The 72,089-nt window shown below is 41.4% G+C and overlaps 1 protein-coding gene across 2 annotated transcripts; it reads right to left on the reverse strand.

Moving 5' to 3' along the window:
* Positions 1-17,479: 17,479 nt before the first annotated feature.
* LOC147892877 (uncharacterized) lies at positions 17,480-33,953 on the reverse strand. Of its 2 annotated transcripts, none has more exons than XM_087387450.1 (3): positions 33,285-33,953; positions 27,925-28,035; positions 17,480-17,857 (listed from the first exon to the last, which is right to left on the reverse strand). In XM_087387450.1, the coding sequence occupies exons 1-3, from the start codon at positions 33,748-33,750 to the stop codon at positions 17,850-17,852; spliced, it is 585 nt and encodes a 194-aa protein (XP_087243576.1). In that variant the 5' UTR covers positions 33,751-33,953; the 3' UTR covers positions 17,480-17,849. The 2 variants fall into 2 exon arrangements, with proteins under 2 accessions (XP_087243576.1, XP_087243575.1); XM_087387449.1 differs by having other exon boundaries at positions 27,874-28,035.
* Between the last annotated feature and the right edge of the window lie 38,136 nt (positions 33,954-72,089).

Genomic DNA, 72,089 nt, shown 5'->3' on the forward strand with positions numbered 1-72,089 from the left:
AATGTTTTTGCTTTTATCAATGTTTTTGCTTTAAAACACATTCACACACCTTATACTCATCAAGAGGTGAATTTTTCCAATAGTTTATAAAAAAGCTAAGATAAAATAAAGAGAAAATGGTATGTAACTTACTTCTACTTTCTTAACATCTTTTGATATTTTTGGGTTTCTTCCAAAGTTCTTTTTAGAAACCCATTCACACACCTCCTACTCTTGAAAATATGAATATTTTCAATATTTATGGCAAAACTAAGGCTCTTATGTTAAGGTTTTTTTTGCTGTATCTAAGCTTGGGGATGCTTGCATATATATTTCTTTTAAGTTTGGGGTTGCTTATATGTGTATTTTTCTCCACTAGAATGGCATCTACTAGTTTGGGTGGTGGAAAAAGGGATTCTAGTACCTTGGGTAGTAGTATAGAGAAGGTTAGGACACTTGTTCAAGAGCTATATCTCAAGGAAAGGGAGATGCTTATGCAAGAGTTTCAAGTGGAGCACCAAACTATGAACTAAGAGGTCTCATCTCTGTCTGCCAGCAATATAGTGGGTCTCTAGGACACTAGAGTGAGATACTCATCGTCAAGATCCTTTCTAGTGGTGGGAGTGGCATACAAAATGTGGATTCAAAAGCATTCACAAAGTATCCATACATAATAGATAATAAAAGAGAATGGGTAATGCATAATAATGGGAAAACCTGTAATAAACCATATGCATCAACAATGACCTAAAAAATTTAAACAATTAATGATGGATTGGCAATACTAACTGACCTCTAGAAAACATTATGTGCTTGATTAATTGCATGAAGAATGTTTAGTGGGTTACAAAGAGTACAAATTCGATACTTCATGAATGTTAAGGAAGATGTGTGTGGTTGTGAAAACTAAAAAAGACTTGATTTGGAGGGCTCTTAAAGATAAACACCCATGGCCACCATGGGCTCACAAGGAGGATTGGAAGGAAGCCAAGTCTGAGCTCAAGAAGACACCAAATTTGCACAAGTAAAAGCATGAGGCTATAGTGTTAGTGCCAAAAGTGGGACAATCCCACTTGGGATCAGGTGGTAAGGCTTGATTCACGATATATCTAAACTTTATTCTTATACAAAACATTAAAATGCTTTAGATTTAACTTACATTGTGTGTTGTACTTTCAACGGCTAGTTAATGAATAGGGATTTCTTTGAGGAGGAGTAGAGATATGCATGCAACAATGGGACAAGCTCACTATTCTAGAGAATATAGAATTTTGGAGAACAAGTTATTCCCTTCAATGAGTAATTGAAACTTCACATCTATGCAATGATTCTAATTATAAAGATTTCAAGAAATTTCTTTTACACTAGCTTGAGATATTCATCATTTATAAGATGGAGCACTTACCATGGATTTCTATGTTGGGAAAGAATGAGAATGTGATACAATGTTGAGGGATGCTCAAAATGATATGGGAGCAACCAATCGTGGGGATAATGAAAGCAACGAGCCACAAATTGAAGGAGAGGATAAGGGTTTGCAAGAGACATCTCCTCCTCATGTGGGAGCAACTTTTTGGGTATAAGTATTGTGTAGCTACGATGGTAGATTCCTCTCAAGTCTCTCGCTCTTTGCTCTCATACATACACTTTTTGTTGAAATGGCTTTGGCATGCCCTTTTAGGCCCTTTATACACATATATATACAAACAAACAAAAGGTTAGGATAGTGCTAGCCCTCACCCAACCTAAAAAATGTTTCCACTAAACTAGAGCATCGATATAAGTGCCAAAATTGAGTCTGATAGCATCCATAAAGGTGTCCATAAAGGTGCCAAAGTTATAGGCATATCCACAAATAGAAACATTAACTTCCATGCCTATTCTAACATTAATTCCAATTGTTCTATATCAACAATTTTCTCAACATTTATTTCAATGCTCATCCAAAGTGCAAAAAAAATTTATGTCATTTAACATCAAAAGAAGGTGAATTGTAGTAGTTGAATCATGAAATCACATGTAGATAAATAAGTCCTGTTAACCAGAATTTGAAATTAATAAACCTCATGTGAGCCCACCTTGTCACCTTTGTTCTTGGTTATATTGATGTCAAACAAGAACAAGGTAAGTAAATCTAGGCCCTCCGCATTATTATAGAGGATCCTAGACTTCCATTGGTATTTGTATGATTGAACCCATGTCTACAAATTATGCTCCATTGGTATTTGGTCCTGAATGCTCTCTATATCCTCCACCCCTCTAGGGTATCTCTTGGGTCTTCAGTGTTGTCATTACTTGAATCTATCCCTCCATCCTCAATATAGTTTTGCAACCCTTTATATGACTCTTTAATGATGTCTTCCATGGTGTGTGAAAAAAACTCCCCTTGGTATATGAAAAAAAAACCAAGGTCATCATGCCATACCATGCATTAGTACCAAAAAGATTCAGCGGACCATCTCGCTAAGGTGAGATGACCTCTTGGTGAGGTGAGGTGAGGTGAGATGACCTCTTGGTGAGCCATATTTTAGTATCATCACAAAACTCTCACTCATGTCATCATACTTTTCAAGAGAACACAATTCCCTATGTTGGATATAAAGAGCCTACAGACCCCATCCAATCAAAGATGATGGCTTCTTTATCCTCTGAGCTATCATGATAAAAAAAGGTAAGTTATCTTTCATCCCCCCCTTTGGAGCTTCTCCATTGTAAGTTTCATCCTAGAAAGGTGAATACTTGATGTAGGCCAATTGTCTCCATGCATAGGCAAATCCTTAAGAGCCCACTATTCTTGCTTCATTCAAAATCTTCTTCAAAATCCCCTTCCCTCATTTCTATCTGGCTATTGCAAAACTTCCTTGGTAATCATGTCTACTACTAGAGATGTTGACACCAAGAACAATTCAACTTCATCAATAGAGTTGTGAATCTCAACCATGGTCTTCCAAGAAAGAGAGGATAGGTCATCCTTTGTCATGTCCAAGACAACAAAGCTAGATAGTGAAATGACCCTACAATTTTGCACTAGAACCCTTTTGACTGCTCTTAGGGTTATCAACTTGTGCCATCCTTACTTGGAAATGCATTTCACTTGTCAAGTTCACCCCAAGACGTTGCATCATAATTTATGGCATAATGTTAATGATTGCAGATATCCTTCAACTGAACCCCATTTTTTCCATGATCACCTTAGGATTTTTTCTCATGTGTGGGTAGCATATGTTGAGCATTGGTCGTTCACCATGTGCTCATCATTAGACTTATACTTTGGAGCATGTACCTTTTCTTAGAAAATTGGCATCCTTTTCAAGAGTGTGATTGTTTAGTCCTTGATTTGTGGAGCTAGCTAGATCTTAGCTAGTGTACGTGCCTCAAGATCATATTGCGTTAAAACTCCACCAAGTCCTCCATCAAGGAATAAGATTCAACGATGGTTTTTTGTGACATGATCATGCTAGGTTGCACTTGTAAAATCTCAAACCTTACCCAAGGATTATACTTGATTCATCTACTCGTCATCTTGTAAGATCACGGTCTCTTTCCCTTGGCCTCCCTTCTAAAATAGTTTATAACCCCTTCTCCTCCTCCTAGTTATTGACTTCTTAATATGTGTCCTTGCTACATCCAACATTCTGACACTCATCCGCTTGTCCATTCTTGTTCCATATTCCCCAACAATCATAGGTCTCATTCTAAGTATGGGAGGACATTTGTGGTTTGCTACCTTCTTCCTCTAAGCTGGGGACTGGATGTCTCGAGTGACGCTTTTGATGATGGATTGAAACCATGAAGGCATATTATGAAATTATTGTATAAAGGTGAAAGCATTCCACAAGGATAAGACCCATACATGTTTAGTTTATTCAGCCATGAGGCACGCCCCGATGATTTAGTAAGAATGTATGCAGTATTGAATGGAAAAGAATCAAGGTTACGGCAGATGATAGTACCATTCATAACTTCTTCAAGTATTCTCTCATGAAGAAATATAGCTAACCAAAGTCCCAATGTGCATAAGTATGTAGTGTCTTTGAAAACAAAAAGCATGGAATACTATGGTAAATGATGTAGATTTAAAAATCCAAAGATATGAGGACACTCTTTATTTCCAAACCATGTACTTAAACTAGTAGACTCATATATTGTTGAGTAGGAAATGGCTCTATGGGTTGGATCATACCACCATAGAAAGGATTTGTTTGAATAACTTATTACTATTCATAAGGATTAAGATTCTCTGTCAAAATTCAATGTGAAGCATGACATACCTGAAAGGGTAAGCCATTTATTCAACTTCAATGTGAGAATCACATACCTTATGTATATCGAGTTGCAATACTTGACTTAATAGAGCACAATAGTGTACAAGTATTGGTTTGTGATTTTCTTTATGTTGATGCGTGTTTATTATATCAAGTTCAATTACAGTATGAAAGGGTTTAATTCACGTTGCATGAGTTTGCTTAAGGTATTCTTGAGAATCTTCATGATCATTTAATATAGTGCCTAATACCACACATTGATAATCCCTTCGAGTACCTAGGTCCAAGAAAGTGATACGTATGGATTCAAAGAAATTACTATTATTGTACAATGCCAAGTCCAACCACCCTAGAAGGGTTCCATTTTCATTAGTATTTTGAGATTTGTTAGAGATTTGTAAACGATTATGCAAAGATTGTAGTTCGCCTGACAAGTCAACATAAGGAAAAGGGAAATACCTTTAAAGAAGGTTGAAAGAAGTATTAATGTTACCAAATAGTTGATAGCTACAACCTTAGTCTTGAAAGTAGTTAATCCATTTGAATCTTTGCAAGTAATAGAGTTATAGGAGCAATGGTGATATAAGGTGGACAACTAATATGTTTTAAACTAGAAGGGTAGATCCCATGCAATAAAACTATTCCGTATATGAGAATTCTATGCCACTATCCATGGATGAAAGTACCAGTTGTATAGCACTAAGATTGAAATCATCTTTACCCGAGATGACATTAAACGGTTATGCAATTAGCATGAGTTAAAAGACCGAAAGTCAATGTGGACTAATTGATGCAAGAGTTTGATATGCAATTGTGATATTGTTAATGAAAGTATAATGTGGTAGCCAATCCTTTGATTCTATTGTTGGTATGAATGTAAAACCACCAAAATTTGATTAACGTAGTAACACTTTCCAAAGAGCACATATGGTTGAAGCACTTGTAACAAGGGCTAAAGTGGGAAAATATCATAGCGGATGGTTATTTGAATCTATAAAGGTATCGTATGTGCATTAGATAATAAAGACACTAGGCACCAACTGTAAAAATTTGTTCTGAAAGACAACTCCTACAACTTGGTATGAGTAAGGACATCCAAGATTATGTTAAATGCCAAAATCTCCAAGTAAAATAAAGCAAAGCCTCTTAAGTTAGATAGCTTGATTCATCCACCAGACATCGCATTCGGCACATGGGATTTATCAATTTCATTGTCAATTGACATAGAACTTAATCCTTGAGTTAGCAAGATTCTTTGTAGAATGTGTTTTGGTGTTATACAAGTTACCAACAAGTATTATTATTGATTAGGATAGGAAATTTGATAGTCACATTTGGAAGTCTAATTTTGATATGTTGGAAACAAAGTTGAGTATGAAGATGCCTAATTACCGATAGTCACATGGCCAAACAAAAAGAGTCAATCAAACTAGTATGAAAAAAGCTCAAGGTAGAGCTTAAATTTATGTGAATCTACAAGAAGGAAGTCGAGTTCAATTAAGAAAGTCTACTTGAGAGAACCAATATCTACTAAAATCCTAAAGATTAGTGAGTGTCCAACGTTGTCCCCAAGATAATGCAAACCATTTAAATACCTAAGAGAATCAATGAGCTTGCTAAGCCCCACCAAAAGTAGAAAAAAAATTCATGTAGTTGATTAAGAGAAAGACTTTAAAGTGAGTTTCATGGGAAACACATTCTCATTAAATGACCAATACTTCCAAGTGCACCAAAAAGAATTCTTGATGTGAACACACACACCATGATTATTGAAGAATGTTTGGTTGAGTGGAAGGAAGGCTCAAAAGAGAATGGCACATGGGAAAGTGCATGCAACTTCAGGGCATCGTCTCTTCTTTAGGGGAGGAAATGCCACGATGCTTGTAATATGGAATAGATATCCCTAAGTCGATCGTCTAAACTACGTAAATGATTGGCAGTAGGCTTACGTGGATATAAAAGCTACTTATGTCTAGCTATGACAATTTAGGAGCTAAAAATCTCACGTGGAATATTTCTAATGTTAGCAAGAGATGATTAGGCTTAGGGTGGTAACACAATGCTTCTAGGGGTCTTGAGTAGAGACACTAGAGATGAACCTACCTAGGGTGATGCAAGCCTCATGAGTAGATTGTGAGTGGATGGAGTGTAGAACTGAGCGCTCCAAGTCCTCATACAACATGAACACTCCTAGGACTTCAAAACAAAGCACCCCTCACCAATGCATCTTTCCAAAGCCCTTATTACTAAACATGGCTCAATAACAATAAGATCCCAACAAGGGTGGAAGCACCTTCATACAAGTTTCACATGATTCTAGCTCACAATGCCATACAAAGGTAGGCAAGTTGAGGTCCGAGACTTCGCAAGAGATACTTGAAATCCCACAAGTACATGGGGTGGGAGTAGTAAGACACTAATCCAGCTGGATCCTTGAGATCTTGGAGCACAATACACATTTCAACTCTACAATCTATCGTGCTAGAGGAGCAAGACCAGAGATCGTGGAGAACGATGCAATACACATGGTGGCAACTTTATGGAAGGGTAGACCTTTGGTGAAGTACAATCTATTGTTCATGCCAATACCCTTTGCTTATACCACCCAATGATTTCAAATAATGACCTCTCAAGTTGTTGGGCAGAACACCCAGCTGCCAATACCCTTTCTTATTCCACCCAATGATTTCAAATAATGACCTCTCAAGTTGTTGGGCAGAACACCCAGCTGAGGATGGTGACTCCAACACAATGGCCAATGTCAAACCCTTGCTATACTTGGGTTGCCACCCTTGCCAAAATATGGCTAGACATTGTCTATACCCTGCACTCAATTTGGAAGCATTAAAATGAAGGTTCCATGACATATGTGAGCGGCATTAGCTTTTTGCAAGGCCTAGTCTGCAAGCACTTTCTATTTGTACACAGATCAAGGTATCCCGGTTGTACACCATGCTAGTTAGTGAGATGGAATCCTAAGAGCTTCAAGCAGCCAAACTCTCCTTGTAGTCAACAATGTTGTAGAAATGTTCTTCACAAAAAAATGGTTTCTTATCAATAGTTGTAAGTTGCAAATATTTTGAATGGATTTATATTAAACACTCCAACTCCCCCTTTCAATGATGTTGTTAATTACAACTTCTCTCTTGCATAAGCAAACTAAGAATATCAATAAACAAATAATCTTGTGATACTCCCTATCCACTACATTCCTAGCAAGTGCATAGCCTCCAAAATGTGCATGCTTGTTTGCAAAAGATTGGATATCTAAAATCGGCCTTCAATAAATTAAAGGGAAGTAAAACTACCAAGTAACCAGCCAACACTATTACAGTCACAATTCAGCAAAAGTATTACCGGCAAACTGGGAGCTAGAGTGCCCCTGCCGTACACACCAGGATAGATGATTGTGCCACAGTCCGTACATAGCCGTACATCTTCTCAACCGCCGTTAATGCTCTGTGCCAACAATGTTTACATGAGCCCATACAACCGTATACCTTCATTAATGGCCTTCATTCATTTGATCACAGGCATCCTCTATCTATAGGCGCCAACTCTCATGAGATCTCTTCTCCCTCATGTGACCACCATCTGCTGCCCTATTTTCCTTTCCAAGACCTTCCAAGGCATTCCTTTCCAAAATTACATGCATGGGCATGCAGCCGCATGAGTAGCTCATGCAAAATTTTAACAAACCCACCGATGTAGACATACGCCCTAGCATGGGTAATCTCTTGCTGGAAGTACTTAGGCAATGGTGAAATGATAAGCTCTCTCACAAATTTGGGGGAGAAATGGTGAAGATGGTAGAAGTGAGGAAGAAGATGATGAGGAATCTTTGAAAAAACTAGGAATTCATGCTAGAGAGAGCATCTAATGCTAGGCTAGGCAAGATCTAGAACCTAAAGCTCTGATATCAAATGAAGAGGTGAGTGGGATAGAAGATATGCATATTGGAAGAGAAGTGAGAACACAAGATGCAAACCAGAAGTGTGTTTCATTGATTGTGAGAGAGGTGACTCTCTCTTATAGAAATAAGGGTGGCCTAGATCAAAGGCACCTTCCCTACATCAGTGGCAATCAGCCCCTACATCATAGGAATTGGGTAAATCAAAGGAACCTCCCATGTGGGGGCCTTTGTACTTACATCATAACTTATGTCATAGTCTAGACACCTCATAGCACTAGGTATGCTTCTACTGCACACACACACACATGTGACTCCCCTAGATGCACACATGCACCTTAGAGCAAGCCCTTGATCACACTTATCCCAACAGAAGCTCTTGCTTGAAGGTTGTGCATAAGCTCGTGATTGAGCTAGGTTGTGCTATGGGTAGAGAAAAGTAGACACACATGGTTTTTTGAATTTGCCATTTGCAATGGCTTGTTGTGAAGAAGCCTAGTTAGCAGGGTGATTCACATTGAGTGCTTGTAGATTAGAGATTGGCCCTTGTGATCATTGGGATGTTCATTTATGCTTAAGCCCAATGCTTGGGTAGTCCAGTAAGCCAGTGGGCACTAAGGGCACTGTGGGAACTTGTTCATTCCCGTGTGGGGATTGTCAGAGAACAAATTCCAAGCCACATGCTGGTGTATGGTAAGAGGTGGATGCTCATTGTCATTGGGGTGTGAGAGCAGAACCCAGTAGGGTCGTCATTGCTTGGGTTATTAATGCCTACTGAGAGGAGGGAATGCATTAAATGCAAGTGGGATCGAATTCTCTGTGTATCTTATTTGCTAGATTTGGTAGGTAACATGTTCCGTGTGGTAATATGTTTTTGGTTTCTCTAGGAGATGGGTCACATGCAGGCAGTGGTTGCTAGGCAGAGGGCACATATTTGGTACAACCTCGTTGCAGATTAGGAAAAGGTCGGGAATCCATGCTTGAGATCTGAAGTATCCCTAGAACCCAAGAGAGGGATGGGGCAGGTGTGATTGCCATAGATGCTATGTTGTGATGCCAGTTCTCTTATGGGAAACAAGTTGATGTATCATGATATGTGCGACCCATAGGGTGAGAGACTCTTTTTGGTCATGGTAGTCTTGGACAGTGGAGAAAGCTTATGTATGCTTTCCCTTTCTTCTTTGAGCAGATAGATGGCTAATTGGGCATTGGTAACAGCTATGGAGAAGTGTGTGGCCAAGTGTGGTTACTAGTAACAGTACCAAGCTATGTGCAAGCTTCCTGAACTAGGGATGGAAACCTACTGCCAAGAGTGGTGAGAGCAGTGAATAGTAAAGGCTATGCAGGGTATGTGGATGCCCATTGGGATGTGGAATGCCCCAGTTTTAAGAAGGAATGTATCCTTTATGTAGCCTGGAATTTTTGGACTCTCACTTAATTAAAGAAATATCAAAAGGAGCGCCAAGGTTTGGGGCCAATCTGTGTCTTTGTCTTGGTGGAGGGGCACTCTAGCTCCCAATCTACTGGTAATACTTTTGCTGAATTGTGACTGTAATAGTGTTGGTTGGTTACTTGTTAGTTTTACTGTGCTTTAATTTATTAAAGGCCGGTTTCATGGTTCCGTCACTGGAACATCACTAACTTTCTCAAAGGGGTGAGTCCGTGTTGCTTTGGTGAAGAGACATCACCATCTTGTTTAAGGAGGTGAGCCCGTGGTTGTCTCTGGTACAAGTATTACTTGCTGTAATTGAGTTGCAGCAAGGAGAATTTAGCAAGTATGTCACATAGTGACGAGGATTGGGATAGCAGATAGGAGTCCTCCCAAAATGGGCAATCTTTGTTTGAGGGAGCTTCTGTTGAAGATGATCAGAATGCTGATAGGCAGCCATATGGACCTATGCCATTGGATGGATAGCCATTAGCTGTGCCAATTGGACAGGGTGCTCCATTGCAATAGTTTATTCATAGTCCTGGTGTTGATTTGAGATATTTTCCTCACTCAGACTAGCTTGTCTAAGAAGCATGTGTTGAGTCCTAAGTTGGATGCAATGAAGGACTAGTATGCAGAGGATGGGGAGTGTGCAAGGCATTATGAGCATTTGCATTATACTCTCAGAGATGGGTTCTTTAGATGCAAGGTCGTCTTTGGTGTTACAAGCAGTTTTCACCTAGCGCGTGCAGGGCATCGAGGTATTGATGCTTTATTGAAAGGAGTGGACAGGGGAAAAAACCTCTAAGAGGGAAAAGTGTCCCTAACCCACTTATTACATTACATTGGCCACTGCCTAGAATATACTAATAATTGTAACACCCCCCTGCAGTGCCAATGTGGTGTACAAGGTAGTGATCAATCACCAAAAGGAGATAAGTTTAGGGCACTGCGAAATGCCTTAAACTTCTCACGTGGAAGTGCTTTGGTGAAGATGTCTGCAACATTGTCATGTGTTGACACATAGATCATACTGATCTCCCCTGCATGCAACTTCTCTCTAACATAATGATAATGAACCTCAATGTGCTTCGTGCGAGCATGAAACACAGATTCTTTGCCACTACTATAGCACTCTACTATCAGTGAGAATTGGAGAAGGATCCTCCAATAAGAGACAAAGATCGGCGAACAAACGTCGCAGCCAAACACATTCAACTGTCGCTGTGAAAGCTGCCCTGTACTCAGCTTCACATGAGGGAGTAGCCACTGTGGATTGCTTCTTGCTCAACCAAGAAATGCAAGCTTTGCCCAAAAGCATTCTGCATCGCAGCAGTGGGAGTGCTCACTGAAAATGCAAGATTGGATCTTTTCTCATATATCTCGAGCTGAAAAAGACCCTGATACAAAGTGCAAGACAACATCAAAGCATAGTCATTCTCTTTGTCTTTGATTGCACACTTAGCATCATCGAATACAACCTGAAATCCTACTCTATTAAGAGAGGACACTGAAAGCAAATTCTTCTTTATACCTGGCACATAGAGAACATCTAAAATTTTGAACTCTGTGCCATCAGTGGATGTGAGAATAATGTCCCCCACTCCACACATTGAATAAGAAGAATTATTTGCACAAGTCACCTTCTTTTTAGTAGGTGAAGGATGCAGAGATGCAAAAAGGCTCTTCTTAGAAGTGATGTGCTTTGAAGCACCACTATCAAAATACCAAGTATTCAGTGTCTCATTAAAACTGAGAGAGCATGCATCCTTTGAAGGATCATAACTACAAGTCAAGAAAGCATAAGGGTCATCCTCAATAGTGGCTGTAGCATCTGAACTACCCACTGAAAAATATGAAGTGCAAGACAGAAAGGCATAGTGCTCTTCCACAAAGTTGGTTGTAACATCTCCCCCATCATGTGAATGAGGAGTTGATGCATCTGACATAGCCATACCTAAATCCCTTTTCTTTTCTTTAGCTATGCGCTTCTTGCATTCACCTATATAATGACCTGGCTTCTTGCAGTAGTGACAAATGCCCTTCTTTCTAGGCTTATCTGCATCACCCTGAGCCTTATAAGAGGGCTATCCTGAATCAGCTTTATGCTGATGTGCGGACTGATTGGCATGTTGCTTTTGCTGCCCTTTTTCTTTGGGCTTGAACTTAGAAAGCATGGCATGCTCGCGAGCCCATGTTGCCATATTTCTTTGTGTCTGCTCCTCCTGCAACATAAGTCCTATCAACTCGTGAAAAGAGGGAGGATTGTTGCCCCCCCTTAGTGACAAATTCAACGAGGTGTGGAAACTAAGATAAGACTCAGGAAGAGAATTCAGAGTGGTGGTAATCATCTCTGAATCTGGAATGACTTCATCAATGTTCAATTAATTGCTCCCTCAAATCTTGAAGCTTTGTGAGGTGAATATTCATGGAATCTCCCTCATCCATATGTGTATGAGAAAGCTCTCACTTCATAAAGGAAACTCTGGCATCATTTCTTGCTACAAACAAACTCTCCAATATCTCCCAAGCTGCCTTTGATGTCTTGCATGACCGAATGTGAGGAATAATGAACCTCTTGACAGAAAGAGAAATCACTGATAGAGCTTGTGCATCTCCAGAATCCCATCTTTTTTGTTCTGCTAGCAGCTCCAACTACTTGTGCTACATCTTGATCTCCACCCCTGGCTCCAGCTGTAGGAGTGACGGGTGTAGCCACTGTATTTGGCCTTGCTTCATCTCCATTGACATAATCCCAGAGATGTCTGCCAACCAAGATGTTGCGAACCATAAAACTCCACAAGGAGTAGTTGGTGCCATGGTCTAAAAGCCCCAAAAGTTGCAAAATTTGCACTCTGCTTGCAAAAGCCCCAAATTTCACATCAAAATTGCAGTGTAAAAGCAAAAGCCCCAAATTTCTTCAACACTTGCAAACTAACAGCAATGTCTGCCCACAAAATACAAAATGCACCAAATTCTCTGCAAGATCTAAGCCAAACAATGGCTATCTGCAAATTGTGCCTGCCAAAAACCACTTGCAAGGTAAAAGCTTGCCATATGTACGGACATCATATATGTACGGACATCAAATATGTATGGAGTTGGTACAATGGTACGAACGGCACTGACGCAGATGATGTACAGAATGTACGAGAAAGTACAGTGCTGATGCAGTAATGTACAGCCATCGTTGTACAGATGGCGATGTACAGCACACTGACTGCCACTGTACGGACACACATGTATGGAGAGTTGTACAGTTGGCGGAAGGTGGTGCTGCAGTATGAAAGGCTACGCTGCAGGCGTACAGACCTGATAGCTTGTACAGACGGCAATAGTCTATAGTATGGAGTACGGACGAGAGCAGGGCTGACGTGCAGTATGGCCTGCTCACGAGAGCAACGGGCGTTGCTTCAGATCTGAGCAGAATCGTACGGTGGTACGAAATCCGTACAGTCGTACGGATTGTACGGAATGATGATCTTGAGATGGAGGCGGGATGAAGTGCGGGAGTTGTACGGATGGGAGCTGAGAGCAAATGCGGGAGCTGGGAGCAGGTATGGGAAGAAACATTGCTCTGATACCAAATGTGAGAAAAGAATGAGAGCAAGAGTGAGCAAGAGAGTGAGCTGAACGTAGATCACTCAATAGTGGACTGACATGAAGTGAAGTACAAAGAAGAGATGAGGGGTTTTGTCTAAGTGACAAAACGCTATCTAATCACTAACCATAGTTAGGGATTAGACTGTGGCTAGGGGGAAAAACCTCTGAGAGGGAAAAGTGCCCCTAACCCACTTATTACATTACATTGGCCACTGCCTAGAATATTATAATAATTCTAACAAGAAGTTGAGGGACTTGATGAGATCTTGGTTCTAGAGCAGGTATTGGCACATACGGAAAGCAAACTCAGAGGTTAAGTTTCTCTGGTGAAGTATTGGAATCATTCATGATTGTATGAGAAGTGGCTGGAAGAGGGTGATCTAGCAGATATACCTTAGTTGTTTCAACTTTACTTGGAAGCTTTTTAGCTTGAGACGACTATGATTGTGTTTCCTTCAGGCTCAGTAGAGTGTAGGTCTAGAGCATGGCCTGATGTACAAGAGAGGGGTGGAACCTATGTCTCTTTATTACAGACAGGTTCATATATCTAGAGGTCGCTCGGTGACATTGTTTCACCCGAGGTATTGCTTGTTAACAATACATCTGCCTTGGGACTTCTATGATCAGTGTACTAGTCACTATGAGGTTTTTGCAGTGTATACAGATTGCTACCCTAGGCTGCGAACAATCATATATGCTATGATAGTTTGTAATACATGCTTTAATGATGGTATATTCACATGTATTTCAGAATGCAATCGAGGACGCTTGTAATGTTTTAAGAGGGGTATGTCATGAGGGCGTGATTTTTGGCGCATGCATGTTGGCCTATATGTGGGCTGGACCGTGGGAAAACAAAGAGTGAGGTCATGGGTTGCTTGATGCGCTGGAACCATTAGCAAATCGTGCCTTGGGGGTCAAAATTGTGGTTTGGACCAAAAAGGGAGCAAAATACCCTCAACCTTGAAGTTGGTCATTGGTGGGGTTTTTAAAAAAGGCCCCACTAGAGGAGGCCTAGGGGCAAATTAAACCCCTTGGGGGCAAGCTATGTCGTGGGTTGCCACGTGGAGAAAACAATCCACCAAACTTTTGCATAATTCTACCTCTATGGTCATTAATTTCAAAATTCCTCTGAGCGCAAGTTGGGTGACGGTACAAGCAAGCTGTTGATGAAGTTTGAGCTCGTTTGGCCAAGTATTCGAGGAGAAATAGACAAAAAACCAATCGAATTTGCTAAACTTGGCTATGGCGACCTAGCACAACATTGCACTCTTTCTTGGTTGAGGATAATCTCTAGTATACGGCCTTCATTTCTGCATAAAAATCCCCTTGGATAGAGCTACGAGCTGTGCGAATTTTGGTCTCCAACTTCGATGTTTGCTGTTTGAAGAATTTTGGCAGTTTTTGTTGAAGAATCCATTGCATTGACTTTGAGCAAGTGTTGGAAGTTCAAGACTTTTATTCATCTACAAGTATTTGACTAGTTTGAAGTGATAGTTGCCCAATTCTTGTTGTTATTAAACAAAACTCTAACTACTTCAAGAAGAAGAAAACAATTTTGAGAGGTTTCATGCTTGAAATAAGTACAAATATGTGTTGAGGTTGATGCATTGATAGGAGATTTCAATTCTAGAAGCATTGAAGCATAACATGGTGGAGACATGCCAACACATATCGAGATGAGCAAGTATGGTATGCATATGGTGAGACAAACTTTATGGAATCTTTCTCTACAATCATGAAGTTTATGATCACTCATAGTGGTGAACAAATGGATGCAAATGTTGATGACTATGTGTCAAAGTATGTTTCCTTTTGGAAATATTTTGTACTTCTCAAGTAAACATTCTTGCTGATGAGATATTCCTGGAGCTACCATTGAAAAAGAGAGATCTACTCTCTTCACATTTTAATTTCATACCAACTTCATTGGCAAATGACAAGATGTATATGGATGTCAAGATCAAGATGAAGGATGATACCCACATTGCTTGTGAGTCTCTTCAACAAGAAACATCACTTTTGGACACTAGAAAGCTTGAAGATGATCAAGCATTTACAAAGAATGCCAAGGCAAATCCGATTGAGAAAAGTACTTCAACAAATGCACAATCAAACTTTGTGGTAGAAGACAAGGACTTTGCCTTTTGAGCACTTTGTCTTTGAAATTTTGTTTATCATCACTTGGTCAAATTTTGAGGTTCTCTGTCAAAAAGAATGCTATGTGTTGTACTTCAAAAAGAATGCTATGTGTTGTCTTTTATAAATCACCTCTGGTAACCATATGATGTTGTGTTTGGTCTATCCTATTTTTGTAACCCTTGACCCTTAGGCACCTTTGCTAGCATGAGATCCTAGCCATAGATTTATCCTTGACCACCATGAGATGGCATGTGTGACCACCATGAGATGACATGAAAAACTATGTGACTAGATGTATCCTTAACATAGCAATAGGCAAACCCTTGAGGGGAGGTATGTTGGGATAAGTGTGATCAAGGGCTTGCTCTAAGGTGCATGTGTGCATCTAAGGGAGTCACGTGTGTGTGTGTGTGTGTGTGTGTGGTAGAAGCACACCTAGTGCTATGAGGTGTCTAGACTATGACATAAGTGATGATGTAACTACAAAGTCCCCCACATGGGAGGTTTCTTTGATTTACCCAGTTCCTATGATGTAGGGGCTGATTGCCACTATGGAGGAAAGGTGCCTTTGATCTAGGCCACCCTCTCCCCATTTCTATAAGAGAGAGTCACCTCTCTCACAATCAATGGAACACACTTCTGGTTTGCATCTTGTGTTATCTCTTCTCTTCCAATATGCATCTCTTCTATCCCACTCACCTCTTCAATTTATACTCTGCCTTGTTCATACGCAACTCTGTCCCAAACAAACCATACAGCAAGTCTGTACACAGGCCATACGCAGGCCCAATCCTGCCGTACACTCAGCTGCACGCAATTCGTTCCACAGGCCCAGCCCTCCGTACACAGCTGTACACCTGTTTCACGGGGTGTGCTCTGCCCCGTACAGCATCCATACTCAGCTTGAGAGTCCGTACCACCTATACGGACTATTCCATACAATCCCGTACGGCAGTTCTCACTAGCAAGCAGTACTGAAGCCCGTACCCTCAGCAGCCGTACACGCCAGGATAGATGATTGCACCACAACCCGTACATAGCCGTACATCTTCTCAACCGCCGCTAATGCTCCATACCAGCAATGACTACATAAGCCGTACAGCCATATACCTTCATTAATGGCCTTCCGTACCATCCTACATTCACAGGCATCCTCTGTCTGTAGGCGCCGGCTCTCGTGAGATTTCTTCCCCACGTGATCATCTGCTGCGCCATTTTCCTGTCCGACCTTCCAAGGCCTTCCTTTCCAAAATGACATGCATGGGCATGCCACGTGGCAGCCCATGTCCTAGCTTGCCCCCAAGGGGTTTAAGTTGCCCCTAGGCCCCTTCTAGTGGGGCCTTTTCTTAAGACCCCACCAATGACCAACTTCAAAACCAAGGGTATTTTGCCCCCTTTCTGGTCCAAACCACAGTTTTGAACCCCAAGGCACATTTTGCTAGGGGTTCTAGCACATCAAGCAACCCATGACCTCACTCTTTGTTTTCCCAGGGTCCAGCCCACATGCATGCGCCAGAAATCACACCCTCGTGACAGTATCCCTCACAAACATCGTTCAAACAAAAAAATGGATAACAGCTCAAAATCTAAGGAACACATACTATGCATGGACTCTTGTAACAGTCCTAAAAAACCAGCATCTTACTTTCGCCCGTGCACCCTTCACCTTACCTCATAGCTCTTCTAGGATGTAGTTGCCTCAAGGTAGGACTGCTGTGTTCAATCCACCCTGCAACAGACATGTGGAGCCCTTGGCATTTGCAGTTCCAACATAACTTAGACAAGCTTAACTCCCAGTTCCTTAAACCTGCGCGACTCATATGCAAACAGACGTGCACACTCCTATTCCATGCATTAGCACATTCCCACATCATTTTAAGCAAACAGGAGGCATGCTACCCCAAACTACAACGTTAGAACGATAATAAAACACATGCTGCCACTTTCTGAAATGTTTACTAGCACATAGTTTTCTTGGACATGTACTGCATGTTGAAAAACGCTTTCAAGCCACTTCTGAGTCACCTCACTGTCCTTGTAGGTTCACAACAGATATTCAGAGCAATAATACTTAGAACAGCTTTTATCAACACAGTTATCTTCATTCCAACATTTACTCCAATGAGGCTTAATTATAAGCTACTTGTTGGGGCCAACTCTTCAATAAATGAGCATGTGAAGAAAAAGCACGAACCAGCAAACCCAAAAGAATTATGTTCTTTCAAGTTCACTCCTAATATAAATACAATATAACCTGCACACATTTTGATTTTGTCCATTCATATACACAAAGTGCCACCCTTTAATCAATGAACTTAGTTCGTGAAGAATTAACAGAGGGCTTGAGAAGCAGAACTTCCAGTTGAAGAAACCAAAAGTGTATACATATAACAAGGTGAAATACCAACCCTTGAACTTTTCTAAATGGGTCAATGCTCTTTGAGCATATGTTACCACTCTTTGAGGGTATGTAACCACTGTCGTTCGCCCAAACATTCCCTTCATACCAAATAGCTCAATCTTATGTACCTGTCACAGAACAGCTTCCAAGAATCAGCACATCAATCAGCCGTTTGAGCCAAATATCGTCCCCTAATGCTGGAATCAAGAAGTGTAATACCTGCACAAACAATACGCCCAGCATAGGTTTAGACAAATCTTCACTAAACACTTTGTAGGTTGATTTGACAATCCAAGTGGCAAGAATAAGGCCCTCTGAAGTTCTCCATAATCTTGCTCTTCAAGCTTAGTACTTATGTTAATTAATTCAAATTCAATAGTCTCATTCAGTAAGATGAGCCTCCACAAGTTTCACAACGTATCTTGTGAGGTGGAATGGCTCTGAGCAACTTGGTCACAATATATCCGCATTTGTCTGAACCTTAGGAACATCATGAAATCAATCTTCTTGAGGTACTTTTAGTTGCTCATTTGATGTGAGACCTAACCTGTACCACACTTAATTATAATGTAAGCACTCGCATTGTTGTATAACCTGGCTAGAGTGCTAATGGAATCCGTTCTTACTACCTGAAATTCATTAAGGGTGTACTACACTTAATTATAATGTAAGCACTCGCATTGTTTTATAACCTGGCTAGAGTGCTAATGGAATCCATTCTTACTACCTGAAATTCATTAAGGGTCATTTGAACAAAAGTGAAATCATTGCATCCAAAATTTGTTGGAGCAACTTCTCAACTAAAAGGTAATCAAGTCACCTTCTTTAATGGACTATGATCAGCTACATACAAAATGCTATTGCTTGAGCTGTTCTGCAAGCTCCCCCCCCCCCCCCGGCAAAAAAAAGGGGGAAGATCTATATATACATATATATTGACGAATCCAGGAACACACCCAAACTCATCCTCTAAAAACACAACACTTAGTGCAGTTTCAATCTCATGACAGTCATTGACAAGGTTGACAACCATAAACTCCATCAAGGACTAGCTACTATGACATCCCGCTGATGTAAACCATGCTAGACCATAGTATAAACATATGCTCTCTCTCTCTCTCTCTCTCTCTCTCTCTTCGCCCCCCCCCCCCCCCCCCCCTCTCACACACTCAAACACACACACATACTTGAGCATCCATTTATACAAAGGTCTTCATACTGAGTTTTTGTCAAACAAAGGCTAGCACTAAACCAGCCATTACCTTTAGTTTGTGTTAAAACTGAGTTGTATAGCTTGAGTTATGGCCTTTGCAAGATTAGGTTACGTCAAATGTGTAAATTGTGCTAGGCCCATATGTTTAATTAACTGTGCACTTGGATTGAGGGGTCTTGGGGGAAATGAATTTTACCAAAAGATCAAAATACTATTGAATTAAATTATTTATCCTATTTTCAATTATTAAGTTATAATAACTTGTCTGGACTCTGAATCGACATATAATTACTTTCATTAAAATAAAAGCTACTATTAGCTTTCATGTTTGTTTTTAGTTTTCTAACTTTTGTGTGTTTAGATTGGGGGTGTATGCTTGTTTTAGATTCATTCTCTAGTGCTGTTTTTTGGAGTTGGAGCTTGCTCTTGAGAGGCCAGCCATTCAGTGCTATTTTGCAGCAGCCAACGTGTGAATTCCTGGGTACTAGCAAATTGCAAATCCTTTCCAGGCATCCTGCTATGCTCTTAAATGTCAGTTACCCAGGGCACCACTGAAAAATTGACATTTCAATTGCTGCTCCTGCTGCAAATTCAATCATCAGTTTTCTTGTATGCTCACCTGTACATTCCGGACACCCATTTCAAACAATCTGCTTGTCTTGGAGAATTGTGGTTCCTTCTAGGCAGCTTTCTGCCTTGCAGTTTGCCAGATCCTACTCATGCCAGCGTTCTTATGCACTTTCTTTCCTGAGCTGCAACTACAAACATCAGTTCTCACAGTTTGTACCCCAGAATCAGCAGCACTGACCATTGTGGGATATTTCTACAGTTTGGAAATCTCTGCAATAACTGAAAGCAAATTTTTAAGATTCACATGTTCCAAGCAAATTGCAGTTTGCCAGAATCACCACAATGCAACTGTGATATCACTAGAGGTACCTGTTAACAACTCTGCTTTAACCAAAGGGACCTGTTTACAATTGTGACTTGCTAGAGGCTGCAATCTGGAAATTACAATTTGATCCAGACTGAATTCATTTTTGTAATTGCTAGAAATTCTTACTTGATGATTTCATGATTTGGATACCTGTTGGAGTTGTCGTCTTGAGATGGATAGAGATTTGAAACTTCTACAATGTTATTTTACCAATTCTTGGTTGTAGTATTGAGATACTGACAACTTACAGGATTAAAGAGGGAAGTGTATCTTTCAGAGTCTATGTGGAAGATTGGTAGTACAGCCCTGAGTTCTACACTCTCAACCCACTCTTTTAGCTGAGTTTTGGCATCATTCAGCGGTTCCGGGAGTTCTACATATCTTTCGGCTCTTCTAGACAGTTTTATGTCACTTGTACTTGGTTGTTTTACAAAAAAGATTACCTTTTAATTCTAGGGTCCCATTTTTGGATTCCATCCAGGATTTTGGGATACTATTGTATTCAGAAAGCAGTAGTAATGGAATTCAGAAATATGCCGGATGACTAGCTCTGACAAGGTGGTCCTTGTTCGTGCCCCACACGGTGTCATTATTTCTGTGTTCCAGCCTATTTCTCACCCTTACCTCTTTTATTTTTCAGTTATTAATCTGTGTGACTTTCAATTGTAGATAATTTTAAATTCTACGTGATAATGGAATAAATCCTTGGAAACACACTTCCACTAAAGTATGACTTTGGTAGGTATCTAGCCTTTCTTTCCATTGATTTATCTGGTTTTCTCTTGGAGTTATAGCCTGCCTAGGTTGCCAATGCTGTGGTTGTGTGCAAAAAGAAAGAGTGTGAGTCAGTATTATCCTGATTGAAGCCGTGGTAGACATCAGAACTGTGATGCCAGGAATTCAAAGAGGTCATCTCTCGCCCTGAGGGAGACTATGCCCATGAAGAGAAAATGTCAATCCAATTTGTGAACAAGATGAAGCGGTTGATACAGCCTTCTCAAGGAGCACCACAGGGCTGGAAAGGATTCTACTCAAGAGCTTCAGCTTCTCAAAGCTGAGATGGAATCAGATTTAAAGAGAGAGTTTTTGACAATGGGATAAGCCCTTGAGGAGGCCCTGGGGACGTCAGAATAAGAGGATGCAGTTCAGCCAGCTGTTGGGCAGAACTCAGCAAATCAAAAGGAGTAGGTGAGGAGCAAGATGGATGATAGACCTGCTGTAAGAAATGGACAGCGCAGCCCCGAAGGATTGGAGGGACTGACAGATGCTAGTGGACCATTTAAATGTTGAAGCTTTTACAAAGGAAGATGAATTACAGATTTTGATGAAGACTGGGAGAGAAGAGGAAAGGTTGTTCCAAAGAAGATAAAGCTGACTTGGGATGGGTTAAAGCAACAGATAAGAGAGCACTTCTTGTCATCAGATTTTGAGAGGGCTAAGTTTGTTAAGTGGGACAGTTTAAGCAAAGAATGGGAGTCTGTAAGAGATTATATAGATGGATTTTGGGCTACCATGCTGAAAGTCCAAACTTTTCAACCTCTCACACAAACTGACCAGTCCCAAAAGTATTTAAGTGGTTTATGATGGAGGAAGGTTTGGCAGTACAGGAAGAGAGAAACCAGATTTCAGAAGGAAGAGGGACAGGTTCCAGCAAAATAAACCCAGGTATTTTCAGAATAGTAAACTAATCCTGTTAGATCCCAAAACTTTGCAGAAATTCAGAAAGGAAGGATTATCTACCAAGTGTGATGGAGCCCATAAATTTCTGGCTGTCCATTCCGATTTGGAGCATCATTTTTACTGACCTCAGATTCAGAAAGATCTCTTCCATTATGTTGCATCTTGTCTGGTATGTCAAAAGGCATGTATGACACATCACAACCGCAAGGTTTATTGCAGCCAAGGCCGGTTCTAGAGGCACTTTGGGAAGATATAGCAATGTTCCCACAATCACCTTAGGGACATGATATGAGGTGGGCTGTTATTGACAGTGGTGGTCCCAAGTCAATAGTTTCAGATTGTGACAATGTTTACCAGCAATTTCTAGCAAGCATTATTTGATAATTTGGGTATGAAGCTGGAACTCTCTTCTTTCCATCCCGAATCAGAAGGACAAAGTGAGGCAGCAAACAAATTATTAATAGAGCTCTTAAAAAAGCTATGTACATGATCACCCGCAACTATGGAAGAAATACTTGCCCATGGTTGAATTTGCTTACAACAATACAGTTCATTCTTCTACCGGTAAAGCACCATCTGAAATTCTTTACGGTAAGCCTTAACCTTTGCCTGTAATGCGCACAAAGAATACAATTTTTACAGCTGATCAATTTATTGAAGATCACAAATCAACATATAATTATGTGAGAAAGCACATCATTCAATCACAAGACACCAGACAACACCCGCTAATAAGCATGGAGGACAGCAATGTATGAAGAAGGTGCCTGGGTATTGCTGAAATTCCAGAAAGTAAGACTTTTAAAAAAAGGCAAATAACCAGCTTATCAATGTTAAGCTTGCTTTACCCTAGTTTGTCCTTCCCAGATTAAGCAAAGGATCAACGATGTTTCTTTCGCTTGCGTTTACCCCAGCTGGTTGGAGAATTCATAATGCTTTTCATGTCAATCTCTTCAAGCATTATGAGGGACCTACACCGCCATCTCACTGGAATGAGCCTCAGGCGGAGGTCATTGATGAATATGAAAATGTAATACCAGGACAGATACTTTTTCATCTCGATAAGTGTATCCATGGTGGATGATACGAATGCAAGCATCTTTATAATTACCCCACTATTGATGCTAAGTGGGTAGATCGACATTATCTTTCTGAGTATCCTCATTTGATTCAACTTAATGAACAAGCACTTTAATTGTCTACTTCTGCTTAGTAGTTTCCAGTTGAGGACAACTGCTTTAGCAACAGAGGGAATGTAATAAATTATCATTTTTATGGACTCATTTTTCTATCTATTTTTGTTTTCAGCTGATTTGTTTAATTTATATTTGTGCATATGTTCCGGATCACACGAGTGACTGTTTAATTTATATTTGTGCACATGTTATTGATCACACGTGTGAGTGTTTGTGTGAGTTCTTTGTAACAAGACTTCACATACCAGTCAGGAGATCATCATCAAAACTAGTGCATTGGTCATTAACATTACACAAATTTCTTTCATTTTCCATGGTTTATACACCATGAGTTACACCATCTAGCTATGGTGGAGCCATCTTTTGCAAGGATAACAACTAACAATTCATAGTGTATAGCCGGCCAGCCACATCCAAGTGACAGAAGTTGGGAGCCAGTAGTGCATGGAGTGGACTCCAATTTATACGGAGATAAACTACAATCCAAGTCCGCATGACTTGATGTTTTCTTTATTGGATAACGCTCCACCTGTCAGCATGCCTCACAAGACTCGGATTACTCTGCACATCCACTGAGTTTCCATAGTCATTTATAGGGTTTATACACCCCAATTTCTTAGTACCTTCGACACTTTCTAGCACTTCCTGCTTGATAATTTCACAATTTGGGCACCTATTGGAGTTGCCTTGCCTGAGATGGATAGAAATTCGAAACTTCTCCAATTATATTTTACCAGTTCTTGGTTATTGTATTGAGATACTAACAAGACTAACGTGGGAATATATGTTTCAGAGTCTTATTGAAGATTGGTAGTAGAACCCTGAGTTGTACATTCTCAGCCCATGCTTTTGGCTGTGTTTTGGCATCATTCAACTGTTCCAAGAGTTACAGATATCTTTTGGCATTACGATTGAAATGCTCTATATGGCTCTGAGCGAGGTGTGCCAATCGACACCTGAGCCTTGACCTGGAAAGCTTGGAAGATAGATCATCAACTGAAGATGTCTTCTCCTTCTTCCCCGAAGCGATCTCAGCCTGAATCGACCTCTATTCAACCACCACCCTCGTCATATGTCGAGAGAGAGCCTGCAAGGATTGAAGGTGATGAATACCTCTCCAAACTCTTTAAAGAATTTGCTGAATTCCAGAAATGGAAGGAACTTGAAGCAGGTACCCGCACACCTCGTGCTTCTACTTCTCCACGTTTTTCTCCGATACGTCAACAAGGACCTCTATTCAACTCAGAAGACGCTGAGTAACATCTCAAGTTCGGTGCCGACGAAGAACAAGTGTACCCTGACGAAAGAGGACAGGCCGGCATGAGAACATTGGGTTATTTGACAGTGCCTATCCCACAAGAATCAGTGCAAGGTATGTTGCCCTATTCCCTTGGTACAACTCCATCTGTTATGCAAGGCATAGGAACGAGTAATCACGAGGACACAGATCCATACATGCATGTGAACACGCGCAGACGAGAAAGGAGAAATGCGTCAAACAATGAGTTTGCTTTCGGTTCTCATTCTTCCTTCCCTCCCATCCCTCTCATATCTTCCGCTGCCATCTTTCCTCCAGTGGCTTCTCATCCTCCTTCTTCTCCCATGCCACTAGACTCCTATAGTTTATTTCCCTCTATCTCTCCCACTATCCCTTTTTCCCCTCTCATGTCATATCCCGCCTCTCATATTTATCCCTCCCCCTCAGGACCTTCTCCAAATCCTTTTGTTCCTCCGGTGGTGCCACATCTCACTTCTTATCACTTGTGCTCCTGAGGTCCCTGCACACCCTGAGGTCCTACCTCCTCTTCTGCCTCCTGGCTGCCTCCTCTTCTGCCTCTCCTGGCTGTCTCCTCTTCTGCCTCTCCTTCCTGCCTCCTTCCTGCTCCAGATCTGTCTCTCCTTCCTGCTCCAGATCTGCCTCCTTCCTGCTCCAGATCTGTCCCTCCTTCCAGCTCCAAATCTGCCTCCTTCCTGCACCAGCAACTTCTGCTCCAGATCTGCCCCCAACTTCTGCTCCAGATCTGCCCCCAACTTCTGCTCCAAATCTGCCCCAACTTCTGCTCCATCTACTGTTCTTTTTATTCCAGATCTGCAGCAACCCTTGCATCAGTTTGCTGTCTCAGATCTGGTTCAGTTCCAACTTGTGGAGCTAGTGCAGAAGTCCACTACAGTTGCCTTCCCCGGAGGACTGACGTTTGCTCCCTCCAAAGCTTCTCTCTCATACCTTCTCTTGTATTGAGTCCTTTGGTGATATATATTTCTTCTTCAACTATCATTAGTCTTCAATATTGTTTTATTTGTCTCCAAGAACTTTCTCTATATGGTATCAGAGCCATGGTGATCTAAAGACCCCAGATCCTGCTTCTTCAAGGAGGCCATAGGTACGAGAAGCATCACTCCTATGAACATATCAGTTTCCTCTTCATTCCGCTGCGCACTAAGGGAGAGAACTCCATCCCTCCCTCCCTCTCAGAACTCCATCTTCTACTCCCATCCCTCCCTCCCTTTCAGAACTCCATCTTCTATTCCCATCCCTCCCTCCATTTCTTACCTCCATCTTCTTTTGTTAGTAGAAGATGGAGTTCTGAAAGGGAGGGAGGGATGGAGTTCTCTCCCTTAGTGCGCAGCGGAATGAAGAGGAAACTGATATGTTCATAGGAGTGATGCTCCCCGTACCTATGGCCTCCTTGAAGAAGCAGGATCTGGGGTCTTTAGATCACCATGGCTCTGATACCATATAGAGAATAAGAACACTGTGAAGCTTGAGAGAATAAGCCACCCCCTCTCACCGCCGAAAGGTGGAGGAAAAAGCAAAGGTAAAGAACAAATATTACAATGGCTCCCTCTGCTGCTATCTTTTCTACAGTTTCTCTACATAGAATCATCTTTCTGATTCACCTCAGCCACGGTCCTTGAGACACGACAGCTTGAGGTTCTTGTATTCAGTTTTTCATATTACCGACAGGCACTATGTTTTCTGAGTTCCGTTCTTCAGTTGTATATGAGTATTGTCTACTTTTTGATCGCTCCACTGCAAACCCTATCGTTTCTCTATATGGAGCTGAACAGTGATCCAGTGTGTGCCCAATCTTGAACCTCGGGAGAGAGGAGTCTATCCCCGCCTCCATGAATGTAGAAGAATTCGAAACAGCACTCATCAAGACACATATGAACAGAAAGGATCCCGCCTAGGGAGAACTTGTAGATCCTGGAAGTCGATGCCGATGGAGATCTGGTAGAGGTGAAGGATCATGACCTCCTTGTTCGAAGGAATGGGAAGTGTCAATCCTGAAAACCGAAAAGGGAGGGAGGGATGGGAGAAGAAGATGGAGGTAAGAAATGGAGGGACGGATGGGAATAGAAGATAGAGTTCTGAAAGGGAGGGAGGGATGGGAGTAGAAGATGGAGTTCTGAAAGGGAGGGAGGGATGGAGTTCTCTCCCTTAGTGCGCAGTGGAATGAAGAGGAAACTGATATGTTCATAGAAGTGATGCTCCCTGTACCTATGGCCTCCTTGAAGAAGTAGGATCTAGGATCTTTAGATCACCATGGCTCTGATACCATATAGAGAAACGACAGGGTTTGCAGTGGAGCGATCAAAAAGTAGACAATACTCAGACACAACTGAAGAACGGAACTCAGAAAACATAGTGCCTGTCGGTAATATGAAAAACTGAATACAAGAACCTCAAGCTGTCGTGTCTCAAGGACCGTGGCTGAGGTGAATCAGAAAGATGATTCTATGTAGAGAAACTGTAGAAAAGATAGCAGCAGAGGGAGCGAAACGCAGTCCTCCGTGTAGCTTGATGACGAAGATGATGAAGGGCTAGAGCTGCCCTAGGAAATGGCTGAAAAAAACAGCATGCTCTGAGGAAGGAACCTTCAGGCTATCTGGAATAGCAACATGATGAAAAAGGAGCAGATCTGGGGCAGAAGGGACAAATCTGGAGTAGGAGGAGCAGAGGGACAGAGCTGAAGTAGAGGAGCAGATCTGAAGAGGAGAGGTAGATCTGGAGCAGGCGGGGCTGCAGCAAAGGATGGCGGAGATGAGGAGCAGCTGCAGGTCATGTCCTGTCATGGAGAGTGTGGGGGGCTAGTGCCTTTATAGGCCTGACCTAGCTGGTCGGCCAGTTCTGGTCGGCCAGACCAGCTGGTTGCTGGTCGGCCAGATCTGGTCGGCCAGACCCCTGCTGGTTGACCTTTTGGCTGGCCTGCAGGCTGGTAAGTTTGCCCCAGAAATTGGGGATTGCTAGTTGCTTAATAGACTAACGTGGGAATATATGTTTCAGAGTCTTATTGAAGATTGGTAGTAGAACCCTGAGTTGTACATTCTCAGCCCATGCTTTTGGCTGTGTTTTGGCATCATTCAACTGTTCCAGGAGTTACAGATATCTTTTGGCTCTTCCAAACAGTTTTGAGCAAACTGTGCTTGGTTATTTTACAGAGAAAAAAGGAGAGAAAGATAATTAAATAAATCTTTGGAAACACGCTTCCCCTAAAGCACGACTCTGCTAGGTGTATCGATTTCATGCAACAAAAGGGAAGCCATAAAGAAAGAAATGGGATAAAACAAGACGCAAGTTCTTCTAAGAGCTTCAACAGATAATCAACCTTCCTGACAAAGGTAACACCTCCATATGCTTATTGACCCTGAGAATACCCCAACTACTAACCCATACAACCTTCTCACACCTCATGACTAGGATAACCCTTTCACATCTAACCCAACAAGGTACACTTTATGGCATAGTCACCTTCTTTTTTTGGACATCATCTCTCAAAATCTAGAGAACCCCTTTCATTTTACTATGTGTTTGTGTCGTCTTAACCTGCTCCACCATTACATTGGGTCTCAGCTCCAATCCCTCTATTATTTAATCAGCATGTTTAACCTTATCCTGTTCACGTTTGTCGTGAAGAGTAGAGTTCACGTTTGTTTTAGGGGTTACTGCATGTGCACGTGCACACCCCCCAAAGGAAATAGGACACATCACAAAATTAAAGACCAAATTGACATCCAAAATGATACCAACGGTCTATGAGAATTTTTTCAGACAATGTAGAATAAAACAATTTTGAAAGGACCATTCAAAAGCCAACGTTTTAGATTAAAATCTACCTCTATTCGTGCAGATTATCGCTTGTGTGCTGCTACAAATCAGCTTATTACCTTCTGGTTTATGTTTCTCATCAACTTCACGCTGTTCCTCATCCTCTTCATGATCCTCATTAGCATCATCATCATCATGCTCATTACACAACTCAATCTCAATAACTTTACCTGGACATGCATTCAAGATAGCATTCAAAATTAATGATTCAATAGAGGATTCACAAAAGTTTGCAAAACAAATGCTTGTAAAATAAAGATCACAACTTTTTTGTACACAGCTTTCTCTACAAAAGACAAGAAGTCCACTTTTATCTAGTAGAAATAATACAGCAATGATCTACCATGATGGATCTTGCGAATCTAAAAATATTGAATTCAAAATCTACATGCACTCCTCAAGAATGCGATGTACCAAGTCCTAGCATATGGTCGAGACTATCAAAGTAAAAGCCCACATTTTGGATGAGGCATCAGAAATCACATTTCCTTTGCCTTTCTAACCTCACGCTATGCGCCATACTTCTTCTCCCTATCTTTCTCTTACATGAACATTGGGCCCAGCTAAAGTGAGTGGCTTGGATCACTCTGTTCAAGTTTTTGTCATAAACAAAACCCTGAAGCTCTTGGGAAGCATATTTAACACCAAAAATTGTTTGTGTCAACCTTCTAACCTACAATTGCTAGTTAATCCCTGATAACCTTGACCTTAATCAAGCCCTTACCAAATCTTCTTCCTCCATCTTCATAGTAAAAAACTGATTCTAAAGCATAAGTATATGGTCAGTGTTGTTTGTCTCCTACAATCTGCCAGTATTTGCCTACTGCATGTGTGGATTACTCCATCTGATGTTGTCGCAATGGCATCCTTCTCCCGTTATTCCAATTGTGCTGAGTCAACTGCTGTCACTACAGTACACCTAGTATCCACTTGACCCTTCGGCTTTCATTCTGCATGCATGGCTACCCTCCAAATCTACCTAGCCGCCACGTGTCTCCTTTTCTTCACCTTCTAGATCAGGTAGTTGCTCCCGTCCACTTTGCTATTGTCCCCAAAGCTTAATAATGACATTCGTGAAGCCATCGAATCCTCAAAAAAACTAGAAAGCAAACTGACAAATAGTACACTTTACTAACCTTTACTATTCTTGAAGCTACAGCCTCTAAGTTGACCTTCTGATCCAATCCCATGTCAATCTACAAGTCCTCGGAAGCTGGAGCTCAATCCAATTTCTCAGCTCTTACACCTTCGAATCATGCACTAGCTCTGATGACATGTTGAAAAATCTAATTATGTACATCTAATTCAAATCTTGGCTTTCGGCACCATGTTAGAACACTAAGCGGAAATTAAATCGTCCATGAGATCACACCTGAGAACTTGGGATCTTTCCTGAGATGTGCACGCATACATGTGACATTGTGAATGAATCGCTCAGATCCGCAGTAGACAGCAAGATATGGCAACCAAAATAACGAATGGAGATGTCCACTGAAAGGACCAAAGCGTAGATGCAAAAGTGCACACACAATACAATACGTGGACAGTGGGATACTGTGCTAGATCTGAAGCCACATACTGGTGCTTATCTGCTGCTCACCCTTACTGCACCTTCCCACCTCCCCCTTACCCCTATTTCAGTCTCTCTCCCACATGCTCTCCTCATTTGGGAGCTTACAAACAGGGAGATGACATTTATTCTAACAGGGGAGCATTACTGCTCTCGTTACCAAGAAAGGCAGATCTGGGTGTTTGTACGTACAAAACAAAGGTCTAAATATATACCTTTTGTAAGACTAGAATATATCCAATTGTACAAATAAAGTCCAAAATTCTAGAGTGAAAATAAAAGAGAACAAAAGAGAAGGAAAAAAAAAAACCAGAGAGCCATCACTGTACCAGGCTTTGGTTTCGTCCCAACACCTAGATAGATTGATTGATTGATATGGCCCACTCTGCAGTTGTGGTTGACTTTTTTTTCTCTATGATTATGATTCTGTTAGCATAGATTAATACTCAGCAAGGGTCCTAGCGTACCCTTTGCTTCAGCCCACTAAGGCTTGTATGAGTTCGCTTTTCTGTGTACTTTGTCCCATAGGCCCGTGAGGCCTCCCGTGGACATTAATATTTCTTTCTCTCTCTCTCTCTCTCTCTCTCTCTCTCTCTCTCTCTCTCTCATGTATGAATGAAAGACGAATGACAGAAATATATACCTAGATGAATCCGAGAACATTCCCAAACTCATCCTCTAAAAACACAACATAGTGCAGATTCAATCTCATGATAGTCACTCACAAGGTTGAAAACCATAAACTCCATACATAGCAGGGACTAGCTACTATGACATCCCCACTGACATCATCAGCGCCCACAGTGGGTGTAGACCATAGTATAAAAATATGCTCTCACACATACAAATCCACACACCCACACATACTTGAGCATCCATTTATACAAAGTCTTCCTACTGAGTTTCTGTCGGCACTCCGGAGGTGAAGGGCAGACTCAGCCATGACGAAGGCTAGCACTAAAGGAGAAGGCTAATCAAAAGGTAGTCCAAAATCTCTTCATTCAAGCTACAACTGCTTGTGAAGTCTAAACGTTTTCATTTTAGTCTCTCCCCAACGAGCATCTAAATCTAAATCTAGCTGATAGGGCAACGCACCATTTAAGATAGAAAGAATTACCACAATACCAGCAGGCTGCAACTTTGATGTAGCTGATAAAAATGACAGAAATATATTGGCCATCAAGAACAAATACCCATTACCTGAGACGGAAAGCTGACACATTGATTGGCTATAGAATTAACTATTTCACTAAGATTGATTTGAGAACGGGCTATCAGCAGACAAGGATATTTCAAAAGCATGTCTATAAGACTGTGTTTCATATGCAATTCTGTCATAACGAGTTCTTGCTGTTACTATCTGGACTCAGTAATGCACCAGCAACTTTGGAACCTCGCCAAATGGAGTGTAGCATTGCATGCACATCATTTATGGGCTTCATGCACACATGCAACAGACGCATGTAGTGTGATCAGCTTCGAGTCTCTGGCAAACGCATCTACCACAAATTTGCTTGAACATTTCATACACCTGCAAATTCATCAAAGCCCCTTGAAGCTGCCATTAACCTGCATCTGCTGCACAAATCCTCCACACCCACGACCCATACAAGCCCCTTCTATACAACCTTTGATTGGCTCATCTCAACAGCCAGAAAACACCAACCATTCCTATCTTTAAATGCTTGAACATAACTCCAAAGCCCCATTAGCCGACCTTTATACAACACCGATCATGATTTGAAATTCCTATGACAAATTCAAGCGATTACACAGCCACCTATGAGCATGCAACATGGCAGAATATCTAAAGCTCCAACCCGAAGCCTGGACCCACTTCATCTCCAACAAATGCTTGACTCTTAACACACGAACAAATGTATGCTCCATAGGAACGCAGCACACAACTGAATAACACAGTCCAAATCTTATTTCCCCCATACAATACCACAGTCCAAATTTACATACTCAAGCTCTACTTTCTTCACAGCAATTGTCTTCTCGTAAACGGCATTTCCTCAAAAAGATTCATCCCTTCCAAAGCAAACACAATCACGCATCAAAAATGATCCTCAATGAAACACCCCTTGAACGTTAGTCTCAATAACCTCGGGGTTCTAGGACTGACTATCTTCAAGCACACCTGCAAGACCACCAAAGGTCACTACACAAAGACTTCCAAAGCATATATCCCTCAAGATCATCCCCAAGATAGAGGCCATGCAACCCCTGACTACAATACTCCCAAGTAAGACAGCGTGTCTCATACCACGCAGCCCCATGTATGCAAACATGTCATTAGTGAAACATAGGCCTGGATGAGCTTCAACCTAGCTAGGAAGCCAAAATGAGCCTAAGCTCACACTGATATAGGCACAGGGTATCTCAAGTGTCTCAATCGTAAAGACTGCCCTAAGCTTTCCAAGCGTACTATATGTCCTAACTGTCCCAAATTTAGGATGCATGACCCTGTGACCTCCTTAAAGGTAGCCACGTTATGTCCAGACGTGGACATAACAAAGCATAAAGAGGGCCCAAGGCCGATGCCTCATAACCAAGTTTGGAGAGTCTGGTAATTGAGAAAGAGCTCTCTCCCAAGCCAATGGAGTTCAGCAAGGAGCATGCAGCTTCTCTCTACATTATTACATCCTCCATTGGACACAATTTTCAAGCCAATCCATCCTATTCTTTGATGCTTCTGTTTGCCTCCGTTCATTCACCTATTGTCTTCCCTCTTTACATGATTACTTTGGACACACGAACCATAGTAGGCATTTCTTTATCCCTCTTTACATGATTACTTTGGACACACGAACCATAGTAGGTGTTTCTTTAAGAATTGCAGCATCTACTTTGAATTGGAACAACTTCTTTGAAAGAAGACATTAATATATGGTGGAAACTGACATTAAATCTCTCTACTAGTTCTCTCAATCCAAAAATTTTCAGTTTTCAAATGCTGTTCCAAATTTTAAGTACCATGATGCATTGTTATTTTCTGGCCGCATGCCACTTGCATAAAACCCTATGAGTTCTCTCTATAGAGTTGAAGCTACCCAAGATGCAATGTAAGGCCTCCAAACTTATTAAATTCAATGAACCACATAGTTCAGAATAGACAAATTAACTTTCTACATGCTCCAAATGATAATACAAGTATTGATGGCATTCCCAACGAGTTTTTCTTGAGTTAAAGTTAGAAAGAGAGTTAGCATTCGTCCCTTCATCCCTTGGCTATTTTTGGAGTGCTTCAATAGTCGCGCCTGACATTATAAGTACATATTTTGATGGCCCTCAAATTGCTGCTTTTCTGCCTTCCTGTAATCCTCTCAATTATATCATGAACAGTGTTCCGTCTCCCTGTCCTCTTCTCCTTATTATAACTAAAATGTGACCCTTTGAGCAGTTACATCCAGAACAAGATGATAATAAGTCCATACTACATAGTCCTAAATAAAGGGTTCCAATTCTGAATATATGGTTGACTGCAAGTCCCCACTCTAGCATTCAAACCTAAAAGCAAAAAAATAAGCTCGCTTCTGGGTTTCAACCTAGTAGCAAGAATATAAGCTCGGCTGTGGATTCCATTCTAGAAACGGCGGAGCAAAAGGAAGGGAGGAGTAGGGAGTGGGGGAGCGCCGATAAAAAAGGACTAGGATCCTGCAATACACTATCCATCGTAGAATAATCAAACCACCATCCAAAGCTTGGGAATCGAACTTTCAAACTGATGTTTTTTATCAGTGCACATGCTTGCGAACGCCAACATTTCTCTCGTTATTTGGACACAATAAAGTGAGAGCTTAGAAACGATAGACATCCAAGTAGAGGGGCCGTACGATTGATTACCCCTATCAGATGAAGGCTTGACAAGGGCGTCTGTGGCAGCGCGTCCCTTCCAATTTGAAACAGACAATAGTTTATCCGTCTGCTGTATTACAGACCATGCTGCAACCGTCGACACTGCTCCTTTTTCTGGCCAATCTGGCGGCGACTTGAGCGCATTATTCACCCGCTCTTTCCGCACTGGTCTGGCGACCTTCATGCGCTCGGCAAGATCTTCTAGGTTCTTGACTGTTTCTTCGGTCGATGGTATCCAGAAGGACGAATTGGGAAGAAACGGAAGCCAAGATGGGATGGCTTTCCTGACCCTGTATTCCAGAAAAGCTTCCTCAAGCTTCTTAGCAGCCGCAGGTTCAATTTTCCGTCCCAGAAGCGCCTCCCAAAGGCTCTGGGAGTGGGAATGTCTACGGCAAGGGAGAGGGCCTCGGAAAGAGGTTAGAGAATCTGTTCTTCGGGCGAAAACTGCGGCCATCTGCGAGGGGGAAGCTGCGGCTATGGTCCTCTCGATCTTAAACAAGAAGGGGAAGGAAATGTAGCTTTGATACCTCAAAAACAAGGCGGAGGAATCGGCATTGCAGCAGCAGCAGCAGCGGCAGCGGCAGCAACAGCAACAGCAACAGCAGGAGCACCACCGAATTGCTCGAACGAAGTGAAATGGAGAACCAGAACAACCAAAATGAGAAGATGATGAAGATGAAGAAGATGAACACAATTTGTAAGACAAGCTGGCTTCTTGGTCAACCTTTAACGTTGACTTTTCACTTCGCCTAACCTCGTAGCCAACCGCGCTCAACTTGTTCTGTATGCTCATCACTCTTCTTGTTCGGTGTGCTGAGTTCGATCCCCAGGATCGGCGTCTCATCTACTCTACTCTCACTTCAAATAGCCTCAAAACCAGGTTGCTATCAGATAGTCTAAAACTGCTGGTCTTTGTCCCCGGTGCAAGATTCCAATGCAGGGATTTGCGGCTCGTTTCATGGGTACAGGATTTTTTCTCATCCCTTGTGTATCTAAGGCAATACTTCATGACGTGCTTGGTACTACATGTGCCCTTGAGCTATCATTTTGGCAATACCCTGGAGTCATCCTTTAGTATTTACGAATTGATGTACAGGGAGTGTCCCGTTTGGGTCGACTTGCCTAACATGCCTACTTGGATGGGTAAGTCACCGAATATGGTGGCCAATGTACTCGATAAAAATCTTGGTTATTCCGAATTCTGCTCTTAAGGTTTTTAGTTCGAAATGTGCCTAGATATTGTGGGATCGTAGAGTCAGGATGTGCCAGATTATGTTGACGTCCATCTGTCGAAGGAAGTTGTGGTTACCCAAAGGGTTAGATTCGGGCCATTACTTGATTCTTGTTATTTGTGTAGGAAGACACGACGTTATGCAAGATGCTATCCTACTTGAGAATAAAACATGAGGCTAGCTCAACGTGATAAGATGGATGGAACGACCAATGGATTGCATTCACAAGCTAAAGGGGGGACTACACCAAAATCTGAATGCATGCAAAGAGATGGTGGGTGTCTGATAGAATGGAAAGGTGATTGGGTCAAAATTAGAGCTCCACAAACATCGCCAAGGATGTTGGAGGCTCTAGAGAAGGTGTGTCCAAGAGATGATGCCATGCATGTCCCCCCAAGTGCGCGGAGAGGAAGATTTGACAAAGAAAGCCCACATGCATATGGAAATTCGTCGAGGACAAAAGTTAGATCAATAGAAAAGAAGATGGTTGGACATAATGCATAGGATGATGAAGCATGGAAGACGATGGGAAGAAAAGGCAAAGTTCTGATTGAAGTCCAGAAGAAGAAGACACCAAAAAATATTTTTGAAGAAGTTAGTGCAAAAGAAGCTTGAGCGTCTATGCCAAATCGGCGGCCTTATACAAGTCAGGAGGTTGCTGAAGATGCAAAAAGGAGTTGTTGAATGCCAACACAGAGCTACTGGAAAATAAGTCTTTACCTTAAAAAACATTGAAGAAAGGTGTCTAGGGCAGACCACATGCAAAGGGTGTCTCCAAAAGAATCAAGAACTTGGCAAGGAATGTGGGTGGCAAAGAAAAGCAATCCAACTTCCTTCAAGATGCATGCAAGTCTTTTGCTCAATAAAGGGAGCAAATCTAGTTAGAATGTAAGAACAGAGATGATGTGTAGTTGTTGTTCAATGTGGGGGAGCTGATGTGCTTCTTCTTCAAGAAATAAAATGCTGACCTAACGAGGGAGTTTTGGTCTTCTATGTTATCATGTGCTTGTCAACTCTCCACTTAGGGGCAAGGGGGGTGTGGCTCTTTCCGGATTCTAGAGGTCATATTGGATAGATTGATGTGTGTGAGAGGGCTGTTAGGTCCTAAGTTGAGTCTTAAAAAGTTGTGTTTAGATAAAGGCTTAACTGATGCCTTTGAGCTAGATCCGGAGGGCTTGAATGGGTCAACAAAAGAAAAGGGGTTGAATATAGAGCAAGCCAGCATAGGCAAGTCCTATTTTTCTAAAGAAGGTTTGTGTACCCATGGGGGGAGGGCTTCTATTGGATTCAAGATTGTCATACTATATCATCTTGGTAGGCTACCATTTCTCCATTCCAAGAAATATGGGTCGTTCCTTTGATTTCCCTTTTAAGTTTGACAAGAAATTGTTGCTCCCAAAAGGTTTCTATGAAGAGATTCAAAAGTTGTGGATGCAAGAATTGGCTCAAGTTGAGGACCCTAGGGTGAAATGGGCCAAAGGCATATGTGTGGTTATGCAAACATGGGATTTTCGGATCAAAGAGAAGAGACGGTTCAATGAAAGCTTAGTGGAATGCAGATCTAATTTGAGAGAGGCTTAGCTTGACCCAAAAGCTACTTACCTTTTGAGTTTGCTTATAGAAGTGGGAAATGCCTTGCAGGGAGAAGAACTTGATCAGGCAAATAAAGCCAGGATGCAAATCTAATTGAATTGGCAATCATTAGGACATTATCCTTCTAAATTATTTTTCCAAGCTGTGAAGAGAAAGCATACGAGCAACACCATTGATCGGGTGGATGATCTTCAAGGCAATATTGCTACAGAATTTTGGCACATAGCAAACATTTAAAAAAGGAAATTGGCTTGACTTGTGGGCACTCTCGAGAAAGTCAACCAAGAATGGGAATACCATTTATCGGAGACCATAGATGTAATCCAGCCCAAGGTTTCAACTAGCCAAAGGGCAAGTCTTAAGCAAGGTCTTCAAAAAAAGAATTGGATGCCTTAGAAGATGATAAGGCTCCGGGACTAGAAGGCCTAATAGCAAAGTTCTAGGCCACTTTTTGGAATGTTATCAAAAAGGATTTTTGGAGATGGTGAATGGGGTGTTGGTGAATATACCAGATGGATGGCCTACTAAATATATAGCATCCCTAGCATTGAGAGGCGACCAGTGGAGCTTAGGGTGGATAGGTCTTCAAAGAATCACAACTAGATCCATCTATAGAAGTTAGACAACAAATCTCACATTGATCTCGAAAATGAGTGAGAAGTGGAAACCAAGACGATTTGAAAAGTGGTGGAAAGAAAGAATTGATTATTTGTGGAGGGGGTGCCCCTTGGCGAAAGCTAGTTGCAGAATTATGCACAAGTAGCTACCATTGAGGGGCTAGATGTTGCTTGTTATGCTTGATGCGGATTGAAGGCACTATGCACTTGAGTTGGGCCTATATCTTGGATCTGGGTGAATTTGGCTATGTGTGGCATCAAATGAGAAAGACGGGTCTTATGGGCAAGTTTACTCTTTGCTCTAACTAGAAGCTAATAGTGTTGGGAGATACATATGGCTACCCTCTACAATGGCGGCTTATTGGCATTACATCCGTGCTATTGGTTCCTTGGACTTTGAGAAATGAATTAGCCTTTAAACAAGGGGCTAGGGTAGGTTATCGTGAAACTGCTCTTTTAGGGCTAACAAAAAGTTTATCTGGAAAAACTTGTAAGTAGACCGGACTCCCTGGTTGGGATGTGCCTTAGTGATCTTTGGACCATAGTTCTAGTTTTCCTTTCTTTTTTTTTGGTTTGCTAGTCGTTAATAGCGTAGGTTGCGGGCAGTTTGCCCTTGCTCATCTTAGTTGGCCACAATTTTGTATGTTTCTTTTTGTAGTAATAAGAGTCAGCAACTTTTGTCTACATTTTTTCCTCTTTAAAATGAAGGAGAGTGATGCAATGAGAACAACCCTATTATTTATGCCATTACAAATTCAAAACCCTTATATTGTGTGTGTGTGTGTGTGTGTGTGTGTCTCTCTCTCTCTCTCTCACACACACACACACACAACTAGCAAGCTAAGAGTAGAAAACAACCGAAACACATAAATGAAACCACTTAACAAGCTCTATAAGTTCGTATTGTCACCACCAGAAGCAAAGATGCCAAATACCAAAACTCGACCAGAGTACTAACTTAAACGATGACAAAATTATATTAAAAGGGAGACAACTTTCATGGTAAAAAAGGAGCAACTCGGGTACCTCGACAAAGCCCAAGAGAAAAAAGCATGTCGAAAATAGTGGACATGCAAAATACATCAAGACAGAGCAGATGCAAAAATAGATGGAGCTTACTTGAAGAAAAAGAGAGTTGAGGGTACAAAGAACTTTGAGGAAGAAGCCAAGAGGACTCTAAAGACAAAAGAGCAAAAATGATCACGAATGCCCCCTCAACTAGAACGCAGATCACTAGAAGACCTGAACAAACACCTCGATGAGTCCTCGAACATAAGGATACTTCGGTCGACAGGAGGAAGAGCGAACTAGACATCACTAATGCCGATGTGGAAAAAGATCACGATATCGAATATGCAAAACCAAGAAAAACCTAGAGGAAATCCGTGAACTGGCCAAACGGCACGAGGAGAAGGAACTTACGTGGACAAAAGCCAGAGCAAACACACTACTAGGTTGACTTGATATCCACCACTTGACCCTTTTCAATAAGGATGACGACTGGAATAGAGCACGAATGGCTTGAATTGATGGATCAAAAGGAGGAAAGAGGTGCAGAGCAGCAGACACCAAAGGAATAAAAGCCTGTTGTCACCCTGAGTAATGAGGCACCAACAAACCTTCCATCAAATGCCTGCTTCGTGATAGAGTAGGTAAGGGCCACTGGGAGTCCTTTCCAGGGAGGAAGCCGAGAGGATTTCCGATGATCAGCCTCTGGGAGCCAAAATTCGACCAGATTTTGACCGGGAAAGGGCGACAAGTGGCCCTTCCCGGCTGTCAAGGTGGATTGGGAGGCAAAATTTGTCATTTTTCGGTCTGGTTTGGCCGGAGTTTTAGGTAACTAGATTCCGGGTTTTAGGGTATTGCCAATGGACAGCTAAGATTTCATCTCAGTCGACCGGTGACCTTGACAATGTAGGAAAGGCTTCCAAGGGGAGAGATCTCACACATGGTGCTTTAGGAAGTCCTTAGCGAAGGCAAAGAGACACGAGCTGGAGGAGAAGTTCCAGATGAGACCGTTAGCGCTTTGCTCCTAGGGACCAAGAGAATGGCTGAAAGAAGAAGAGAACAGCCAAACGAGTTAACAACCAAGCGAGATCAAGTGCTATGAAGATAGAGCACGAGGGATGAGAACCCCGAGCCATTAAAATGTGCCATCCATAGACACTTTGATATCACCACTCAAACAAGGCTTGAGAATCCACAGAGCCACACTAGTAGGACGATAAAACTTTGATGCGGCAGAATAGAAGCAAGACTCAAAAGAGTTAGCTAGAGATGACGAGCACAAAGGGTCTCCCACCAGTGAATAAACATGTCTTTAGTAAACAAAAAAAGATGCAAGAATGGACACAGACTCAAAAGGAAGCAACATGATTATTACACACAGTAACACACGAACACGCTTCATGTAAGACCACAGGGGGGAGAGAATAGTTGGCAACTACAAATCAAACCTTGGTTAGAGACATATTGAAGTCCTAACTACTTCCATGCTCCCACCGTCAAATTCGTCTCTAAAACTTTAAAATGGAAATAAGGCTGAACTAGGTTCAGTTGGCCTACCCCATGCCTTTGTTTGTATGGGTTGACGTTTTTTGTGCTTTGTTGTGGGCTCTTTGAGTGCCTTTTAAAAAGAAAAAACCAAGTTAGTGTGGATGATTGAGTAGTCTGACCAGTAGGCGTGCACCATCATTGCTGTTTTATTGTTGCTTGTTGAAGTTGTCAAAATGTGGTCAATAGTGCTTCCGTAAATAGTTGTTGGTGTTTGTACTAGCTGTTGCATGTGTCTGGATTCCATGTACAGCTTCAAGGTTGTTGTGCTTTTATTTTTGGAGTGGTAATCAATGTTGAAGTCTCCTACTGCATACGTCTCCATCCCTTGTGGGATTGACAAAAGGAGTTTTTCTAGCATGGTGCAAAGTTGGTTTGCTTTTGCTCTTGGGTGCTTGTAAATGTTAATGATCGCTACCAGTTTCCTCTTTTTTGGATGCACTATTGTGAGCATGCACTCACACCCTTGTTCGAATATGTTTTGCACATGCAATAGTTGCATAGAGTCATGGTAATATGTGGCTAGCGCTAGCCCCTGCATTGTTGCGACGTGTGAGAGATTTGGAAGTGCAGCTTGGTTGGCAGACGTCGCATGTGTTTCTTGTAGGCAAAGTATCATTGCACCCATTAATGTGCTAGTGTGCAAGATATCTTGTTTGTGCACATTGAATGACCTTGTGTTGAGGCTTTGTATGTGGCACGTGTTCACTGCTACATCGTGTGTTTCGAACCCCTCAAATGTCCACCTCGATTCTTCCCTCAGGCGACACATTTCTTGTAGCACTTTGCGGTCCACCTTTATGTTGTTGTGTTGAAGTGCTTGTAGCAGGTACAGGTTGCTAGGATCGCGTATGCGAGAAAGTGCTATGTAGACAAGCCCATGCGTGTGGATGTTGGAGGGATCAAATGCCACTGCTCTCATTGTTAGTCCCTGTGCTCGGTGAATAGTTCTTACTGATGCTGGCTGAATGGGGAATTGTTTGCAGCATGCTGTGTTGAAGTGGTTCCCAATTTGGAACTCCCTAGTGATTTGCATTACTGGATTCCATCTTCTTGATGTCTCGTACGTGTGGTTGTTGACATGTTGAGCGCGTGCTCTAGTACCAGCTTTTATGTCTGTCAGCTCTATCCACACTATAGGTGGCTTGTTGGTGGTGTTACATCCTCTGAACCATCCATCTACCCCATTAGCAATACCATCTGCAATGTCGAAGTTGCTAGAGCAAATTTCAACCAGCATCCCCTCCTTGAGTTTGAGTTTCTAGTGCAACCCTCCAGTCTTTCATGGGTTCGAAGGTATGGTCACCCTTTTGTTGCATGTTCTATGTTTGTGGTCTATGGCTAGTAGGATGTGCTCCATTCCTTGGGTTGCTTCGTAGACGTAGTCGTTGTGACGGTCTTTCGCTGTGTTTGTGTAGAACAAGTGTGGCGTTGTTTCCTTGCGCGGTACAGGCCTCACATGTGCCTCGTTGAGGACTACTATGTTGTCCTCTGTTTGTTCTCCCAACCATATTCTATTCAGTATCTGGAGGAAAGGCCCCAGTGTTTGGCGCATTGGTGTACTCACTTCGTAGTACCAGATGTGGGCTCCCCAGCAAGAGCCTAGTATGTTGATGTTATTTGAGTGCTGTGAGAATATCCAGGAGCCCTTCACGGGGCTTGCTTGGCTGAGGTCTCGACAAAGTAGTACATCCACTCCTCTGAACGGGGCATCGTGGCTGTGCTTTATTTCTCGCATACGCAATCAGGGCAGCAAAAATGTTCATCCCAACAAGCGAGATTTTGTCAATTACAATCAGGTCAATGTTCCTGTACATTTCAGACAGTGTTTGGAGCTTCTCTGCTGAGAGGGCAACATATGAAGCTGCAAGTAGAGCTAGGTGGAGTGTAGCCTGTATAATGCTCCCCCTATGCCACGTGCTGCTCCGCTTTGTCGGTGTATGCCATTAGTAGTGCGCGAGCGAGCTCAGTGTCTGAAGTTTGGTTGTGCGAATAGAGTTAGAGCAGCAAGGCTTAAACAGTCAATGTTGTGGTGTACGTCTTGCCAGAGCCCACGTTTTCAGACAGGAAAAGCATGATGCTTTCTGCTGGCCTATTTCTTTTCTTCAGTAAAATGTCATCAACTATGCTCAGCGCTTGTTTTTCGATACAAGTCGTAGTATGCTTCATTTGGCATGACATGTTGTGGGCACTACAAGGGCTTCTGCTGCTCCTTGTTTTGGTGGTGAGCCACCTCGTCCTGCAGGTCGAATTTGTTTGCCCCTGCATTGCCGGATGTTGTTTCCCCACGTGATGTTGTGTTGCTTATGCTTCCTGCTTGGTCCATGCTACTGTACATTTTGAGTTTGTTGATGACTTGCTCGTTGTTGGTAATCTCATCCTTGTTGGCGCTGTGCAGGTCACACCACGTTGGGGTTGCGTCATCCAGACAATGCTCCGTTTCGTGGAATGCTAGGAACAACAGGCATTGCTTCTTGAAATGGTCCTCCAGTTTTGTCTAAGCATTGTAGTTGTTGAAGCAGACCACCTTCATTCGTTTCCTTAGGCGTGCTTACCTGTTCGCTACGTTGTAGTTGCTGGCATACATTGCCAAGCACATGCTTCTTAGGTGGTTGCCTCTCTTGGCGTACTTTGTGATGATGTCATTGAAGAATATGTCCGTGCTAGAGGGGTCCATCTGTAGCTCACTGCGTCTCTTTAACAACAATGTCCTCTCCTTAGTTGGGCTACTGTTAATGTAGATGAACTCCCTAGTTGCGCTTGTCAGTGGTAGTGACAAGCATAGGTACACTGCTTGCTACGCGCTTATGTGTTGCGTGTTGAGTATTGCATTGCCAACTTTGCGAATGCACTCATTTGCAGGGGAGTTGTCAATGCTACTGGCAATGGCTTCCTTGACTGCCATGTTTGTTTCTTTGTCAATTTTAGTGATGTACGATGTGCAGTATGACGCTACCCCGTGTGGGTGGAGCACAAATTGGATGTCCGTGTTGGCTCCCCAAAGACTCGAGATTGCACATTAAAGTTGTTGGTGTATACATCCTTCGGGTCCCTTTTCAGGAAAATACTCGGCTCTGTGATGCTGTTGTGTAGTGCTTGAGTGTACGCATCGTTTGAAAGTTGTAGTGTTTCAAGGAATTGGGTGTATCCTAGTGTGCATGTTTCCTTCTTCAGCAAAGTGGCGCTTATGAGTTTGTAGTTCCGCTTGTGGTTCCCTGCGTCTGCGTTGTCATGCAGTGGTTGCAACAGCTTTGTCTCTCCAAGGGGAGGGCGTGGGAAGTTGAACATGCACACTCTCTTGTTTTTCTTGCAAGTTTTCCCATGGCTGTGCATCTGCGCATCCCTTAGAAGTAGTACTAGCTTGTTGCTATCTGTGGTGATGTGGCTATCGACAAAGTTTTCCAGAGCGTCCACGTTGCTTCGTCCCAGAAGAGGTGCCCCTGTTGTCCATAGCAGGCCGTGGTGGCTCCCTCGGTTTTGGAATTTTGTGATGAAGAAGAAATCTTCTGTTTGCCCAAGCATAGTGTCGTCTTGCCACAGCAAAGTCTTCATTGCTTGGAACCTGTGCGCGTAGTACTGGGCAGTTGTGACAAGGTCGAATCAGACCATGTGTCATAGTTCCATGCTGCTTGTTGTCGCTAGATTATGTTCTTCACCCTACGTGAGGGTGCCCAAGCAACCTAGCAAAGGTGCCCAACGTTTCTCGGCCACTGAGAAAGTCACAAAGAATGTAGGGGGCCCTAGTTGCCTGAGCATTGTGAAAATGTTTTGCTTGAGCCTTCTTTTGTAGTCCACAGAGGTGCATAGGTAGATAAAGTCCTTGTAACCTATCCTGGACTGAGCAGCTACTCTATTTTGGTGTCCACGTTTCGTGCATGCAGCACAACCCCTTCTAACTTCGCTTTCCTCATTTGGACCCAACTGGTTGACAGAACTTGTTGCACCAGCACTTTCATGCACTTGAAGAATAGGTTCTCTATGTTGAATGCGAAGTGGCGATCCCTGTGCCGTAACTCCCACTTTGCGATGTCTTGGTAACTTCGCTCCTTGCTTTTCTTATACGCCCTCTTTTGCCCGTAAAAAAGAGTGGGGAAGCCCAACTCCTCGCAATGCTCATCGAAGAAGAGTCCTATAGGCCTGAACCCTTCCGAAGGTGCGACCACTAAAAGTCTTGTCTTCAAAGTCCACGACCTGCTAGCTTGTGTAGAGCCCGTGCACCAATGTGTCTATGCAATCTGTGTCCTCCTCATTGTCGGGACATGCATTGCTAGCCGTGCCGCTGGCACATCGCCACCTACAGAGGCTTGCAATGTGCTGGCTCCATTGTGTGTTGACTTTTACGTTGTTCTCCTCATATAGAGGTGTGGTAAGGAGCTCCTGCAATGCGCACATGGTACTTGTTGGGCGCACCAAGCCGCTAATGTAGTGGTGTTTGTACTGCAGGCGTCGCTTCACAACAATTGCCACCGTCGCGCTATCGTCTATGAAACATGGTAGCACTATCTATGCTTGGTCAGTGTCTGTGAATAGGTTCACTACACTGCCGTGCAGCCCATACTGGCCCTTGTACGTTAGCTCACGGATTTGAGCAAACGGTATTTGTATCAAGACTAGTCACTCGACCTTGTTCAAGGTGGAGGTGTACTTTGTCTTCTTGGGAAACAGCATGGTGTGGGATGAGAACTTTGGGAAAATCCCATCAGCAATGTGGTGGTAGCACAGTGCGCACATCCAACGGCCCTTAATCGGCATTCCACTAGGGCAGAGCCCATGCTCTCGCATGAATGTCTCATGGATGTCTTTGGCTAGTCTAGTGTGAGACTTCAAGCACAGGCACCCACAACATACACACTCTATGGCCGATGTGTCCTCAATTTTCACAAGAAACGCCTCTGTGCCTTATAGGGTTTGTCGTCGCCATCGTCAACCCTCTACCCGTTGTGTAGCGGCTACCGCCTGACTATGGGTGCAGTGTGTTGCGGGATGGCAAACATGTTTGGTCGTTGCAAGGCGCAATGGCCTGCGGCCTTGCTTTGGATCCTGTACACCTTGCTACACATGCTCAAGAGGTTGTGTTTTCCACCAAAGTTTTTGTGCTCGTAAAGGATTGCGATTTCGGCTACTACCTTCTTCAGGTGTGCATGCATGAGTGCAGCCCGTATTTCCTTGTCGTCCTTGCCCTAGTTTGTGTATGCTCTTTTGTACCTTCAGCTAAGCAGTGGCTCAATTGTGTTGGGGTTGGTGTCCTCCCACAATAGAAGTAAGTGTTGTCTTCCTCCACATGTGTTGCCCACCCTAGTGCTCTCGACGCCCCCAGAGTTGTTCAGTATGAGGAGGCTAAAGTAGTCATGGAACTTGGCATGGAAAATCTGCAAGCAAGTGGTTGCCATTAGGCGCGTGCAATTTGTGCCATGGAACAGCCCAGCAATGATCTCCCTTTGCTGGCCCACGTCTACGTCGATAATTTCAAGTGCATCGGTAGGTGGGGCGTTGGGGTGCAACAGCGCTAGGTCTCGCTGAACATGTTCCCTATTGTGTCCAAGAGGTCTACTGGAGAAGACGCAGGGAAAGTGTGGGCGATGCAGTTGAGGATGTTGCTGTTTCCTGGCCATTTCGCAGTGAATGAAGGATCTGGGTGTTAGAGCTATATATAGCTTGCCCTAACTCAGCCTAGTCCTCAACTATATATATGCCTATGATCTATGAATAGAATCACTTTCTTGGGAGCAACTCTTGTGTTGGTCTCTCTCCTCCTTCTCTTCCTCTCAACACAACTCTTGTGTCCGTCTCTCTCCTCTTTCTCTTCCTCTCAACATGGTATCAGAGCCTGGCTACGCCCTAGACGAGAAAGCGATATGTTTTTTTGTCAATCTGACAACATGATCATTCGCAGAATCTTCTTTCTGATCGTTTCGACTACTTGATTGCTAGGTTTTGAGTTGATATGCAAAAGTTATCAAAGATGCAAAAGTTATCAAAGATGCAAATAAGTGTTATGGTCATGATTGATGAAAACCACTCACGTTGGCTTGTTCGAAGCATATGCGTCGGTTATTTTGACTGGTTGGATCACTATATTCCGATTTCAGGTAAGAAAGTTATGATTATTTCTTTTTGCTGCCTATTGTTAATAAACTAGTAAAGAGTGTTTGGACAGGAAGATGAACACTCATAACAGAGAAGAATTGATCTAGGACATGAGGATGGAAAAGGTTCATACTTTCATAGAATCAACAATATTTGAAGCAAAAGCAAAAGCAATTTAATATATATATATATATATATATATACTTAATGATAAGAAGCTTCCTGATACGGTGTCGCCCTCCCGCTTTTAGTCTCCACCAGTTGATCACACCATCTTGCACTCAGTATTTGTGTTCCCTTGGATTTAAGACACTGGCATATCATGCTTTTACATTCCCACATGAAGAAATAAGATGCTCAATCACATAAAGCAAACTTCTTTAGCTATAGGACTCCATAAATTTTAGATGAAGAGGAGACCCAACACCCATCGGTCATATCCATAAAAACCAAGAGCACAGGGTCATTGTAAGCATAGTCAATATTTAGGGATCAAGATCTTATCTAATCGGTGCCAAGTAGAGTCTCAATTCAGGGTCATTGTTGTAAGCGTAGTCAATCTTTAGGGATCAAGATCTTATCTAATCGATGGCAAGTAGAGTCTTAATCTTGTCGTTAAGAGTAAGGTAGCCCAATCTACATGCTTTTGCAGTGATAATTATATACGTTCAACAGACTAGAAAGTTGATCGAGAAAATCACTTGGACAAAAGATTATCTATCATATGAAAGCAATTTTTTATTTCTCTTAGGTCATCAGTGAGAACAAGAGTTTAGTGCTTCATCACTTGTGGTTTCATGTTGCTTTTGCAAAAGTAAAAGCCAATGATGCTTCACATATATTAAGCTAGTTTTTATTTAGTGCATCCTTTACTGACCAGTTTCTTATTTAGTTCATTGCTTGTTGAGTCTTTGTGTAAGTGCTTTGCTACTCAACATTCATAGAGTGTCCTTTAACCAAAGAGCTCTGTCAATATCTATACTCGGGTGCCTCACAAAACTTGATTGTTTTTCAGCAATCACTATGACATACATCTATGTGTTGGAGCTTTTCTTTGCCTGTTGGTATAAAGATAAACCAACTTTCTTTAATGTTGTACATGATTGGGAACCATGATATCATCATAGTTTAGTATAATGCCTTGTTCTTGATATTCTACTTGAAAGGTTATGTTATTTGTATTCCACTACATTCATATGCTTGGTGCTTTATTCACAATGATAATACATGTATTATTATGTTTTGCTAGCAAGTTTAGCTACAGCTTCAAGTTTTCATAAAGAGACTTGCCAAATATTCTATATCAAGCTTTACTTTCAGCATGAGCTCATTGATTCAAAGGAGCTTTCAAAATATTTTGTATTGTTTTGAAGGCTAGATTTTCTTCGATTATCTTATCATTTACTTTTGATTTCCTAAATGTTTTATGTTATTTTGAAGGTGAGAGTTACTTTCGATTATCTTATGATTTTGAAAGCAGGTTCTCTTTCATCTTCGTGAATCAAGCATGCCTATAGGCCAACACATTGTATTTGATCTCGAGTAGGCTAAATATCATGTAGGTATGCTTGATATGCAAAAGAAAATGTCGATCTAATGTTTCTTTCTCTCTTATAAGCTAACATCTTGCTTGACTTGCTCGTCATATATTCAACACTAGCTTCACTTTCATAAGTTGGTCCATCCTATGAAAGAAAAGGACTTGCCGAATGTTTTACGTTGTTAACATTTTAACATGTTTTCTTTCAATGTTTCTTTTCTATTTAGCTTTGATATTATTACTTCTTGTTATGTTACTTCACGGGTGCATCAATTTTACGAGCAAAAACCTATGAGCAGGTTTATCCGAGCATGTTTTTCAAGAGATTTAAAAAATTGCATTTCCTTAGGAAAAATGGTTTTTACACTTTTATTTTCACTAGAACTAGATCCCTTTATCATAAAAATATATAGAATTGTCACTCATTCAATTTCACATAACATAAATTTTCTTCTTCATAGACATTCTTTGTACCCCTGTTATTACCTTTAAAAAGTGTTGAAAAATAATTCCTTTAAGGAACATCCCTCATAATCACTCTCAATGTAATAATATTATACATATATAATCACTTATTAAATACATTTATATCAATATGATAAGAGCTTTCTAGTGTTTTAATAGCATAAATAACAAGATATTTATGGATATGTTTCTAAAGAAGTTTAAATTACTATAAATAAGTATTAACTTGGGCTTATATATCACTCTTATAAAATAGATTTAATATTTAATACTATATATGCAATATTTTCCAAAATATAACTTCACAGATGTTCTCAAATGGGGTTTTCCGATCAATTTGAGTGGCTGAATGACTATATTTGGACATTCGATGTGAAAGTTATGCCACCTTTAAAAGTGCTATCCATGGTAGTTTCGCCAGCAAAACTACCTTGGAAGACCTACTTCAAAGGGGTTTCGCTGGCAAAACTACCTTGATGGCTTACTTCAATGAGGTTTCTTTGGATAAACCCTTTCATGAGAGGGTTTTCAATGTCACCCCCTATTAAGTAAAAATTGTAAGAAGGATCATAAGGGAATTTTCATAAAGAAGTCTACTCTACATGTGGGTTTCCTCAAAAGTCATCCCATTATGTTACTCACCATTCCCAAAGATTCATGCTAAAGATTTTTGTATAAAATGGGCATTGCTATAATACTTTGCATATTTCTAAGGGAAACTATGTTTTGTTCGGATCTATTTTTGCCATATTTTTATATAGTTGGAAGCTTTTTTTTCCCTTTGCTCGGACGCTCAAAAGATTTTGCTCGGAAAATGCTCGTCCGTGTTACTTCACATATGCAAAGGTGCTTCTCACATGTTTTCTTGTCGTTTTCAAGGCACTCGTTTATTTCCAAGGTGAGCTCATATATTCTCTTTCATCACACTCAGTTGTTTCTCCGAGTACATGGCTCGGGTTTTTCCCTTGTACTCCCCAAGGGTTTTTTCATCCGTAGCTAGAGGGCCTAGATTGAGTGGGGTGTTAGAGCTATATATAGCTTGCCCTAACTCAGCCTAATCCTCAACTATATATATGCCTATGATCTATGAATAGAATCACTTTCTTGGGAGCAACTCTTGTGTCGGTCTCTCTCCTCCTTCTCTTCGTCTCAACACAACTCTTGTGACCACCGTCTCTCTCCTCTTTCTCTTCCTCTCAACACTGGGCACCCGTTCAATAGATCAAGGGGGGGTGATGAAATTTGTTGCACCATACCCAAAATGCCATGATGCCTGCAAGGGGGGGAAGGGGGGGGCGCCCTGTTGTGCGAGAAGGCTGCGCTTGGAGGCCTGTCTAGTCAAGTTCACAAAGCGTTGCATGTGAAACCCTGCCAAAAACAAACACTAGCTTGAGCACAAAGGGGAGTGGGCTACTTTGCTTTCTTAGGGGGTTCACTCACTAGAGGGAGTTTTGTTTATGGAAAGGGCATACACTTTTAGTAATTGTTGCTCACACACAAGATGTATATGTAGTACAGAGAAAAGGACAAATGCCAAAAAAGAGAGCGTCATGTTGGGGGAGCATTGTGATGCACCATGTAGAAATGTTGTCACACGTGCAGCGTTGCCAACGATGGACTCCAAATACGATTTCTTTTTTAGTTGACCCGCAGTACAAGTGAAGGGGAGGAGTCGTCACTTGGTACGTAGAACAATGAAAACCACGATGCTTTTTTTGGGGGAGGGGAATATGTATACGGGAGGTGTGTGCTTGGAGACGTCGAGTTAAGTTTGTTAAGCGTGGCATGCGAATCTTCCCTAGAAATAAACAATGGATGGACTTCCCTTTTGCTCACTACGAAATTGAAAAGCAATTGCTTGCTTGTGTCTGGACATGAGAAAAGAGAAAGGGGGCAGTCACCTTTGCTTTATTAGCGGGTTTACTTACAAGGGGGGGGAGTTTTGTTTGTGCAAAGGGCTCACACTTTCAAGAAGTGTTGCTCATGGAAATAACAAATATGTACAAAACACAAAAGGACAGATGCTAAAAGGGAGAGCATCATGTGGGGGTTTTCAGTGTCAAGCGCTCGCTACAAATGATATGACATAACCAGCACTGTTTACGATGAACTCCTTGGAAGGTTTCTTCTCGAATAGGAGGTTCTTGGTGGCTACAATGCTACGGTTGTGAAACTCGATGAATGGGTATCAGAGCTTTAGGACATTGTCAACATGGGTATCATGGATCTGTATGGTAACCTAGAGTCCATCATGGTCCACAACACACCCTTTCAAGCAAGGGACTTGGTGGATGACCTAAGGATTGTCGTAGCAGCTATAGTAGAAAGGTCATTGCGGGTCATGACTGACTTTGGAAACCCCACAACTATCGCATTGGAACTCCACGAGTGGGCTGTTCAAAGTAATAAAGTGCAAAACACCGGTGACCTGCAGCAGAGCATCCAGTAGTGTTTAGTAGCAATGTTCATGAATGCACAACATGGCGAGGCTAGCTTACCATACCTTCTTCTCGTAGCCCAACTGGGAAACTTGGATGGCAAATGTCTCCTCCAAAGTTGTTCGCAGAGCCCCCTCCGAGATTGGTGCAAGTATCGTGAAGTCAAATATTCCCAAGGCATGCCTGGCGCACATGTATGATATGTTCTTCACCACGTACATGACAATGCCGTCGTCGACGAACTCCTCAACCAAGCACGTGAGTGTTTGCTTTTTGTCTGCCACAAAAGTCAGCTGTGAAACAAAAAGGGTCTGTCAAGTCGGGGTGCGCAAGAGTGGTGCACATGCTTTGTGTTGGTGTGAGGGTAGGGTCGTACTGTGGCATGGTCTTCTGGGTTTGGCCCGTCAGCAACAATGATTTGGTTGGAAGGTGGGCCATCCAAATCCACTTTCACAACAATGAATGCAATAGTGGCCATCAGTGTAACGAATGAAGATTTGGTGCTCTCCACCTCATTCACCGCCCAAGGTGCATATGCTCGTATTGACTTCTCAAGGATGAATGATATGTTGCCATCGAAAGGCTCTCCCTTCAAGATTGTCGTCGTTGCATCCACACGTAGGGATATGAAAGCGGTGCCTCTTTCGCCAACGCCTTTCTTGGTGATAGCAAGGCCCTCAATACGAAAGAATCCATCGACTTGGAGAACGTCCTTAAGTTGCAAAACAAAAGCGTCGGGGACATGGAGCGTTATGGTTTCGCAAGAGTGTGAGTCCGTCAGATCTCCTTGCATGAAAATTGGGTAGGACACTTCCTTCGCTTTAAAGGTGCCGTACTTAGCCAACACCTTCCCCTCAAAGGCAAAGCGGTATGGCACGTACTCGGACAGGGCCTTAATGGATAAAATTGGGAGGTTATTGGCCTGCAAGAAATTCAGATTGAGTGGCACAACTGCGCTTGGAGACTGTGCTGCAATAGCAACAGTGGTATCAAAGTCTGGGGGGCTATGCCCTTGCAACGGTCAAGCATTGGGGGGACGATGAAGCTTGTTGGTCAGAGTAACGCACGATTGGGTGAGAGTGTTGAATCGAATAGGGGGCACTTTGCAAGACTAGCTTTGTTAATTGCATGTAATTATTAATGGTTTTTATTAATTGCATGTAATTATTAATGGTTTTTATGCGTTAAAGTGCTTTGCATTCCCTCATACGCTACGCTTGTCAAAGTTTATGTGTGCAGAGAACCTGAATAATTGAAAGGGCTATCAGTGATGGACAAAATACTATACACAATTTATAGTGGCTTGAGATGGAAAAGGACTGAGAGTTATTGGATATGGGGAGTACTCCTACCCCTACTAATGGCATTGAGATTAGAGATTTGGAGAATCTCCACGACACTATCAGGAAAATATACAAGTACTAGATGAGTATATCACTTGGGGTCCTTGTAACATTTAGGAGGGCATAAGGGAAGAACTCCTAAAAACATTGTACTGACCAATAGAGTGCAAAATTTTGCAATTACTATTGCTAGACAGCATTGGAATATAGACACTCTATATATTAGTAGTTATATATAAAGATATAAAGGATTACTAATACCTTTTCCCTATATAAGCCCAAGGAAGGGGACTTGTACTCTAAATATATAGGGATGTATGGACAATTGTATATTCATATGTGATTGGAGGAGATTTGACTCTGACAAACCTCGAACCCCACACCTTAGGAATCATCATGAATTTGGCCTCCTTTATGACTAAATACATGCACTATGGTTGGATTTACTAGCATGACAAATGTTATCATGGTTTGGTACTAGCAGTGGGAAGTAGATTGTATTAAATAACAAGTACAAGAAATCTTGGAAAGGAGATCTCATGGGTGTACTGTCACAGAGGAAGTGGCTATCAAAGAACACGTATCCAAGCCGCACTGAGTCCACTCAAGCAAGAAGACACAAGGCTTTGGGGTCGACAATAGGATCAGTCTCTACAGACTGAGTGCTCATTGTTCCTCACGGCTGAAACTATACTCACTACAAGGGCTCCTAGTCTCGACACTACAGTGAGCTCTATCCCCTAAAGGAGACCCCTTTGCACACTTTCTACATGCTTTGGAGCGTGGACTACCAGTAGTGGAGAGGAAGCTTTGATGTACCACACTAGAGCTTGAGCACTCCTTCAATGTAGGACCTTCGACTAAAGAGGTGCACTGCATTGAAGCTTTCCAGGTATGTATTTTTGACAGCCGGAGTGTAGTACCTCACCTCGTTCTCACTTTTCTACCCGAGCATGATGCATGATTTTAAAATCCACCCTGTCCGAAGCTTAAGAAATAGACAAAAGTATTATAGAGCCAAGGTACTATGTCAGAGTGTTTTGGGCAAGTGAGCTTACTAGTTCCCAGTAGAAGGTCTCGGTACTTTCCTTAAATTGTTTCAAGCATGGATTCTGCTTAACATGTAAGATGCTTAGTCTAGCCAACTTGTGAGAATGGGAGCTTTGATGGTCATGCTTGGACCTTCGGTGGTCCATTATGTGCAAATTCCTTACTCACGGACCTTGCTACTATCTCTAAGGCCGGAATGGATCTCTCAGTAAACTCATTCTACAAGGATACCCCGAATCGTCCCTAATTGGTTTTTTTGGCCTTAGGTAGACCATAATGCTATCTCAAGCCTGATATAAGGACTAGAGGAGCGAGCCTGTAGTTGAGGACACTCACTACTTCAAAGTTCTGATAACCCAAAGACCCGACCTACTGGAATCCAATTAAGTTCAACTGGCTCACTCTAATAGCATGCATGGTATCGTAGAAATGCATTGAGTGCACATTGGTATCGTACAAAATGCTAGATTATGGACACGAGACTTTGCTAATAGCGCTCTAGTATTTGACCATAGTTACTTTTAAATGGATGGATAGATTATCATGGTTCTCGCTATGTTTATGAGTCTAGGCTTATTAAGTCTTTTGAAGTACAAGACAAAGATGCAATGTGAAGCACTAATTGTTGTCTTCAAGTATCTTAAGGACGTTACATTACATCTTTAATGCCTTGAACCTTAACTAATTTACTGTTAGGAAGGATGGCAATTTTTGATTATTATCAAAGGAAGGAAAATGCGAAGTGTTTATTGATGCTAATCTAGATAGACTTAGTTTACTATTTTACACTCTAGTTTTGGGAGCATAATCCCCTACTCTCAATTGTATTAAACACATATCCTTATCAATACTTTCCTTAGTGGCCTTTTACCATAGTCTTTGGTTAATTCCCTATGTTATAAAAATAGTTACTTTAAAGCTCTTTCCCTACTATAACTAGTTTTCTTTTTTAAAAGAAGTACTTGTGAGGGACTTTCCCATTTATTAAATAATCAAGGTAATTTTTAAAGAGATCCGTTAGGACATTTTTGAAGAGATCCTTTAGGACAATGTGGGGTAGAACAGATCAATATAATGATTGGTCCATCTCAAACTTGATTTTGTATACAGATTTGGATTCTTGGTGCACCATGGCAAAATCACATAATGATGTCATATTTCTTAATCAGAGTAGCAAGCTTGATGATAACAACTATGGCAACTGGAAGTTCAAAATGCTAAACATTTTTCCATTGAAGAACTTGTGGGACATTGTCACGGAAGATGAAAAGTGACCTGAGCCTACCTTGACAAATCTTACCACAAATCATCAACTAGCACTCACAAAGCAACATAAAGCATGGGATACCAAGGCTCGACTTGCCTTGAATATCATCAACAACAATGTGAAAGATATGATGATCCCTCTTTTTCATGGGAAGACCTCAGTTGTACTTGCTTGGAAGGCTTTGGAAAGGAGGTACAATGCTGGAACAACATGTCATGTATTGTCTTGTTGGAGAATCAACTGAACAACAATCCAAAGCTTCCAAATGAATCAGTTTCTAACTTCTTATTCATATTGAAAGATCTTGGTGATCAGCTCACATCACTTGGACATGAGGTCAAACAAGGGAGACTAGTGCAACTTGTCATCAATGGGACTTGGACCCTTATACACATCGAAAGATGGCCCGTATGTCTGCTAACCAGGATCTTGCTGCTATTGCCTTCATCAATAAAAAATTGGAAGAGGCTAGAAAATTGGAAGAAGCTAGCAAGGAGAGATTGACAATGCATCACACTTATACAAATGCTAGAACACAACCCTGTCTTCCTCGAAAACCCAAAAATTTGAGAAACTAAGACTCCACTAGTCTTGACCTAACTTGGGATTGTCTCTTCCATGGGCTAATAAGACACCCTTTTGGTCTACCCAGTGTGTAGCATCCATCAGTGCAACTTGCACTTTCTTTAATAAAAAATTCTTTTTGGATTTGCATAAGGGTTAAGTTGCATGTGCTGCCTGTGTATATATTTAATTGTTGTGATTTGATATTTTAATGAGTTAGTAACGTAGTGACATAGTCAATTGGTTCATGCCTCCTCTATGGAAGGCTAGATGAATGTGTTTTAATACATTTTTCCTTTTTATTGTCCTTTGTGTTTGCTAAAAGCTAATGTTGCCTCCTCCATGGAAGGCTATGTGTTTGCTTAATTTGACACAATTGATTGTTTCATGCCTCCTATATGGAAGGCTAAATGATTGTGTTTTAATATGTTTTTTTCCTTCTATTGTTTTTCTTTGGCTAAAGCTAATGTTGTCTCCACCATGGAAGGCGAGGTCTTTGCTTAATTTTATGAGCTAGATGCCTCCTACATGGAAGGCTTAATAATCTATCGTGCCTCCTTGATGGCAGGCTAGGCTTTTTAAAGAAAATAATAATCTTATCGAATGTGAGAACATTCTTTGCCTGAACTATTCATATATACCCACTTAGCTATGACACAATGTAAGATCATATTGTAGTTCTAGATGGGTTGTGTACTTTTGACTTAAAAAAGCTAACCTATGTTACACATTTTCCTTGAAATTCTAAAGCAATGCCCGGTGTTAAAAAAGTCCCTTCTTATGCCAGTCTATGCCTCCTATATGGAAGGCTAGGTAATTTTGCTTCTGGATTATTGCCATTCATCATGCCTCCTATATGGTAGGCCAACACTTTTGTCTCCAACATTTCATAATGTCCCCCTAGCATTTTCATTTTGCAAATACGAGTCCGGATGGGTCTATCTTTTCTAGGTAAAGCAATAACAAGCCCGGGTGTGCAGGCATTACTTGTCTACCCATTTGAAACTCTGTTGTCCTAATGACTGATTTTTTCTGGATGGTGGCAAGTAAGTGGACCCCGACTACGGAACCTAGACTACCAAATGGATTCGACATGTTTTTACCAGTTGTACTCATATATTCAAATTACAACATGTAAAAAGTTTTTTCCACCTTTATGTGTGCCGTGTTGTTTATAGGTTTCTTTTTTTAAAAAAACACACACACACACACACACACACACACACTTCCCTGCTTGTCTTGGAAAAAAAACCCCTCTAAGATTGCCTTGTGAAAAATCCCACTACACAATTATGGTGATCAACATAAGTATTGTGAGAAATATGATTCCCCCTTATTTACACACACACACACACACACACACACACACTTTTTTTTTCATTATTTTCCTATTTAAGTAATTAAAAATTGTTTCATTATCCTTTACTTTTCCCTTCATTTATTTAATGTAGAAAAGAAAATTCCCCCTTTTAAGATCAAATTTGAGGAAGAAACAAAGAGAAAGGACACTCCTTTTACTATTAGTATTGCTTCTATTAATGAATGGCTACAATTACTCAAAACTTTCCAAAAGGATCCACACACCGCCAATGCAGCCTTTGATTTGTCTCTGCGGTGGCTCATCGACATCAACACTTCTGATGAGCAAGATTTAAAGTTTTACCACAAGGCTCTCCCAGCCATTGTGAAGAAACTCTTACTGGTAGATAACTTACCCTTGATTCCCTTACCTACCCAAATTGCATGTATTCCCTTGAATCCTGTGGTTGATGTTGATGGATTTGATCCAACTGAGAAAGAAGCCTTAGCAAGCCTAACCCAAAACTTTGCCCCCTCTGAAAATTCTTCTGACAAGCCTCTTTTAGAGTTTGCTTCCTTCATTCCTCTTCTTCCCCCTAGACAACTTGAGTTGGATTCTAGTGGTCTCATTCACAAGCTCTGGGCCTTTGAGACTATTAACCACCAGGCTCCCTTCACCCTTGATTCCCTTATTACTTTATGTAGTCTATCTTCTGAAGTAGTTGACCAATGCAAGATATCTGTCTGGCAAGGCAAACATTTCCTCTCAGCTGACCTCAAATTTATCCTCCCCTTGTTTTCTCTCCAAACCTTTGACCAGTCCAAATGTTCAAGCCATAGTGTATACTTCTGTACCAAAGCTATCCCTCAAGAGAAATTAGCCAAGAAATACATTAAAACCCTTTGGAACATACATAGGCCCTATATCAAGTGTCACTATTCTACTCGCAATGGATCTGGGTGTACCTCCTCTATCATGTGGCTTAACCAAGTACTATGGTACATGATCCACAACCTTCAAAACCTTTTTAGGCTTAAGTCCCCCAAAGGTCAATTTGATGCTTTTATAGCTTGGATTGCTTCTCTCCCTCTTGAAGCTAGGACAAGTTTGATTGCATACTACCTTTTTCAAGAACAACTACTTGAAGGAGCTCGTAACTTGACACGTTCCACCCCAAGTTCCCCTCTCCTGCCAAAAGTCAACCACACTCCTCTTGCTCTCATTGTTGAACAAATCCTAAAACCTAACCTCGCCATCGAGTCCTCCAAGGGATCATTCAAGAAATCAAGGTCCTCCACTCCACATGGATCCTCAACTTCCAATTCCTCCAAGTGCCCCATGCGTGGAGCCAAGAGATACAGCGACACTTTAGACATTGCCAAACAAATCTCATTTGAGTAATGGCCCCCAATGATCATTGACCAACCAAGTTAATGGTATGAGGACACTTTTTGTGGAGAGAAAGATCTCTAAAAGCTTTATCCATGTTTGTTTTTCCTCAAAAGTTTTTGAGTTTATTACACCCAAACAGATCTTTTTGAAAGTGATTAAATGTTTTGATCCCTCTAAGGAATACATGTTTGAAAATATTGGATTTGCATGGTCATATACTCCAAATATCTCAAATTGGTTTTATCGTCCTATGGACACATTTACCACTTCTCAAAAAACTTCATGCATATGTCAACAAAGCAAACGCTTTGCACCCTTTTTAAGTGATGGATTCTAGGTAGAGGAGTCACGTGCTTACTATAGATATATCTATATGTCATCATCCAAAAATTAAAGAATTTCTTTCGAAAGGTTTGAATCATATTCCCCCACTCCCTCCTAACCCTTTCATTGTGATTGAAGAATTATTTAGAGCTTGGGGTGAGTTATGCAAAATATTAAATATCATACCCAGCACCCATCATAAAAATAAGATTAGAATGATATGTCTTAAAGTTATTGATGATAAACGATGTTTGAAATGGAATGCTGCACAACCATGGTATAAAGATGAACGTATAATGGATGAAGTCCAATACCTTACCACACATTTGTTTATAGTAGGATTGGATAAATCACCACAAACACCTATGTTCATGTGCAAAAGGTTATGCCAACTACTAGCTATTGGCAAGATATCTGGGATAGAATTTGAAACAACTTGTTGGGATGAGGTTAACATTACTACATGTATTAAAGAAAGACTAAAATCATTTGAATTAGGGGTGACAGATGTTCTTACTTTACCGTACCTTATGTGTAACTATAAATGTCACAAAAAGAAATTTTGATGGATTACTAATGCTCATGCATGTGTTTTTTCACATATTACTGTGGTTATTAATTCTGGTCTTTCGAGCATGATTGTTGGACTAAAAGAAGTGGCTGCTGACATACATAGGGATGCATGGAAATTCTATCGTAAGACGATTAATACCTTTTGGATGATCAATAGTTCTTCTGACTTCTTGATTAATCTTCCTTCATCCATTTTTTCCATGCACACCTTTGATATTACTACTTGCTATGAAGCCATTCCACATACAGGGGAAGATAGTTTGATGTCTTCCTTGAAATTTCACTTAGACCTACTTTGTAAAAAATGTTATCTAGGATTTGAAACACATAATCACAAGTTAGGGCTTACTAAGATTTAAAAAACCATGGTTTTAATTGACAAATTTTTAGAGCTTAATCTCTATGTGTTGACTAATGCATTTATAAAAATCAATGACAACATTGCTAAACAAGTTATTGGGATACCCATGGGATATTCATGTTCACCTTCATGGTGCAATTTATATCTTCTCAAATTCGAGATTGCTTTTATAAAAAGACTTATGGGATATGGCAGAAGACTTTCTATACTCCTTTAGCTACATAGATGATCTTAACTTTTGCAATAATAAGCTTATATTGAAGTGCCTTGATCCACCATCTCAAGAAAGGACACACAATAACCCGTGGTGGGTTCATCCTCTTAATATCATTTTCTTAAAACCTACTTCAAATTTCATTGGGTTTGCTACTCTCGACACTACTTTTCTCAATACTACATTTGTATTACAAAAACCTTTTATTGGACATTATGTATCATCAATTACATGGAAGAAAGCTAAACTACCGGTCCCTAATGTATCCTTCATTCATCTACATAACAATGGACCCAAGGACAACTGCTACAAAGTATGTTTATCTTAGGTTGTCCCCATCATATATCGAAAATATTACGGATTGGGGGACCATGAGTTATGCATTGTTGCAAATTCTTCGGTTGGGTGCGAAATGGTTACCTCCTTCTAACTATAACACTTTGATGGTCATACCATAGAAGATCATAGTTGAAGCAATGACTCCATGGAGTGACCATAAGAAATGGTTACTTAGATGAACATGGAATGTTTTTTCCCTTAAGGTGATTGATGGGGATATGGGCTAGTGGAAATTGTTATCACATGCCTGACTACTAGTACATTAAGAAGTCACAAATGGGAATCATAAATGGGTAGGTCCAATAAGGAGAGTGGTGGTGGGATACACACATAACAAGTAACCTTATTGGAAAGACACACCCTCGAGTTATAAGTGCTCTACATAAGGTAAGTAACCCTATTGGAGATTATTGAAAAATGCGGCATCTCCACATTTCATACGGAGGCAGCTCACTATCCAGTAGTTTAATGACTTGCAGGGAAACTACAGCATGCTCTATTAGTGAATTGATTCCCTTGGAAGTACATATTCCCTTCCCTTCCAGCATTGGGGAGTGTACAAAGCCCACAATAATCACATAACTCGAGAATCTCATGCAATGAACACACTTGCAGCCCAAAGTTCAAGTCCTGCAGCCCTTCTGTTCTGACTCGTATCATCTAGCGACATGCTGGCTACAACAGCCCAAGGTGCTAAGAACTTGAGCGGTGGAGCTACCTAAGGTAAGTTGCCACTTGAAGCTCTTCTTCTACCAAGTATTTTGAGTTGTCACTCCTTTGTAGCCAAGTTCAACTGCCTCATTATTTTGAGTCCCGCTGGTCGTGAAAAACAACTCCGCCCCATGAATCACAACCCATAATACTTCATCGAGCTGAAAAGCCAGTCCCAATTTCGCTTGCATACTTCCCACATCATGCTACTGGACCAGTCATAGTTCGTAGAAGCTTGGAAAGAATCATAGAGCACAAAAAACAATACCAGTGTAGCAGAGCTCACACTCACGCTACGTGTCCTAATGTTTGATAGCAATGAGCAACATTGCGAAGTCTCCAAGGGATTTACCAAGTGTTTTTTCACTAGCTCTAGGACGCTGAAAAGAAGCTTCAAAGACTTGCTTACACCTCAAAACCTCCTTACGTCTAGAGCAAGTTGTGCAGACTATTTGAGTAGTAGCCAACCAGAGGAAATAGTGTCTACATAGCCCATTTATTACGCAAATGGTACATTATTGTAATGAGTTTTTGGGAGTTGTTTCTCAGTCAACAATTCCAATGGCACAAAACCCCTGTGAGAGGTGTTTCATGCATGTTTTTGACGGGAAGAGAGGAGTTCTATGTATTTTCATTACTTTCATTACTCGTAAGCCTCAAGACCTCGAGATTGGTCTCCTTGTATGCCCATGGATCACGAGCTCCTTGCGCTATTTACAAACATTGAGCTTGTTTAGCTCATTACTATTTTGGCATGAGAAAGCATGGCTCTAGGTCAAGGATCGACAGCTTACTAAGAGCTTGCTGGGAGAGCAAAAAACAATGAGCCTCTCCAATTTTTCTACTGTGTAGCTATGCCAAAAGTTGGCCGCTTTGAAGACTATGGGTGCACTGAAACCGATAGAAGCGAAGCCAATAGTTACCAATGTGTTTTCTGCTTGTTTGCAAAAATTGCCATTTTGTGCAGATAAGGCCATAGATTGAAGGAGAGGATGCTAGACTTGGATTTGACTTGGATTTACTGTTGATGAAAGTTGTTTGTGAGTGATTCATTGGACTTAAAGCATGCCTTCTCTCATATAAATAATGAAGCCAGCCTGAGCATAGAACCTTGGAATGTGGAAAATGAGAAGAAATCTTTTATTATGATCTACCTTTCCACGGCTATGATAGATCACTACAATGGCCCTTAGTATCGAGACTTATGATCAGGGAGACTTATGCTCGCTAAGGGCAAGATAGCATTGACATGAGTCTCCGATCTCATGTTTTGTTTCTTGGTAGTTCTACCATTCTATCCCTTTACAAAACTCAAAGAGTAGTTGCCTGACTATCGGCCTAGCATTTAGGGTCCATTACATGCCTTTTTATTAATATGACTTACATAAAAGGAGAGATACTAAAGAGCCATATTGTGGAATGACCAGATGAATGATGGATTGGGTCCTTTCATAGGGAATGCCTTTTAAGTGAGAAGGAAATGATCCATTGATTTCAATTTAGCACTCTATGATCCGTTGAATGTTAATGAGTTAGTATTGGTTGTACTAGAAATAATTTCCCCCCTCTACTAATCTACCCCCAATTTACCATGGCAATTTTATTGTATTGGGACACTTGGCATGAAATTTTTATTAGAATCGTAAGGATCTTAGTAGACACTAATCATTTCAATTACACGATAAAGTTTACCTAGTCTCTCTTAAAGTATTTTGTACCTTTATGTTAAGATGGCCAGAGATGACCATAGATAAGATGTATTTAATGGCATACATTTTTTACAGTCAGAGATTTTTTTGGAAATATTGAATGATGGGGAGGGATCTTTGAATTAGATCAACATTTTGGATTTTATATTTTAGCCTTAGCTAAACAGCTTGGATGTTATAATTTGGCATTCTTAATTTGAATATATATTTGGAGAATCCTTGGGCTTGTAATAATTAGCAAGGACTTAGCTAGAATACCCAAATTTATGGTTTACTACATCGAATGGAAATGACTAGTACAGTTACTTTTTATGCTTATCATTGACTAGTCAGACTTGTCTAGTGGTGAAAGCAACTATACCTTTTCAGGATTACACAAGCAAGAAAATGGAGGAAGATCCCCATTGAGAAATTACATACTTGGGAATTCTTTACACTACGCTACACTTGGCATACTCTTGGGCAATCTCCTCTATGGTTTAAGGTTGCTTCATTGGGCAATCTCCTTTATGGTTTGAAGTTGCTTCTTGGGCTAGTACTCTGGCCAATGTAAATTAAATTTTCTAACCTTTGTCTCGGTTATTCCCTTTATATTTTGAGGTATGTGTAAGTAATTAATTTTTAGCCAATGTATGGTAAGTATACTGAGGTTGTATCTAGATTTTTCAACCTTGGGAATTCCCTTGGACTTGGTTGGAACTCCCACATTTATGGTTTATTTGAGATTCCCACTTATTACTTGGATTTCAATAACATTTTATATACATTTCTTCATATCTTTAATTGCCCACCTCTGATTACTATTGAATAGTAAAATGCCAGGATTTGATTATGCTAATCTAGATCGAGTGACACGGATAACAACTGTGTGCCCACATTGAAGCCTGTAGTCCCACAATTCATAGTGTACATGTTCTAACGTGCTATGTTTGTGGATGGATGCAGGTGAATCGGCATACCTCTCCATCAGGTTTGCATTAAAAAATCTAAGGCGTGAAGACATGGTGTTGGCAACTTCGAGGAACACTCCACAATGGATTTTCTCCAAGTATTGTTAAATATAATTGAAATCTTTATTGGAGACTAATCATCATTATCATTGTACTTTTTGCAATATATTGATATAAATGTGAGTATAATAATTGACTCCCACTTGGACACCTTGTTAAGAGGAATGGTATGATATGGATTATTCTCACTTATGAGGTATTGAGGTTGGTTATTAATGGACTATTCTCACTAGTTGTTTGGAAAGGGCAATAGTAGATGTTTGTAATTGATCTACTTTGACATTGAAAACTGGTCCACTAGTGTAATAGGATAAATGTTTGATAGGTTAAAACACACACTAGTATATCCATTGTAAGATAAGAAAAATCTTACAAGGACTGATGGCTATACTCGGATTGACTTGTTTCGGCTGATTGAAGTTTCAAGCCTGATTGTAGCACGAGGATTATGGGACCAAACCCTTCCCTTAGTTGCTACACCATGATGTTTGGACCAACATCAAGTTATTGGATGCATCCATTGCCCATGATATGGAAGATTTACAAGGAGATGCAATTCCTCTTCACATATTTGATATTCACAAGAAGTCTCCATATGGTAGAGGTAATCTTTGTAGAAGCGTGAAGTGTTAATTATCATTAGAAGCATGCTATTTTGATACTTGGGACTGATTCCCTCGACCAATTGGTCGAGCGTCTTGTACTTGATACATTCTATGAATATCCCCGACCTAATGGTCTAAGGACTCTTCGAGGACTATGGAAATTTGACCACCCTCCACCAACTGGTTAGAGAGGATTGATGCTTTTACTTACTTTTCACTTACTAGCTAGAGAGGATTGACACACTAGTACATCCATTTAAGTTTAAGTTTTAGGCTTGCTTAGGGCATGGGGACCATAGGACTAGTGCTTTTTCTTGGTTGCTAGGTGGTGACTGATACTTTTATGTACTTTTTACTTACTGGTTAGAGAGGATTGAGACATTAGTATATCCATTTAAATTTAAGTTGAAGTTTATGATTTAAACTAGGGCAGTAGTTCACCGACCCAATCCATGGTGATGGGCAGACTGCTGCCCTCACTTGGATTGTGTGTCAGACCTACGGGAATGTGGTCAGTGGGAAATACACACACACACACACACACACACTTCCCCTAGGGGATCCTTGCAAATCTGGGGTCTATCTATAAATTGACACCCACTTAGACTTCCCTTGGGAACCGTTGGCACTTGATCAACATTTTGGTGACCCTTGATATTATTATTGACATTTGATAAACACACCTACACTCCTCCCCTTGGGAACCACTGTGATCCTAGGGTGTGCATGTTGGGTCCACATGACACATGTACTATGGCTCCCACATTGATGTGGGAGAGGAGCCTCTTGGACTTGATTGAAATCTCCAACTTTATGACATAACCGTGATTATTACATGTTACTATAGGACTTGAAGTTCCTCGAAAATATTACTGATTGGGGGACCATGAGTTATGCATTGTTGCAAATTCTTTGGTTGGGTGTGAAATGGTTACCTCCTTCTAACTATAACACTTTGATGGTCGTACCATAGAAGACGATAGTTGAAGCAATGACTCTATGGAGTGACCATGAGAAATGGTTACTTAGATGAACATGGAATGTTTTTTCCCGTAAGGTGATTGATGGATATGGGCTAGTGGAAATTGTTATCACATGCCTGACTACTAGTACATTAAGAAGTCACAAATGGGAATCATAAATGGGTAGGTCCAATGACGAGAATGGTGGTAGGATACACACACCACAAGTAACCTTATTGAAAAGACACACACTCAAATTATAAGTGCTCTACATAGGGTAAGTAACCCTATTCGAGATTATTGAAAAATGCGGCATCTCCACATTTCATACGGAGGCAGCTCACTATCCAGTAGTTTAATGACTTGCAGGGAAACTACAGCATGCTCTATTGGTGAATTGATTCCCTTGGGAAGTACATCTTCCCTTCCCTTCTAGCATTGGGTGTGGGGATTAAAGGTCACTGTGCCTTTACCTCGGTTATGTACAATACTCAAACACATATATAAATGAATGAAAAAGAAGATTAGGGTGGTTCTGCACCCACCAAAACTTGTGTGGCTCTCTATTTCTCTCTCTATCCCTCTTTCGTTCTTGCTTCCATTGAGAGCACTCTCAACTGGTACTGGTATCAGAGCTCGGGTGATCTAGCTGAGCGTGTGTGAATGCTTGAAGCTCAACAACTCTGTGGGAGGAAGGAGAAGCTCTGTGGGAAGCTTTGTGGGTGACTTTGCTTGCATCCGAGTGTGTAGAGACCTTGGAGGAACCTTTGGAAAAGTCACTTTGGTTTTGCGAAGTGGTTTTGAGAGCCTGTTAAGTGTTTTCAAAGAAAAAGTTGTTTCTTAAGCTTTTCCCTGTTCCGTTCGATGACAAAGACTCCATATTGACTTGTAGAGGCAACTATTGCTTGCTTTTAGTATCCACTTTACTTTAGGAGCTTGGAAACACCTTCATTCTTGAATCTCGAATCATTTCATTAGATTTCTGACTCACTGTGTCAGTTTCTGCGTTTTTTTGCCCGGGTGTTAGAACTTAAGTTTGGAGCAACCATTTGTAGATCTGTCAGTTCTGGTGGACTCAAGAGGTCCTAAAACTTCTATGTTGCTCATCATTCGCACTCCGGTGGAGTTTACAAACAGCTCTGTTTCCAAAAACGTTTTTTAGTCCGTGTGTTGGACCCTGTGATTGAGATCGCGGTTTCCAAAACCGTCTGTCCCATTGTGTTCTGGACGCCCAAAAACCCCTACCTATCAGTTTTTACGTGATTCGGTGGAGGGTTTTCAGAGTTATAGATCTCTGTGTATTCGATTTCGTCTCTCTGTTATGCATTTTTCATTCTAAGGTTTTGAAACCTTAGATTTATGCCACATGGCAGTGGATAAGTGTTGACTCCCATTTCTCACTCATCGGTTGGGATTTTGGAGTTTTGGCATAAGAGAGATATTTGCAGATTTTCTTGCTGAGTCCGATTATGCAATGGCGCCCATGTTTTGAGTCATCTCAGGTTCTATTTTCAGTAGCGGTCATTACCGTGGGACTATGATTTCTTGAGCATACCTTATGCAGATCACTCTGGTTGCAGTTTGAGCAGTGTCCGCTCATTCGTGGTGTGCATTAGGTTGCAGTGGATGATTTATATGGCATTTGGATGCATTGCGGTCCTTATTGGATGCGCTAATAGGCCCAAATTGCCTTATGGGATGCTATTTTTATGGACACTTTGCACATAGATGCTATTTTATGCTAAGGGATGGCTTTGACACATTGCAGGTGATGCATTGATAGTGCTATGCTCTCTTGGATGAGATATTATTAATGCATATGCCAGTGGACAGTGTTTATGCTTGAGTCATTTGGCACTTATTGGCATTTTGGATTGCCATTGTAGTTGGCATTTTCTTTTGGGCCAGATTTGCTCATATGGATGCATAGTATATGCACATGAGTCAGATGCTTTGAGACATGAGTTTTGGTGATATTTCACTCTATTGTGGCATACACATTTGGGTGCACCAGGTATTTGGTGTGATTCTCTCTTGTAGGTACTAGCATTTGGGATTTTTGCTTTATTTGCATTATGGCATCCTCTTCCATGTCTGAAAAGGAATTTTTCAACATTAAAAAGTTTGATGGGACAAACTTTTCTTTGTGGAAAGAACAGATAAGGGATGTGCTTATTCAAAAGAAGCAGATTAAACCCTTGGCAGTGATTGAAGCTAAGCCTGCAAATATGTTTGAGGATGATTGGAATGAGTTGGATGCATTAGCAAAGTCTACTATTAGACTTCATCTTGCAGAGTTAGTTTATTTCTCAGTAGTAAATGAGCAAACTATGGAAGATTTGTGGTAGAAACTGTGTGCCACTTATGAGAAGGAAACTGCCTCTAATAAAGTTTACCTCATGAAGAGGTTGTTTGAGCTGCAGATGAAGGAAGGGGTCTCCATTGCTTCTCACTTGAATGAATTCAATATTATTTTCAGCTAGCTTTAGGCTCAGAAGATGAATTTTGATGCGAAGACTAAGGCAATATTTCTCTTATGTTCATTGCCATCCTCATGGGATACCTTCCGTACAGCTGTCAGTAACTTTGCACCTGGTGGAGTACTGAAATTTGATGATGTTGTGGGTAGCTTGTTCGCCGAGGAGATTAGACGAAAGTCTATGGACGGCAACAAGCAGGATGCAGCCTTAAATGTGCAAAGGGGCAAATCACAGTTTAGGGGGAAGTCCCAAGAAAGAGGGAAGTCTCGTAGCAAATCTAGGGCACGGAACATTGAGTGTTACCACTGTGGCAAGAAGGGCCATATGAAAAAGGATTGCTACAAGTTGAAAAGAGAGCAAAAGGATAAGAAAAAGAATGCAAATTGGGGTGCAAATCAAAAGGAAGAGAGTCCAAGGGAGGACAAAGGAAAAGTGAAGATCGAGGAGATCAATGCAATCACACATGATAGTGACAATGACGTTCTGTTCATGTCTAGTTTATCTGTAGAGTTGCTTACCACTTCAGATGATGCATATTCCCAGGATTGGATTTTGGATTCTGGTGCTTCATTCCATGTTACTCCCCATAGGGAATGGTTCTCCACTTATGACAGTGGAAAGACAGGTTGTGTGCATCTTGGAAATGACTATGCATGTGACATAGTGGGAGTAGGTGACATAAAGTTTTCTTTTGCAAATGGGTCTGCATTTGTAACATGTGAGACATGTGCCTAAGCTGACCAAGAGTCTTATTTCATTGGGTCAGCTAGATGATGCTGGTTTTCACACCACTTTTGGCTTTTAGAGTTGGAAAATTCAGAAGGGCTCTATGATTTTGGCCAGGGGTGCCAAGTGTGGGACTTTGTATCCCTTACATGTATCAGGGGTCTTTGATCATGTTGTTGCAATAACCGAGCAGCCAAGTACTTCTTTGTGGCATTGTAGGTTGGGGCACATGAGCCAGAATGGAATGAAACTCTTATGCCGTTTGGGTTATGTACCGCATTTGAGTTTCTCTGATTTTGAATTTTGTGAGTATGGGAAGCAAACTAAATCAGCCCATAAAAGAAGGGGAAAGAAAGAGTCTCAAAAGCTTGATTTGGTGCATTCAGATGTATGTGGTCCCATGCCTACAAGGTCATTAGGCGGGGCTGAATACTATGTGACATTCATTGATGATGCAACTAGGAAAGTGTGGGCTTATGCTATAGCTCGAAAGAGTGATGTGTTCTAGGTATTTCAGAAATGGCTGGCCTTGGTTGAGAATCAGTCAAGTAGAACGCTTAAATGCCTACAGACTGACAATGGTGGAGAGTATCTCTCTCATGACTTTCAACATTTATGTGATACACGTGGGATCAAGAGGGAGCTGACATCCCCTCGTACTCTAGAGCAAAATCCAGTTGCAGAAAAGATGAACCGTACCATTCAAGAAAGGTTGCAATGCATGCTTTCCAATGCAAGTCTTTTTGGTGGTTTTTGGGTTGAGGCAATGAAGATTGCAGTACATGTGATCAATAGATCACCTAGTAAGAGTTTGAATGGTGGTATTCCTGAAGAGGCATGGAGTGGCAAGAAGCCCTCTTACTCTCATTTACGTATATTTGGGTGTGAGGCATATGCACATGTGCCGAAAGAGCTTCGAAAGAAGCTAGGTCCTAAGTCTAGGACATGCATCTTTCTAGGTTATGGTGAAAGTGGAGAGATGGGCTATCGTCTCTGGGATCCAGAAGCAAAGAAGATCATAAGCAGCCATGATGTAGTCTTCAATGAGAAGAAGATGCATAAGGCACCCATGAGGGATGTGGAAATGAGGAGAATCACTTTCCAGGATGTGAATCCACCTGCATATGTTGATAGACAACAAGCTGTCCATGCACCAAATGTGCAAGAAATGGTACCACCAAATACTCCCATAGGTATACAATCAAGGTAGATGATGGATCATCTATTGGTGGGAAATGATGAGCCAAATGTGACTGATATTTAGGTGGGACAGCAAGCTAAAATGCCCTTGAGAAGATCATCTAGAGTGTCTAGACCGCCTGATAGGTTTGTTCCAGGGGTAGATTATGTGATGCTTACTGATTGCGGGGAGTCTTCTTGCTACAGAGAGGCTATGATGCGTGAGGATCAACGCAAGTGGGAGTATGCTATGCAATCAGAGATGAGTTCACTTATGAAGAATAAGACTTGGGACTTGGTTTCTTTGCCACATGGAAAGAAAGCATTGCCATGTAAATGGGTCTACAAAATGAAGGTCACAGGTGATGATGTGCCTAGGTACAAGGCCCGTTTGGTCGCTCAAGGGTTCAAGCAAGAGAAGGGTGTGGACTTTGATGAGATATTCTCTCCGGTTGTGAAGATGACTACACTTAGATGCATGCTTGGACTAGTGGCATCAAAGGATATGAAGCTTATGTAGATGGATGTCAAGACAACTTTTTTGCATGGGGATTTGCATGAGTAAATTTACATGGTGTAGCCGGAAGGCTTTGAAGAAAAGGACAAAGAGCATTTAGTTTGCAAGCTGAAGAAGAGTCTCTATGGTCTTAAGCAAGTGCCTAGAGAATGGTATCAGAAGTTTGATGCTTTCATTCGGTCCCAGGGTTTTAGAAGGAGTGAAATTGATCACTACCTCTACACTAAAAGGGCTAAGGATAATAGCCTGATAATCTTGGCACTATATGTGGATGATATGCTATTGGCTAGCAAGAATACTTATGAGCTAGATGCATTAAAGGCCAAGTTGCATGAGGCCTTTGATATGAAGGATTTGGGACTTGCAGGTCATATTCTTGGTATGTGCATCACGCATGATCGGAGTAGGAAACTCCTTTGGCTTTCACAAAAAGAGTATGTTACAAAAGTATTGCAGCGTTTGAATATGGAGGGGGGGAGGGCAGTGAGTACTCCATTGCCTCCATATGTGAAACTAAGTCATACAGATAGTCCCAAATCAGATGAGGAAAGGGCCATGATGGCCAAGGTTCCTTATGCATCAGCAGTTGGGAGTCTTATGTATGCTATGATAGCTACTAGACCAGACATTGCATTTGCAGTGGGAGTTGTTAGCCGGTATATGGCTAATCTAGGAAAGAGGCATTGGGAGGCAGTTAAGTGCATCATGAGGTACATGAAGGGTACTAAGGAGATGTGCATCTGCTTTGGTAAAGGAGACATGAGTGTACTTGGGTACACAGATTCAGACTATGCAAGGCATGTAGATAGTAGGAGATCCACTTCTGGTTATGTGTTCACCTTTGCAGGTGGTGCAGTGTCGTGGATGTCTCATGCACAGAAGTGCGTTGCTTTGTCTACCACAGAGGCTGAGTATGTTGCAACCACAGAGGGTTGCAAGGAGGCTATATGGCTTGATCGACTAGTGGGAGATTTGGGGATTCATACAGGTGCACCGACATTGTATAATGATTCCATGAGTGCTATTCAACTAGCACGGAATCCGGTCTTTCATGCAAAGACCAAACACATTGAGGTCAGGTACCACTTCATCAGGGAGGTACTTGAGGACAAGCGCATAGAGCTTGTCAAGGTTCATACAGATGATAACCCTGCAGATATGCTAATGAAGAGTCTACCTAGTCAGTGGTTTGAATATTGTCATGTATTGATGGGCATTGGATAGTATGCTCACTGGTTGTTCTCCCTTGAAGGCACATTGTCCTTTAAGTGGGAGGTTGTGGGGATTAAAGGTTGCTGTGCCTTTACCCCGGCGATGTACAATACTCAAACACATATATAAATGAATGAAAAAGAAGATTAGGGTGGTTCTGCACCCACCAAAACTTGTGTGGCTCTCTATTTCTCTCTCTCTCCCTCTTCCATTCTTGCTTCCATTGAGAGCACTCTCATTGGGGAGTGTACAAAGCCCACAATAATCGCATAACTCCAGAATCTCATGCAGTGAACACACTTGCAGCCCAAAGTTCGAGTCTTGCAGCCCTTCTATTCTGACTCATATCATCTAGCAACATATTGGCTACAATAGCCCAAGGTGCTGAGAACTTGAGTGGTGGAGCTACCTAAGGTAAGTTGCCACTAGAAGCTCTTCTTCTACCAAGCATTTTGAGTTCTCACTGCTCTGTAGCCAAGTTCAACTACCTCATTATTTTGAGTCCTGTTGGTCGTGAAAAACAACTCAGCCCACGAATCACAACCCATAATACTTCATTGAAGTTGAAAAGCCAGTCCCGGTTTTGCTTGTATACTTCCCACATCATGCTACTGGACCAGTCGTAGTTCATAGAAGCTTGGAAAGAATCATAGAGCACAAAAAACAATACCAACGTAGCAAAGCTCACACTCACGCTACGTGTCCTAATGTTTGATAGCAATGAGTAGCATTGTGAAGTCTCCAAGGGATTTACTAGCGGTTTTTTCACTAGCTGTATGGACGCTGAATAGAAGCTTCAAAGACTTGCTTACGCCTCATAGCCTCCTTACGTCTAGAGGAGGTTGTGCAGACTATTTGAGTAGTTAGCCAACCGGAGGGAATAGTGTCTACACAGCCTGTTTATTATGCAAATTGTACATTATTGTAACGAGTTTTTGGGAGTTGTTTCTCAGTCAACAATTCCAATGGCACAAAAGCCCTGTGACAGGTGTTTCATGCATGCTTTTTGACGGGAAGAGAGGAGTTCTATGTACTTTCATTACTCGTAAGCCTCAGACCTTGAGACCGGTCTCCTTGTATGCCCGTGGATCACGAGCTCCTTGCGCTATTTACGAACATTGAGCTCGTTTAGCTCATTGCTATTTTGGCATGAGAAAGCATGGCTTTGGGTCGAAGGTCGGCAGTTTACTAAGAGCTTGCTGGGAGAGCAAAAAACAATGAGCCTCTCTAGTTTTTCTATTGTGTAGCTGTGCCAAAAGTTGGCCGCTTTGAAGACTATGGGTGCATTGAAACTGGCAGAAGCGAAGCCAATAGTTACCAATGTGTTTTCTGGTTGTTTGCAAAAATTTCCATTTCGTGCAGATAAGGCCGTAGATTGAAGGAGAGGATGCTAGACTTGGATTTACTGTTGATGAAAGTTGTTTGTGAGTGATTTGTTGGACTTAAAGCATGCCTTCTCTCATATAAATAATGAAGCCAGCTTGAGCGTAGAACCTTGGAATGCGGAAAATGAGAAGAAATCTTTTATTATGATCTACCTTTCCACGGCTATGATAGATTGCTACAATGGCCCTTAGTATCGGGACTTATGATCAGGGAGACTGAGGATACCATATGATGGGTGTCCTACCCCTATTGTATAGTGTCCCTCTGGGTTAAGGTGGGTACACACACACACACACACACACACACACACACACACACTTCCCTGCTTGTCTTGGAAAAAAGACCCCTCTAAGATTGCCTTGTGAAAAATCCCACTACACAATTGAGATGATCAACATAAGTATTGTGAGAAATATGATTCCCCCTTGTTTACACACACACACACACACACTCTCACACACACACTGTCCTTCTTATGGAAACGCCCCCCCCGAATTCTTCCCTTTTCTCCAAGTTTCATTTCATCATATGATAGTCGATAAAACAAAAAAACAACCCCCCCCATACTTTCCTTTAGAAATAAAAAACCCCCTCATTTTTTTTAATTTTTATAAAAAAATTTCCCCCTTTTTTCTTTTGTGTTAACCCCCTTGTCCTTTTATATGTCTTTTATAAAGAACCCCCCTTTTTTTCCATATTTTTCTCGTTTTTTAGTAATTAAAAATTGTTTCATTATCCTTTACTTTCCCCTTTGTTTATTTAATGTAGAGAAGAAAATTCCCCCCTTTTTTTAATTTAAAATTAAAATTATTTTAAAAGAACCCCCCCAACCCGTAATTTTATCCTATATGGCATTTATTATTTTTAGAACTGCCCAAAATGGCCCGTCTTTTTTTAAGCATTTAAATCCCCCTGGCCGCCACAATTATTCTCTAACTGGCACACATTTTCTTACCCTCCCTAGAGCCACCTACCTACCCACCCCTCGATGATAGCTAGCATACACCTAACTACCCTAGTACCTATCTACCCGACTACTCGACT

The sequence above is a fragment of the Dipteris shenzhenensis genome, chromosome 16 (genome assembly GCF_047967505.1).
Source record: "Dipteris shenzhenensis isolate YYH24624 ecotype China chromosome 16, Dip_SZ_1.0, whole genome shotgun sequence".
Taxonomy (NCBI): domain Eukaryota; kingdom Viridiplantae; phylum Streptophyta; class Polypodiopsida; order Gleicheniales; family Dipteridaceae; genus Dipteris; species Dipteris shenzhenensis.

Excerpts from the sequence above, each read along its gene's own strand:
- LOC147892877 (XM_087387449.1), bottom strand. The coding sequence starts at position 33,750 with ATGGCCGCAGTTTTCGCCCGAAGAACAGATTCTCTAACCTCTTTCCGA. Across the intron at positions 28,036-33,284 it reads CAAGCCTTCATCTGATAGGG|GTAAAGTTATTGAGATTGAG; the intron begins GTAATCAATCGT and ends ATGCATGTCCAG.